Source organism: Chiloscyllium punctatum, chromosome 46, assembly GCF_047496795.1.
Source record: "Chiloscyllium punctatum isolate Juve2018m chromosome 46, sChiPun1.3, whole genome shotgun sequence".
NCBI lineage: Eukaryota > Metazoa > Chordata > Chondrichthyes > Orectolobiformes > Hemiscylliidae > Chiloscyllium > Chiloscyllium punctatum.
The window spans coordinates 53,323,063-53,395,151 of NC_092784.1; positions in this window are offsets into that span (position 1 = coordinate 53,323,063).

The following is a 72,089-nucleotide window of genomic DNA, read 5'->3' on the forward strand; positions in this document are numbered from 1 at the left end:
CACTCACGTCCGTTAGGGAGGGAAACTGCCTTCCTTACCCTACATGTGACTCCAGACCCACAGCAATGGGGTTGACTCTTCACTGCCCTCTGGGTAATAATTGACGGTCTCATCCCATGAATGATTTAAAATAAAAGTTCGCGGGGTGATTTCGGGGACACCCTCGGTGCTTTTAGAAAGGACCTTTGAAGGCTTTGACCCAGTGACAGAGAAGGCACGATGATATCTTTCCAAGACAGGACAACAAGAGGGGAACTCCAAGGGAGTGGTGCTCCCATGTATCTGCTGCCCTTGTCCTTCTGGATGGGAGCGGTCATGGGCAGATGATGTTGCTTAAGGAGCACTGATGATGGCTGTGTATCTCCCTCTTTCTTCCCTTCATTACAGACAAGTTTAATGAGGGGTCCATTAGGTCCCAGTAAAGGCAATAAAAGAGAAAACAAGCAAGATTTTTTTAAAAAAAAACACACAGTGTCAAGGGAGAGCTGGCCCACATGTGCAATTCATAACTTTGAATCAAACCCTCAGCCAAAAAACCAACACGATTGTCTGCAAAGCCATCTGGGCATTTCCACATTAAAACGACATTTCTAACAGATTATGAATCATGTCCTGAAGTATCTGACTTATCTCTCTCTCCGGCCCCATAAATTCACCAACATTTCACTCAGCAGCAAAATCAATGAAGGGGATGTTTCACAAAACGCTCCGATGAGCTGAACTGGCAGGGACTCACAGCTGTCTGCTTGGTTCACCCCCTCCGTGGCATTGCTTTAAAATACCTAAAGCGTTTTACAAAATACCAAGAGTCTCCTTTGAAGGAGGACTCAGGAGCATGCAGTAGGCCATTCAGCCGTCGAACCTGCTGTGCAATGTGCTGATGTCATTGCTTAATTCACTGTAGCCTCAGCTCCGTTTTCCTGTCCTCCAAGCCACAACTTCTGACCTTCTCATCAATCTGAAATCTATCTGACTCAGCCGGAATATATTCAAGGGACACCCCCCTTCCCCTGCTCCATCATTCTTTGGGGAAGAGCAAGCAAACACTCAGGACTCTCTGAGAGAAGAAATCCCTCCTCATCTCTGACTTTAATGAGAAAACGCTTATTCTTAGATATTTTTTAATCTCTGCATTCAGGTGATGTTATGACACATCCTGGTGCAGGTGGGACTTGAGCCCAGCCCTCCCAGCCCAGAGATAGGGACTTGACCATTGTGCCAGAAGGAACCTTTTTATAGGTTTCGTTTTATTTATATTTCTTTTTATCCAGAAGTGCTTTTACGCACAACTGATTGGTTCTTTCTTCTCCTGCAGCGTGACATATTTATTTTCATCTCTCAGCAACTGCTGGGCGATCGCACAAATTCTCCAACTGAAAACTAAACGTCGCAAATACCCGTGTAGAGGGAACACATCTTTCTAAAGGCATCGAGAGTATTAGTGTTACCCCTCCAAGGACATATGGGCGTCAACATATCCACGGAAGAATTCTTAAACTGTGCCGCCTGGTTTTACTCTGGAGGGGGGAGGGGAATGGATCTGGGTGGGATACTCTTCAGAGGGTCAGTGTGGACTTGTTGGGCAGAATGGCTCAATGCTAGGATTCTAGTTCGAGTCTCTCCCGCAAGGAGGACTGTCCTTTCAGGATTCACTCCAAGACCTCTCAGGGACTTAGACATTCCAATAAGATCTCCACTCATTGTTCTAAACTCCAGGCCCATCCCAGGGATCAGTCCGATGACCCCTCTCTGATGCAGTGATGGATAAGGCAATCAGAACTACACACCGTGCTCCAGATGTGGTCACGGGAAAGCTGCTTAAACAAAGAGGCTTTCAGTGTTCCTTTCTTGCTGTTGATCTAGATATTGGAAGCATAGAATCCCTACAGCTCAGGCCATTCAGCCCATCATAGAACATAGAACATAGAAAAGCATAGCGCAGACAGGCCCTTTGGCCCACGATGCTGTGCCGAGATTTAATCCTAATGTAAAATATAGTAACTTAACCTACGCATCCCTCAACTCACTGCCATCCATGTGCATGTCCAGCAGTCACTAAATGTTTCGAATGACTCTGCTTCCACCACCACCGCTGGTAACACATTCCATGCATTCACAACTCTCTGCGTAAAGAACCTACCTCTGACGTCTCCTCTATATCTTTCTCCTAATATCTTCAAACTATGACCCCTCATACCAGTCAATACTACCCTGGGGAAAAGTCTCTGGCTATTGACTCTATCCCTGCCTCTCATTACCTTGTACACCTCGATCAGGTCACCTCTCTTCCTCCTTCTCTCCAGAGAGAAATGTCCGAGCTAATTCACCCTCTCTTCATAAGGCAAGCCCTCTAGCATCCTGGTAAACTTTCTTTGCACCCTCTGTATCTTTCCTATAGTAGGGCAACCAGAATTGGACACAATATTCCAAGTGTGGTCTCACCAGGGACTAGTAGAGCTGTAGCAAAACCTTGCAGCTCTTAAACTGTTAATGAAAGCCAAAACACCATATGCTTTCTTAACAACCCAATCCACTTGGGTGGCAACTTTGAGGGATCTATGTACTTGCACACCCAGATCCCTCTGTTCCTCCACATTGCCAAGAATCCCCTCTTTAATCCTATATTCAGCATTCGAGTTCAACCTTCCAAAATGCATCACTTCACATTTATCCAGGTTGAACTCCATCCGCCATTTCTCAGCCCAGCTCTGCATCCTGTCTATGTTGCACTGCAGCCTGCAATAGCAATACTATCAACGGCTCCTCCAACCTTTGAGTCATCTGCAACTTGCCCTCCAAAAGAAGCATTCCACTCAGACCCACCTCTCTACCCATAATCCTGCATTTCCCATAGCTAACCCACCTAGCCTGCACACTATGGGCAAATTAGCGTAGTCAATCTATCCTAACCAGCACATCTTTGGACTGTGGGAGGAAACTGGAGCACCCGGAGGAAACCCACACAGACACGGGGAGAATGTGCAAACTCCACACAGACAGTCACACAAGGCTGAAATCGAACCTAGGTCCCTGGTGCTGTGAGGCAGCAGTGCTAACCACTGAGCCACCGTGCCACCCACTTACCTAGACATGAGCCATAACTATGAAATGGTGCGATGCCAGGCTTAATTGTTGCGGGTTTCTGTATATCTGTGCAAGGGTTTTCCACCTTTCGCCATTTCAGCATTAATGGGCAAAGCATATTGCCAGCCCATGCCAAGTCAGCACCATGAATACCGGGTGGTTGGTATTTCCTGCCTCTGCCAACACGAATCCACCAGCACCTGTGGATGGAGGATCATGAGTGTGTTGCTGGAAAATCACAGCCGGCCAGGCAGCATCCAAGGAGCAGAAGAATCAACATTTCGGGCACAAGCCCTTCATCAGGAATGAACAGCCCTATGCCTGAAACGTCAATTCTCCTGCTCCTCGGATGCTGTGCTCTCCCAGCGCCACACTCTTGATTCTGATCTCCAGCATCTGCAGGCCTCACTTTCCCCCAATGGAGAATGATAGCTAATATTTTTGTCAAATTTGCCCGTGGACCGGAGGGTGTTTTATCCTTTGACCTGCCATGCCAACAGAGGGTACAGGGTGATTTTTCATTTATTCACTCACGGGATGTGAGCATCACTGCCTGGGGTGGCATTTATTCCTCTCCCTAATTGCCCAGATGGCAGTAATGGGTCAACCATGTTGCTGTGGGTCTGGAGTCACATGTAGGCCAGAAGAGGTAAGAAAGGCAGATTTTCTTCACGTTAGTGGATTAGATGGGATTTTATGACAATCAACAACGGTTAAGTGTTTCAACTGGATTTTTCCAATCAAAGGTCATCATGTATCTTGGTTGGATTTGAAGCTATGTACCCAGAACCTGAGCTTGGGGCTCTGGTTTACTATTCTGGTGATATTACAATGAACTTAGGATGTTACAGTAAAGGCCCTTCAGCCCTCGATGTTGTGACGACCTGTGAACTTAGTCTGATGCCCGTCTAACCTACACCCTTCCATTATTATCCTTATGTATGTCCAATGTCCATTTAAATGCCCTTAACGTCAGCAAGTCTATTACTGTTGCAGGCAGGCTGTTCCATGTCCCTATTACTCTCTGAGTAAAGAAACTACCCCTGATATCTGTCCTAAATCTATCACCTCTCAATTTAAAGCTATGTCCCCTCGTGTTAGCCTTCACCATCCAAGGAAAAAGGCTCTCACTATCCACCCTATTTAACCCTCTGGTTATCTTATGCGTTCAAAGTTTGTGGGAAGATTTGTAGCTCAGGTGCTCATTGTTGTGGATCTGTTCGCCGAGCTGGGAATTTGTGTACTAAGGATAACTAGCCACACCAACTAGCCACGAAACGACACGACCAGCTATCCTTAGTAGCCACACACTCAGATGACAAGCAACATGAGTTCGACCGGGACAACACCACTATTATAGGACAAGCCAAACAGAGAACAGCCAGGGAATTCCTAGAGGCATGGCACTCATCCACAGATTCAATCAATAAGCACATCGACCTGGACCCAATATACCAACCACTGCAGTGGACAGCTGGAACTGACAACCGGAAGTGGCAGATTCAAACCACTATAAATACCAGAGGAAAGATCACAGAAGTGCTTCACAGGAGGCTCCCAAGCACTGAGGGTGTCACCTAGACAGGGGACGAAACGTCTGCAACAAAAATTCCCAGCTCGGCGAACAGAACCACAACAATATTTTATACGTCTCGATTAAGTCACCTCTCAACCTCTTCTCTCCAATGAAAACAGTCTCAGTTCCCTCAGCCTTTCCCCATAAGACCTTCCATCCATACCCTCTGAACCCTTTTCAAAGCTTCCACATCCTTCCTATAATGCAGTGACCAGAACTGTACGCAATACTCCAGGTGCAGCCTTACCAGTGTCTTGTACAGCTGAAGCATGACCTTATGGCTCCAAAATCCCCCTACCAATAAACGGCAACACGCCATATGCCTTTATAACAACCCTATAAACCTGGGTGGCATCTTTCAGGAATTTATGCACCTGGACACTGAGATCTCTCTGTTCATCTACACTGCCAAGAATTTTACCATTAGCCCATACTCTGCATTCCTGTTACTTCTTCCGCAATGAACTACCTCACACTTTTCCACATTAAACTCCATTTGCCACTTCTCAGCCTAGCTCTACATCTTATCTGTGTCCCTCTGTAACCCACAACATCCTTCAGCACTATCCACAACTCCGCCTACCTTAGTGTCATCCACAAATTTACTAACCCATCCTTCTCCGCCCACATCCAGATCATTTATAAAAATGACAAACAGCAGTGGCCCCAAAACAGATCCTTATGGCACACCACTGGTAACTGAACTCCAGGATGAACATTTCCCATCAAACACCACCCTCTGTCTTCTTTCAGCTAGCCAATTTCTGATCCAAACCGCTAAATCACCTTCAATCCCGAAACTCCGTATCTTGTACAATATCCTACCATGGGGAACCTTATCAAATGCCTTACTGAATTCCATATTTACCACATCAACCGCTTTACCCTCATCCAGCTGTTTTGTCACCTTCTCGAAAAACTCCCTAAGGTTAGTGAGGGACAACCTACTCTTCACAAAACCGTGTTGACTATCCCTAACCAAATTATTCCTTTCCAGATGATTATAAATCATCTGCAAATTTACTAACCCATCCTCCTACGCCCACATCCAGATCATTTATAAAAATGACAAACAGCAGTGGCCCCAAAACAGATCCTTATGGCACACCACTGGATAACTGAGCTCCAGGATGCACATTTCTCATCAATCAGTGTTGTAGTTGTATATAAGCCTGTCCCCAGCTCTCCTATACCTACATTTTGGGATTGAAGATGATTTAGCGGTTTGGATCAGAAACTGGCTAGCTGAAAGAAGACAGAGGGTGATGGTTGATGGGAAATGTTCATCCTGGAGTTCAGTTACCAGTGGTGTGCCATAAGGATCTGTTTTGGGGTCACTGCTGTTTGTCATTTTTATAAATGATCTGGATGTGGGCGTAGAAGGATGGGTTAGTAAATTTGCGGATGACACTGAGGTAGGCAGAGTCGTGGATAGTGCTGAAGGACGTTGTGGGTTACAGAGGGACATAGATAAAATGCAGAGCTCGGCTGAGAAGTGGCAAATGGTGTTTAATGTGGAAAAGTGTGAGGTAGTTCACTTCCGAAGAAGTAACAGGAATGCAGAGTACTGGGCTAAGGAGTGGGGACAGGTCAGTAACTGCGTATCACTGGGGTACAGCATTCTCCCCCTGGTGCCCTTTACCCTCTGGTGTCCTCTGCAGCTCACCCCTCGAACCAGGACATCCATCATGTGTGCAGTTGAAAATAAGGACCAGTGCATAATGTATAACTTAAGAATAAACAACACAGCCAACACTGCCCCATATTCTGCACTTTCCTTTATCTATTACTGATTCTCACACCTAATCTGCACGTCTCAGGGCAGCTTGTGTCTGGGTGGGGTTGCAAAACAGAGCAGCAGATCTCCAATTGTCAGAGCACAAGAGTGGAGAATTATAACTGATTATTGCTGTTCGTTTTGCCCTCTGGGAGCTGAAGGAGTGTCAGGTTAAAAGTGAAAGATGGACTTTCACATTTAGTATTTCCAAAGTGCTCTTCCCTTGTGCCGTATAAAGATAACGTGAAATCTCAACCAATGCTTGGAAATAAGCTTTTGTGGTATCCACTCATTTCCTCCTGCTTCCTTTCCAGTCTCGAAATTCCTCCGAGCACGTGAAGCTAATTAAACAAAAAGGAAATTGTCAATCTCCACACGGATTCTTTAACCATCCAGTAAAGACAAAGGCACATTATTGGGAGGTGGGTCCGGACACTCGAAGGGGGCAGGGCGACCATCGCAATAAGTCCAGCCCCAGGGTAATTCTTGCTTTGCACCGTCCAGGAGACGATGTGTTGCTCCACGAATCCTTTCTCCCAGCTTGCTCACCTCAATTCCAGCAGCGCAATCCCACAGCACAGCGCAGCAGGAGGCCATTCCACCTGCTATCCCAGTTAGGGCAGAAGCAGCAGGACTGCTGACAGACCACAGGCTCCAAAAGGGGAGACTGTGGGCAGACCGGTGTGCATGGGAATGGACAGTAGGAAAGGCATTGCAGGTGAAAGTTGATGAAGGAAACAGGGGAGTCAGGGATGGGTGGGGTGGAGGAGGGGGGAGAGAGGGTAGAGGCCTCACCTCAGGAACAAATGATGACGATGCCACAGATTCAGATAATGGAATAAGTGTCGCCAGAGCCAGTCAAAACTGCGTCTGAAAATGTGTGTGTGTGTGTGTGTGTGTGAGAGAGAGAGAGTGGGTTTGTGTACGTCTGTGTGTCTATGTGAGAGTGCACCTGTGTGAGTGTGTGTGCGAGAGTGGGTCTGTGTATGATTGTATGTGTCTGTGTGAGAATGTACCTGTGTGTGTGTGTGTGTGTGTGAGTGAGAGAGAGTGAGTGTGCCTGTGTGTGTGTATGTGTGTGTGTATTTGTGTATGACTGTGCATGTCTGTTTGAGAGTGTGTGTGTATACCTGTGTTTGTGTGTGTATACCTGTGTGTGTATACCTGTGTGTGAGTTCACGTGCGTGTGTGTCCCTGTGTATGTCTATGTGTGTGCGCGAGTGTGTTTGTGTACGTGTGAGTGTACATATGTGTGTGAGTGTGTGTGCGTGCATGTATGTCTGTGTAAATGCACGTTTGTCCGTGAATGTGCCTTTGTTTGCAAAAGTGTTTGTTTGTGAGATTAATTCTCTAAGATGTTTTTACATTAGTCTAGGGCTCTGGGTTTACTAGTCTGTTGATATTACCACCATCTCCATTGTATACAATTGAAAGTAAGGACCACTTACACAGGGAGTTAGCAGCACAGCTAACAATGCTGTGCGTACACCGCTCAGTTTCCCCCCTTTATCTGTTTAGTGAGTGCAAATCTTCCACTTGGGTTTTCCGAAAGTCTTTAATGTAATGTTCCTCACAGCAAGTTACCCTGAAAGACCTGATCTTCCAGAATCACGAGCAGTTGCTGTGATTTGCACAAAAATACGATCCTGCACATGCTGGAAATCTGAAGTAAAAACAGAAAATGCTGGAGAAACTCAGCGGACCGGGCAGCATCTTTACAGCAAGGAAGGTAGTCGACGATTTTGGAACCCCCTACAGTTCTTGTGGTTTAGCTAAATCCATACAATGCTGTTTGGGATGGAGTTCCGGGATTTTGAGTTGGAGGAAGCTGAGCCAGTGCTAACATGTCCCAGGAGGAGCCTACGTCCTTGGACTCAGAGGGAGAGGGATGTAGTGACTGTAACAAGGTCAGCCAGGTGGACCTCATAGAATCTGAGTTCCCTGTTTGGGGCTGTTAACCTGGTGCAATCAGGGAGCCCTGGCTGACAGGGATAAACGGGAGGGTATGAAGTTCTGTTCGCCCTGAGAACCGGCTCTGAGGGAACTGGGTCAGTGTCAAGGTCTCTCCGTGCGTAAATACAGGCTCCACATGTCAACAAATGCCCTTTCCACTCAGGCAGCCCCGTGGTAATGTCACTGGACTCATCATTCAAAAGCCTAGGACCGTAATCACGGGGATGTGAGTTCAAATCCCAGCGCAGTAACTGAGGGAGTTCAATCTGAATATCAAAAGCCAGGCTTGGGCCTTCTTGTCCTACCGTGGTAGTGTCCATGCCCCTGGACTGTGAGGTCCAGGTTCAAGTCCCACTTGCTCCAGCGGTGTGGAAGTAACAGGTCAATTAGAAATTGGTAATTTTTTTAAAAATTGGGGCATCTTGTGGTGCAGTGGTAGTGTCCCTAGTCCTGGACTGGGAGGCCTCTGTGGAGATATTTCACTGAGTAGTCAGTTGAGGGTGTGAGTAGAGCAGGTGGATCTTGAACACAGGCATCCTGGCTCAGAGGCAGGGACACCACCACTGCACCACAAGCCGACATTATAGAAGTAGAGATTAACCCTGATGATACCAATCACCTGATTACCATTAAAACAGCCAATTAATGTAGAATTAGCCATGAATGTCACTCTGATCCACTGGTTTTTCTTGGAAACTAAGAGCTCCTGGAGTGCTGTTCATGCTGCACTCTCCCGGGCAAATGCACACTCCTGGCTTGTGCCTCATTAATTGTGCATGGGAGGAAGGGAGGTGAATTACATGTCATGGAATTCCCAGCCTCTGAACCTTCTCTGCAATGACTGTACTTGGTTGAATACGGCTGAACCTTAGCAAACATTGATAGGTTGTGGAGAATGGGCGCTTGGAGTGGCTTCCTGAAGCAGGAAGCTGCCTATTGGATACAGCATCGCCACCTTCAGGTAACACTGGGAACTGCTCGGACAGGATACCAAACTGGGACTCCGAAGAGAGGTCATCCCTGGGCAACCAAGAAGGAGGCCTTTTGGTCCATCAGGTTTGTGCTGGCTCTTTCAGAGAGCCATGTGGTGAGTACCGATCCCCCCTTCTTTCCATACATCTCTGCAACTTTTTATCCATCAAGTATTTATTCCCCATTCCTTTGGAGCGCTGGCATGGAGTCTGTTTCCACTGCCCTATCAGCTCATCACATGGTTTTTCTTCCGTCAATTTATATCTGTGCCCCTGGATCTTTGAGCTTTCAGCCACTAATAACACATCCTCGTTACTGAGTCATCTAAATTCTTCTAACAAATGCCCCGTGGTAATGTCACTAGACTCATCATTCAAAAGCCTAGGATCATAATCATAGGGATGTCAGTTCAAATCCCAGTGCAGTAACTGAGGGAGTTCAATTCTGATTATGGAAAGCCAGGCTTGGGCCCTCTTGTGACACAGGGGTAGCATCCATGCCCCTGGACCATGAGGTTCAAGTCCCACTTGCTCCAGAGGTGTGCAAGTAACAAGTCAGTTAGAAATTGGTAACTTTTTACAAATAGATTAGGGCATCTTGTGGTCCAGTGGTAGTGCCCCTAGTCCTGGACCGGGAGGCCCAGATTAAAGTCCCACCTGCTCCAGAAGTGTGTGTAATAACATCTCTGAACATGCTGATTCGACAAAAAAACAAGTTGAATTACAAAGTAAAAGGCTGGAAGGCCGGTCTTAGTCATACTGATTGTGAAATTACCATCCAACCTGGTGTACAAACAGTCTCCAGAGAAAAGCAATCCGCCCACCTTATCTGGTCTGGCTGGGATCTGATCCGGTCAGGCTCTGAAATCATGTTAACGCTGGAATGGGCTGTGGCATGACATTCAGTTCATGGGCAATTAAAAGGATGCCCTCACAATGATGCCCACATCCCGTCAATAAATACATTTGAAAAAAAAAACCCAAAGTCGCCAGATCACTGTCGTCATCCGGGGTATGTGTTAGCACAATGTAGAGCGATTCATATTCCTGCATTCTCCCAGAACAAAACAAGCAGGAGTGCCCAAGTAGTTCCAAAGGGTCTTATTCAGGAGCCCCAGGATCTGCTTAGAATCTTGCAATTAGTGTTCCGGAATTTATGCGACATTCGACGTTCAGTTTCCCCAGTGTCCTGACCAATTTCTCATGCGATTTCGGGTTTTGAGGCGCAGTTGCGAAGAGATTTAAGATGCACAAAGTCGCTCAATAACCAGTGTCAAGGGGAAGTAATCCCGTACCTGTCTCCTCAAACTGGTCTCACGCTGGCTCGATCACTGCCACAATTAGTCTGTGCCATGTCGTCAGAGCCGGCCCACCAATGGGGAGAAGCGTACGAACCCATTCCACGTCTCACAGCAAACGTTCGATTTGGTTTATCATGAACTTAGGACGTCCCAAAGCGGGTTTCAGCCAATCAAAAACTCATTTGAAGCTCAGTCGCTGTTACGGGAAACTGGATGCCGAATTTTATGCACAGCAAGATCCCAGAAGCAGCAATGTGATACATGATCAGTCTGTGTTTATTGTGTTAATCCCTACCGCAAGTCAGGTAATCCTAAATTTACCGTATTTTTTATGTGTGTGTGTGCAATCTGTGAATCGACTGTATTTTGGTCCCTGCAAGTCCTGTTATCTCCTGCACGCCCCTGGAGTGCGATACCAGACCACACATGAACAACCCATCCCGGAATACTCCTGAGGCCTACCTCTCAGGTTCATGCCATGACCTGTGCTGAGCATACTCAGGGTTCTACAACAAACCTTTGTGGACCCCAGGCTATCGTCGGATGTCGTACCTCTACAAGGGCAAGAACAATGCTGTCAGATCACTCAGAAACTGGAACCTGAGCATAGAGGATTCCAGAAACCTCTCTGCTTCAGCCTCTCTCGTATCTAGCGCACGTAAATATCGTCAGGTCTTAGTTTTCACTGCTCTGATTGCAAAACTCACCTGGATCAAGAGGATGCAAAGATCAACAGCAGAGGTTGGGGGTAGGTGGGGAGGGGTGGTGGGGAAGGAGTTGGGGGGTGAATGTTGCATCCTGCTGCTCTCCTGCTGGATGTTGAGCATGTTTATACTGAGTAACACCAAGATCAGGTATATTCAGGTAACAGTCAAGATTAGAGCGGTGCTGGAAAAGCACAGCAGGATTCCTGATGAGGGGCTTTTGCCTGAAACGTCGATTTTCCTGATCCTCGGATGCTGCCTGACCTGCTGTGCTTTCCCAGCACCGCCCTGATCTTGACCCTGATCTCCAGCGTCTGCAGTACCCACTTTCGCTTATTCAGGTAACAGCTCAGTTAAAAAGCCGGACGTCACTCTCTGTTCACTTGCCACCAATTGGAGTTCTCCAGAGCTATATCCGTTCCGCGAGAGAGGTTGCAAGTTGTAGGAGAGAGAGAGAGAGAGAAGGTTTATCATTTTATCAAAATTGGAATAATGCTGGACTTACTTGTCAGCTAAGTTAACATTTCAAGCAGACACACTGAGCAGTAATTCAGGATTGTTATCTCTCTCTCTGTTGCTAGATTTTCAGCATTTGCAGCTTAACCCTCAGATCTCTGTCCAATGTGGTGCATTGTTCCCTGATAATTGACAGAGCCCCAAGGCTTGTTCTGGAGACAGTGCTTCATGTGGTTCCTCTCTTCCAGCAGCAGACACTGCATTCTTTATCAGGACTTGCGGTGGTGTCTATCAGAATGTAAAAGTGGGGGTGGGAGGCAATTTAAAATCCACAATCCACACCGCAAGTCAGGAAATCCTAAAAATACTGTATTTTATGTGTGTGTGTGTGTGTGCAATATGTGAGTCGGCCATTTTTTGGTCCCTGCAAGTCCTGTTATCTCCTGCACGCCCCTGGAGTAATACCAGACCACACATGAACAACCCATCTATTCTCACACACAGGAGCAAACTTTATTCCTCCTGGCACTCCCTACATCTGGAGCATCGTGTAAATGCAGTACAATTTGACAGAGATAGTGACAGGTCCCCAGAACCCAGATTTCCATGCTAAAACTGTGGGTGGCTTGTTTGAATCATATGTGATAAATCAGTTCCTAATTATCTGCTTGGTCAAGTACAATTAGAGCTGTACAATTGTGCTGTCATTATCTGTTTTCACATCCGTATGAATACTGCCCAACCTGTCAACTGATGCAATCAATTATTTTTTTGTTTCTTAAGCTCTTTATGATTGTTTGCTCAATCACAATCTCGGGTTCAGCATTCATATTTTCATCTTTTCGCCATCAACTCTTCAGTCACTGTGGAGAGTGTGGGGCTGGAAAAGCACCGGAGGTCGGGCAACATCCGCAGAACAGGAGAGTCAACGTTTTGGGCATAAGCCCTTCATCGTTCCTGACTCTGATCCCCAGCATCTGCAGTCCTCATTTTCCCCCGTCAATCACTGAGTCTCGGTCTAAAGGCTGAGCAATGTACAATACTGAGCGCGTGAACCTAGTGAGGGAAGCTTATGATCGTTAACATTTTTTGTTAATATTGGAAAACTCCTGGAAAAGAGCGCACAGATATATCTTGACCATTCTGAGTGCTTTGCACTTTTATTGAGCCAATGTGGGTTCGACTTTTGTTCATAATGTGAACTACATGCACCTTGAACTGTTGCTCCAGTTCCTACACAGCGTTAAAATTGTAGCCAGGCTTGTGTCAAGTCTAACCTTCACTCATCTAGGCTAACATTTCAGCGTTGTTGCTTTTTGTGATCACATTTACCTTGCCGAATGTTTGTAAACAATGTCCAGGTAAGAAGCAGCAGGTTAGATGTGATACATTAGGTAATTAGGCAAAGAAAATTAGAGATAAAATGGGTTATCTCTGATGTCTTGCTAATCATTGTGGATAATCGTTGGTAACAATGGTTTAGATTAGATTAGGTTACTTACAGTGTGGAAACAGGCCCTTCGGCCCAACAAGTCCACACCGCCCCACCGAAGCGCAACCCACCCATACCCCTACATCTACCCCTTACCTAACACTACGGGCAATTTAGCACGGCCAATTCACCTGACCTGCACATTTTTGGACTGTGGGAGGAAACCGGAGCACCCGGAGGAAACCCACGCAGGCACAGGGAGAATGTGCAAACTCCACACAGAGAGTCGCCTGAGGCGGGAATTGAACCCGGGTCTCTGGCGCTGTGAGGCAGCAGTGCTAACCGCTGTGCCACCATGCCACTGTGTTCATCCCTTAGTCTGATATCCAGGAATTCCTGGTGTTCCCCAAAGGAACCGTTGGCTCATTCTCCAGTCACTGGGGATGTTCAATGTCACTCATGGGGGTGTGGGCATCACTGGCTGGGCCAGCATATAATGCCCAGAGTCAACCCAATTAGCTGTGGGTCACATGTAGGCCAGACCAGGTCAGGATGACAGGTTTGCTTCCCCGTGGAGGGCATTAGGGAACTTACCCTGCAGTGGTCGGTGAGTCCAGAGGGAGGTTCACCACTCCATGGTGCAGTGTCAATCGCTACCTGCTCGGGGGACACACCAAAACCATCGGCCTTTGCTGTTTAATGAACCAGAGGCAGACAGAGCGCAAAGATTTAGGGGGTTGGCAAGGGTTCCTGACTCTGTGCCAGCATTAAGTCTGGAGAGGACATGACAGTTGGGCAGAAAAGGCCTGCATTTTTCTAGCACCTCTGGGGTGGCACAGTGGCTCACTGGTTAGCACTGCTGCCTCACAGCACGAGGGTTCCAGGTTCGATTCCAGCCTCGGGTGACTGTCTGTGTGGAGTTTGCCCATTCTCCCCGTGTCTGCGTGGGTTTCCTCCCACAATCCAAAGATGTGCAGGTCAGAGTGGATTGGCTGTGCTAAATTGCCCATAGTGTTAGGGGCATTAGTCAGAGGGGAAATAGGTCTGGCTGGGTTTCTCTTTGGAGGGTCGTTGGGGACTGGTTGGGCCAAAGGGTCTGTTTCCACACTGTAGGGAATCTAATCTCTTACCACTTCGGGAGTTGGCTTGGAAGTGAATCAAGCACTTGTGAAGTGGTGTCACACTTGTGAAGTGGTGTTACCTTTGAGCCAGAGGAAACACGCTGGCTAATCCCACAGACAGCAAGATCCCATAGACAATGATGCGATAAGGGCTCATCGTCCAAACATTCTGACAGGACTGCATCCTGAAATCTTTTAAATGTCATCCATGGGGGCACAGGTGTCGCTGGCTGGACCTAGCATTCATTGTCAATCTCTAGTTGCCCTGGTGAATGTGGCGGTGAGCTCCCATCCTGAATCACTGCAGTATGGGTCCACCCACAATTCCAATAGGGAGGGAATTCCAACGACACTGAAGGAACGGCGAGATATTCCCAAGTCAGGATAGTGAGCAGCTTGGAGGGGAACCAGCAGTTTATCTGCTACCCTTGTCCTCCTAGACTGTAGAGGCCAAGGGTTTGGAAGGTGCTGTCTGAGGAGCCTTGGTGAATCGCTACAGTTTTTCTTGGAGATGGTGCCCACTGCTGTGACTGTGCACTGACGGTGATGGAGTGAACGTGTCAGGTGGCCAATGGTGTGCCCATCAAGTTGGTGTGGAACGTCTTGCACACTGTGCAAGAGCAACCATGTGAGCTAACTCTGGGGTAGACCCTGAACTCCCACAAGGGCCATGTAATGTAACTAGCTACTAAATAATACGTCATAAACTTGTTTCCTGTTTCAGCAAGACTAAACCTCTCGTCTGCCAAAGGTGTTTGCGCTCTTCACCACGTGGCATTAGTGGCATGGTATTAGTAACATCACCACATGGCATTCGTAACATGGCATTAGTAACATCACCACATGGCATTAGTAACGTGGCATTCGTAACATGGCATTAGTAACGTGGCATTAATAACATCACCACGTGGCATTAGTAACGTGGCATTAGTAACATCACCACGTGGCATTAGTAACATGGACTGGGGCCAACAAGGTTTAGTGACAGTGAAAGTACCCAACATTCCAGATGGTACTAGCAGAAACCAAAGAGCACTAATTGAGGTGAATACTGTTACTGAGAGGAATACTCAAACCTTTTACCAAAGTATTCTTCACTTGTGTGACAGACAAAAGGCAGGGAGTGTCACTCCGACGTTAATTAAGCAAACCGGTCTTTATTTAACCCTTTAGGGACTCATTCTCAAAACAAAACATACATTCATTGCAACGTTTACTTCCTGTTTCATCTGACTTAACCTTAACCCACTTTACCGAACTTCACTTTACCTTAGCATATAACATTACAACCTCAGTTCTGCTGGAAGTGGAGAATGAAGATCCAAGAGGGATTCGCTTGGAATACTGCTGCTGTTTTTCTGCTACAAATTAGGGGGGAGAAAAACAATCAAGGCTGCAGGATCCCCTGCAGGAATGATCTCAAGTGGTGCAAATATTGTCTCCTTCCTGCTGACAGAGTAACAAAATTAAAGAGCGTGTGTTACACGTACACCTTTCAAGAACCTCTGTTTTACAGACGGAGCAATACTTTTTGAAGGTGATTCGGGAAGACCAGCAACCAAAATTTGCGCACAGGAAAGTGCTGCAGCGGTGTTCAAATAAATGGCTGGATGTGCTGTCTGTTTGTAGCTGTTTGCTGAAGGGGCAAGCGTTGAGCAGAACAGCAGGGGCTATTCCCACTGATCTTCCAACGAGGCTCCGGGATCTTTCAGGCAGTTTGACATCCCACCTGAAAGGGACGATGCAACACCCCCCCCCCCCCCCGCTGTGCCAATAAAGAGTGAGACTTTTGTAGCCTGGCTTTGGAATCGGAGCCAGGGACACTCTTAACTCAAGTCCACAGCCGGAGGACAAGTATTAGCAAAGGGCTTTCTCATTGGTGAAGGATACTTGGGAAAATACTATCCATTGTTTTGGCACTGCAAGCCGTAGTCGTCAGATGTGATCAGCTGATTCAATGCAGATTGCCAGTTGAAGCCATGTGACACATTTCAGTTTAGATTACATTACATTCCCTACAGTGTCGAAACAGGCCCTTCAGCCCAACAAGTCCACACCCACCCTCCGAAGAGGAGCAATCCACCCAGACCCATTCCCCTATGTTTACCCCTGACGAATCCACCTCACGCTACGGGCAATTTAGCACGGCCAATTCACCTGCCCTGCACATCTTTGGACAGTGGGAGGAAACCCACAGAGACACAGGGAGAATGTGCAAACAGACAGTTGCCCGAGGCTGGACTTGAACCCGGGTCCCTGGTGCTGTGAGGCGGCAGTGCAAACCACTGTGCCACCGTGCCACCCAGCTTCAATGGGTCAAAATACAGCAGGCAACACACTCGTCCATTTGACTTGCTCCCATACCTTTTCAGTGGCAGTGCCCAAAGGTTCACTCAGTAGCCCCTGGGTTCAGAGGGACTGTCTTATGAGGAGAGGTTGGAGTAGGTTAAATTAGACCTGCACCCGCTGGGGTTTAGAGGAAGGGGGAAGGTGACGTGATTGAAATTTGCAAGACCCTTCGGGGGATTTGACAGGGGAGATGCGGAGAGGTTGTTTCCCCTTGTGGGAGTGTCTGAGGCCAGAGGGCGTAAAATCAGAATTAGGGGTCGCCCATTTGAGACAGGGATGAGGAGGAATCTTTTTCTCTCAGAGTAGAATTCTTTACTGCAGAAAGCGGTTGGGGCTGAGGTAGACAGATTTATAATCAGTGATGGAGGCAAGGATTATTATAAAAGGAGATTGGAATTGAGGATTCTCAGATCCACCAAGACTACACTGAATGATGGAGAACTCTCAATGGTCTTACTCACAGAATTTTAAAAAGTGCACTGGTAAACGGGAGAGAAATAAAAGTGATTTGCATTTAGGTTGAGCTTGTTTTGGCTCCAGGACGTGTTGACACAATTTAAACCAAGAATGGACTTGTTTTTTTTTCCCGAAGTGCTGCATTGGGTAAGGCAGAACTGTCAAATAGTGTAAGCGTTGGTTTGGGGAATGGGACAAAGTGGACATCTCGCGCAGGGTCAACGGACTGAGTGGCCTCCATTCTTCCAAATCAGAGAATCCCCACAGTGTGGAAACAGGCCCTTCGACCCAACTAGTCCACACCGGCCCTCCAAAGGATAGCCCACCCAAACCCATTCCCCTACTCTATTACTGTACATTTCCCCCTCACCTACACATCCCTGAACACTCTGGGCAATTTAGCACGGCCAATCCACCTTAACCTGCACATCTTTTGGACTGTGGGAGGAAATCGGAGCAAACCCAGGGAGAATGTGCAAATTCCACACAGATAGTTACCGGGAGCTGGAATCGAACCCGGGTTCCTGGCACTGTGAGGCAGCAGCGCTAACCACTGAGCCACTGGATCACCCCTTGTTGTGCTGTAAAACACTAGGCACCTACATGAAGCTGACGAACAATAGCAAAGCGGCTGATAATCCGCTGACAAAATGATTCCGACAGATTATTCTGCTTTATTTACCTCAGTCCATAGTCGGCTGCTAAATGTGAATGGTTGTTCAGCAATAGCTTTAAGATGTCACTAGCGACTGTAACAGATTCAGAGTGGTTAATCTACCTTCACCTGTACGTGCTCCTTCAACTGTCCTCAAATCACTGGCAAGGATACATCCTTTTACAGGTCTCCATCAGTTTGAGCACGTGCCAGAGTACAGCGGAGACAATCCACGCCCCTCGGGACTTGAAAGTGATAGTATGCACAGGGAATGGCCATCAGCGTCCACACACACCCTGTGGGCAGTTTGCAACATAATTATGGGTCCAAAGATGTGTAGATTAGGTGGATTGGCCCTGCTAGATTGGCCGTAGTGTCTAGAGATGTCTGGGTCTGCCACGTTAAAAACCCCACATGTGGGGTTAGGGTATGTGCTGAGGGGGGGGTGGTGGTGGGTCTGGGTGGGATGCTCTTCGGAGGGTCAGCTGAATGGCCTTCTTCCTGCACTGTAGGGATTCTGTGATTCTATAAAAGTCAGCTATAATTATAATCACAAACACAGGAAGTGCCCCAGGGAAACTCAGCAGGTCTGGTAATACCCGTGGAAGCAGAAAGCAGGGTTAGCGTTTCATGTCCCAGGAGGGATGTTCTTTTCGAATCAAAATGGCCAGTTTGGAATAACTCCACAGAAGTTGTCACCCTCTACTTACACATGAGTAATCCTTGACGTTAGTACTGCCTTATTCAGAGTCAGGTACCAGAGTGTCAGGATCTCTGACCGTCTTGTTTATTTTTATTTTGTTAAACAGTACAGTTTACAAACAGTTGACATTAACAGCTGTATACAGAGAGGCAGCAATTTTACAAGGGGAGAGGATTGGCAAAGCCAGACCCCAAACCCCACCGTTTATATCTAGAGGCAAGTTTAGAGTGGTGCTGGAAAAGCACAGCAGATCAGGCAGCTTTCCTCGGACCTGCCGTGTTTTTTCCAACGCCACTCTAATCTTGACTCTAATCTCCAGCATCTGAAGTCCTCACTTTCGTCCTGTTTATATCTGTCAGCCAGGGCTTCCTGATTGGACCAGGTTAACAGCCCCAATCGGGGAACTCAGATTCTCTGAGGCGTACCTTCCTGACTGCGTTACAGTCACTACAAGGTAATGCCTTTGTTCAACATTGCTGTCAAAATGCCAGAGTTCTGACCAATTTAGCTTCCTGTAAGCCATTGATATTATACGTTTTTATTGTAAGGTGGTATGACTGCTTGTAAAGTGAAATATTTGTGAATATTTATGAAGGCTGTCAATTAATTGGCATTAAACTTTAACACTAACTCATCTACTTGCTCCCACTTCCTTCTCTCAATTGTTCACACCTGGGCCTTTAATATACTAGGCCCGAAACCAGAGCTTCTCAAAGTGGGATCGAGAAATCACCCACCACCCTTCCCCACCATCCCCTCCCGCACCCTCCACCAACATCCTCACCGCATTTACAGCAAGCGTGGAGTATTAAAATATAACCACTGCCGAATCTGTGGGAATCACTGCTCTCAACTGAAGCCTGTGTAACTCACGGATGAGGCAGCAACAGGCTGAGGGGTGGGCGGTGTGGGGGGAGCTTGGGAGGATCTCTGGGTCACGCTCGTTCCTTTCTAGATGTTTCCAAGGCTTAACTTGCCTCCCCTACCTTCTCTAACACCCTCCTTCTTCCAGACGCTCCTGAAAAATCTACTTCACTGACCAAACCTTTCATCGCCTCTCCCAAATATCCTTTCATGCGCCCTCAATGTCCATCTGATCACCCTCCTGGAGATGTTCCTGCTAAGCTCAAGACCTAGTGGTATTAATGTGAGACTAATCTAGGCACTGAGTTTAAATCCTGTCCTTGGCTGTTGGTGGGATCTGGATTCAATCAAGAAAATAAATCAAAAACGTAGCGTCTAGTTGATGGCCATGACCTCATTGTTGTGGGGAACATCCATCTGGTTCACTACCGTCCTTTTACGGGAGAGAAATCTTACCCAGTTTGTGACTCCAGACACCAGAGCAATGTTTGGTCCCCTCTGGGCAATTAGGGATGGGTTCTAAATGCTGGTCCTAGCCAGAGTTGCTCATGTGCCATGAATGAGCTAAAAGAAAACATAGAAATGCATTTTACTTAGCACACATTAAAGTTATTCGTGTCATATGAAGACTGAGGGAGACTGTGTCCATTAGAGATGCGGCCTAATGGACTTTTTCACCCATAGAGATGTACAGCACGGAAACAGACCCTTCGGTCCAACCCGTCCACGCCGACCAGATATCCCAACCCAATCTAGTCCCACCTGCCAGCACCCGGCCCATATCCCTCCAAATTTTTACTGGGGATGCTGAGGAGGGAACTAACTTCCGACTCTCTTGCTCAATAACCTTCCCCTGAGGCCCCCTGTGATATAAAAACAGAAACTGCTGGAAAAGCTCAGCGGGTCTGGCAGCACCTGTGGAGAGAAATCAGAGTTGACGTTTCGAGGTCCAGTGACCCTTCCTCAGGACTGGTGGTAGCCTGGAAAATATTGGTTTTCATGCAGAAGATAGGGTGGGGGGGGGGGGGGGGGAGGGGGGGCGTGGGGAAGGTGGTAAGGAATAAATGATAGGTGGGGATAGAACCCAAACAGAGAGAAGAGCAGTTGGACAGACAAAGCAGTGGATAATGATCTATAGGAGGGTGAATAGGTATTAATGGGAACTGTTAATGGTTAACAGTGGTTGGTGTGTAAAAGCAGACTGTGATAGCAAGGCCAGGTTTATGGGGATTAGGGTAAGGATATGGGAGAGCTCAAGCCCTAAAGTTGTTGAACTCCATATTGAATCCAGAAGGCTGCAGGGTCCCCGAGTGGACAATGAGGTGCTGTTCTTCCAGCTTGTGCTGAGCTTCAGTGGAGCACTGCAGCAAGCCTGAGACACAGATGTTGGCCAGGGAACAGGGTGGGGTGGTGAAGCGGCAGGCAACTGGAAGCTCAGGCCCCCTGTGACATCTTGCAGCTGTGTAGAACCGCAGATTTCCCCAAACACGCACAGCAGACTGCCCTCTCCAGGATAAACCCGGCTCCTTTGAGGAGGGAGCTGGGATTTGGCGTCAACATCTGGAGACTGAGGGAGGAAGGAGACAGGCCGGGCCTACCCAGTCGTCTCAGTTGAAGCCGGGGCTGGCCAACAGAGGGCGATGACCCTGGTGGGCCCGTTACCCTGGCGACAATCAAGACGGTCGGAGAAAAGCAGAGGAGATGCAAGAGAGGAGGTTCCAACTTGTGCAGGAGTCCAGGGGACACAGCGTGATCATGAGGGGTCTCCCATTTAAGATGGAGATGAGAAAGAATTTGGAGCAAAGAATTAGATTCATCACCCACAGTGGAGACGGGACCTTTCGATATACCCAAGGCTGAACCGGACAGATTCCTGATCAGCGAGAGGGTCAAGGATTATTATGGAAACGGGACTACGCTAGACCAGCCACGAGCTTACTAAATGGGCTGAATGGCCTCCTTGTGCTCCTAGATCTGCTGTTCTTGTGAAACCAGAAAATGTAAAAGATTTTCCAATTGTTGCTAGGCACCTTAACCAAGCCGTGGATGGTCAGATTATTCAGACTCTAAACGTTACCTATTCACCACTAATAATAAGGAGCTCTGAGCATTGGTCAGGAATTACTTGGGAGGGAAGGTCCTCTCCCTTCGCCTTAACCCCCGCACAGCCCCCCCACACAACCCCCCCACCCCCCCCCACACACACCCACCCCGCACACACCCACACACACTCCCCTTGAACCCCACCCTCAGCCTCCAACCCGTCACTGACAGCCATTTCATTACCATTCAGTAATGAAGGGTAAATGTCTTCAATTGCAGCGTGTGTCATCCTGTAGATCCACTAGAAACATAGGCACAGACACACGCACAGACATATAGAAACATAGGCACAGACACACGCACAGACATATAGAAACATAGGCACAGACACACACACAGACATATAGAAACATAGGCACAGACATATAAAAACATAGGCACAGACACACACACACAGACATATAGAAACATAGGCACAGACATATAGAAACATAGGCACAGACACACGCACACACAGACATATAAAAACATAGGCACAGACACACACACACACACACACATATAGAAACATAGGCACAGACACGCACACACAGACATATAGAAACATAGGCACAGACACATGCAGAGACATATAGAAACATAGGCACAGACACACACACACAGACATATAGAAACATAGGCACACGCACACACACACATACACATGGACATAGGGCGGCACGGTGGCACAGTGGTTAGCACTGCTGCCTCACAGCACCAGGGACCCAGGTTCAATTCAGCCTCGGGTGACTGACTGTATGGAGTTTGCACATTCTCCCCGTGTCTGCGTGGGTTTCCTCCCACAATCCAAAAATGTGCAGGTTAGGTGAATTGGCCATGCTAAATTGCCCGTAGTGTTAGGTAAAGGGTAAATGTAGGGGTATGGGTGGGTTGCGCTTCGGCGGGGCGGTGTGGACTTGTTGGGCCAAAGGGCCTGTTTCCACACTGTAGGTAATCTAAGTATATAGAAACATAGGCACAGACACATACGCACAGACGTATAGAAACATAGGCACAGACACATACACACAGATGTATAGAAACATAGGCACAGACACATACGCACAGACATATAGAAACATAGACACAGACACATACACACAGATGTATAGAAACATAGGCACAGACACACACACACAGACATATATAAACATAGACACATACACACAGACATATAGAAACATAGGCACAGACATATATAAACATAGACACAGACACACATACACACAGACATATAGAAACACAGGCACAGACACACACAGAGACATATAGAAACATAGGCACAGACACACACACAGACATATAGAAACACACAGACATACACACACAGAGAAATATACAAACATAGGCACAGACACACGCACGCAGAAACATATAGAAACATAGACACAGGCACACACTGTCATATAGAAACATAGGCACAGACACACATACATATAGAAACATAGGTACAGACACATGCACATATAGAAACGTAGGCAAAGACACACACACAGACGTATATTAACATAGGCACAGGCACACACACGCAGAGACATATACAAACATATGCACACACACACATGTAGAAACATAGGGACAAACATGCACACAGAGAGACATATAGACACAGACACATATAGGCACAGACACATACCCACACAGACATATAGAAACACAGGGACAGACACACACACAGAGACATATATAAACACAGGCACAGGCACACACACACAGACATATAGAAACATAGACACAGACACACATGCGCAGAAACAAACAGAAACATGGGTACAGACACACACACATATAGAAACATAGGCACTGACACAAACAAACACATAGAGACACAGAGACATATAGAAACATAGGCACAGACACACACACAGAGATATATAGAAACATAGGTACAGACAGACACGCAAAGACATATAGACACATAGGTACAGACACGTACACACACAGACATATAGATACATAGGCACAGACAAACACACACACACAGACATATAGAAACATGGGCAGAGACACACACACATATAGAAACATAGGCACTGACACAAACAAACACATAGAGACACAGAGACATATAGAAACATAGGCACAGACACACACACACAGACATATAGAAACATAGGTACAGGACCACATAGAGACATATAGAAACATAGGCACAGACACACTGTCATATAGAAACATACGCACAAACACACAAACACACATACATATAGAAACATAGGCACAGACACACACACAGACATATAGAAACGCAGGCACAGACACACACACACTGATTTATAGAAACATAGGCACAGACACACACGCAGAAACGTAGAGAGACATAGACACAGACACAGACAGTCATATAGAAACGTACTCACAAACACACAGACATATAGAAACATAGGCACAGACATACACACAGACATATAGAAACATAGGCACAGACACACACATGCAGAGACATATACAAACATAGGCACACACACATGCAGAGACATATAGAAACATAGGGACAAACACGCACACACAGACATATAGACACATAGGCGCAGACACACATACACACAGACATATAGAAACATAGACACAAACACACATGCACACAGACATATATAAACACAGGCACACATATACACAGACATATAGAAACACAGGCACAGACACACATGCACACAGACATATATAAACACAGGCACAGACACACACAGACATATAGAAACATAGGCACAGACACACACACAGACATATAGAAACATAGGCACAGACACACACAGAGACATATAGAAACATAGGCACAGACACACAAACGCAGTGACATATAGAAACATAGGCACAGACACACACACAGAGATATATAGAAACATAGGTACAGACAGACACGCAAAGACATATAGACACATAGGTACAGACACGTACACACACAGACATATAGATACATAGGCACAGACAAACACACACACACAGACATATAGAAACATGGGCAGAGACACACACACATATAGAAACATAGGCACTGACACAAACAAACACATAGAGACACAGAGACATATAGAAACATAGGCACAGACACACACACACAGACATATAGAAACATAGGTACAGGACCACATAGAGACATATAGAAACATAGGCACAGACACACTGTCATATAGAAACATACGCACAAACACACAAACACACATACATATAGAAACATAGGCACAGACACACACACAGACATATAGAAACGCAGGCACAGACACACACACACTGATTTATAGAAACATAGGCACAGACACATACGCACAGACGTATAGAAACATAGGCACAGACACATACACACAGATGTATAGAAACATAGGCACAGACACATACGCACAGACATATAGAAACATAGACACAGACACATACACACAGATGTATAGAAACATAGGCACAGACACACACACACAGACATATATAAACATAGACACATACACACAGACATATAGAAACATAGGCACAGACATATATAAACATAGACACAGACACACATACACACAGACATATAGAAACACAGGCACAGACACACACAGAGACATATAGAAACATAGGCACAGACACACACACAGACATATAGAAACACACAGACATACACACACAGAGAAATATACAAACATAGGCACAGACACACGCACGCAGAAACATATAGAAACATAGACACAGGCACACACTGTCATATAGAAACATAGGCACAGACACACATACATATAGAAACATAGGTACAGACACATGCACATATAGAAACGTAGGCAAAGACACACACACAGACGTATATTAACATAGGCACAGGCACACACACGCAGAGACATATACAAACATATGCACACACACACATGTAGAAACATAGGGACAAACATGCACACAGAGAGACATATAGACACAGACACATATAGGCACAGACACATACCCACACAGACATATAGAAACACAGGGACAGACACACACACAGAGACATATATAAACACAGGCACAGGCACACACACACAGACATATAGAAACATAGACACAGACACACATGCGCAGAAACAAACAGAAACATGGGTACAGACACACACACATATAGAAACATAGGCACTGACACAAACAAACACATAGAGACACAGAGACATATAGAAACATAGGCACAGACACACACACAGAGATATATAGAAACATAGGTACAGACAGACACGCAAAGACATATAGACACATAGGTACAGACACGTACACACACAGACATATAGATACATAGGCACAGACAAACACACACACACAGACATATAGAAACATGGGCAGAGACACACACACATATAGAAACATAGGCACTGACACAAACAAACACATAGAGACACAGAGACATATAGAAACATAGGCACAGACACACACACACAGACATATAGAAACATAGGTACAGGACCACATAGAGACATATAGAAACATAGGCACAGACACACTGTCATATAGAAACATACGCACAAACACACAAACACACATACATATAGAAACATAGGCACAGACACACACACAGACATATAGAAACGCAGGCACAGACACACACACACTGATTTATAGAAACATAGGCACAGACACACACGCAGAAACGTAGAGAGACATAGACACAGACACAGACAGTCATATAGAAACGTACTCACAAACACACAGACATATAGAAACATAGGCACAGACATACACACAGACATATAGAAACATAGGCACAGACACACACATGCAGAGACATATACAAACATAGGCACACACACATGCAGAGACATATAGAAACATAGGGACAAACACGCACACACAGACATATAGACACATAGGCGCAGACACACATACACACAGACATATAGAAACATAGACACAAACACACATGCACACAGACATATATAAACACAGGCACACATATACACAGACATATAGAAACACAGGCACAGACACACATGCACACAGACATATATAAACACAGGCACAGACACACACAGACATATAGAAACATAGGCACAGACACACACACAGACATATAGAAACATAGGCACAGACACACACAGAGACATATAGAAACATAGGCACAGACACACAAACGCAGTGACATATAGAAACATAGGCACAGACACACACACAGAGATATATAGAAACATAGGTACAGACAGACACGCAAAGACATATAGACACATAGGTACAGACACGTACACACACAGACATATAGATACATAGGCACAGACAAACACACACACACAGACATATAGAAACATGGGCAGAGACACACACACATATAGAAACATAGGCACTGACACAAACAAACACATAGAGACACAGAGACATATAGAAACATAGGCACAGACACACACACACAGACATATAGAAACATAGGTACAGGACCACATAGAGACATATAGAAACATAGGCACAGACACACTGTCATATAGAAACATACGCACAAACACACAAACACACATACATATAGAAACATAGGCACAGACACACACACAGACATATAGAAACGCAGGCACAGACACACACACACTGATTTATAGAAACATAGGCACAGACACACACGCAGAAACGTAGAGAGACATAGACACAGACACAGACAGTCATATAGAAACGTACTCACAAACACACAGACATATAGAAACATAGGCACAGACATACACACAGACATTTAGAAACATAGGCACAGACACACACACGCAGAGACATATACAAACATAGGCACACTTACACATGCAGAGACATATAGAAACATAGGGACAAACACGCACACACAGACATATAGACACATAGGCGCAGACACACATACACACAGACATATAGAAACATAGACACAAACACACATGCACACAGACATATATAAACACAGGCACACATATACACAGACATATAGAAACACAGGCACAGACACACATGCACACAGACATATATAAACACAGGCACAGACACACACAGACATATAGAAACATAGGCACAGACACACACACACAGACATATAGAAACATAGGCACAGACACACACAGAGACATATAGAAACATAGGCACAGACACACAAACGCAGTGACATATAGAAACATAGGCACAGACACACACACACAGACATATAGAAACATAGGCACAGACACACACAGAGACATATAGAAACATAGGCACAGACACACAAACGCAGTGACATATAGAAACATAGGCACAGACACACACAGCCATAAAGAAACATAGGCACAGACACACACAGACATATAAAAAAAATAGGCACAAACACACACTCACACAGACATATAGACACATGGGCACAGACACACACACGCAGAAATGTATAGAAACATAGACACAGACACACACAGTCATATAGAAATATACGCATAAACACACAAACACACATACGTATAGAAACATAGGCACAGACACACACAGACATATAGAAACATAGGCACAGACACACACACACACACTGATTTATAGAAACATAGGCACAGGCACACACACAGAAACGTATAGGGACATAGACACAGACACACACAGTCATATAGAAACATACGCACAAACACACATACATATAGAAACATAGGCACAGACATACACACAGACATATAGAAACATAGGCACAGACACACACACAGACGTATAGAAACATAGGCACAGACACACACACGCAGAGACATATACAAACATAGGCACACACACACATGCAGAGACATATAGAAACATAGGGACAAACACGCACACACAGACATATAGACACATAGGCGCAGACACACATACACACAGACATATAGAAACATAGACACAAACACACATGCACACAGACATATATAAACACAGGCACACATATACACAGACATATAGAAACACAGGCACAGACACACACAGACATATAGAAACATAGGCACAGACACACACACACAGACATATAGAAACATAGGCACAGACACACACAGAGACATATAGAAACATAGGCACAGACACATACACACAGACATATAGACACATAGGCACAGACACACAAATGCAGTGACATATAGAAACATAGGCACAGACACACACAGACATAAAGAAACATAGGCACAGACACACACAGACATATACAAAAAATAGGCACAAACACACACTCACACAGACATATAGACACATGGGCACAGACACACACACGCAGAAATGTATAGAAACATAGACACAGACACACACAGTCATATAGAAACATACGCACAAACACACAAACACATATACGTTTAGAAACATAGGCACAGACACACACAGACATATAGAAACATAGGCACAGACACACACACACACACACTGATTTATAGAAACATAGGCACAGGCACACACGCAGAAATGTATAGGGACATAGACACAGACACACACAGTCATATAGAAACATACGCACAAACACACATACATATAGAAACATAGGCACAGACATACACACAGACATATAGAAACATAGGCACAGACACACACACAGACGTATAGAAACATAGGCACAGACACACACACACGCAGAGACATATACAAACATAGGCACACACACATGCAGAGACATATAGAAACATAGGGACAAACACGCACACACACAGACATATAGACACATAGGCGCAGACACACATACACACAGACATATAGAAACACAGGCACAGACACACATGCACACAGACATATATAAACACAGGCACAGACACACACAGACATATAGAAACATAGGCACAGACACACACACAGACATATAGAAACATAGGCACAGACACACACAGATACATATAGAAACATAGGCACAGACACATACACACAGACATATAGACACATAGGCACAGACACACAAACGCAGTGACATATAGAAACATAGGCACAGACACACACAGACATATACAAAAAATAGGCACAAACACACACTCACACAGACATATAGACACATGGGCACAGACACACACATGCAGAAATGTATAGAAACATAGACACAGACACACACAGTCATATAGAAACATACGCACAAACACATAAACACACATACGTATAGAAACATAGGCACAGACACACACAGACATATAGAAACATAGGCACAGACACACACACACACTGATTTATAGAAACATAGGCACAGGCACACACGCAGAAACATATAGGGACATAGACACAGACACACACAGTCATATAGAAACATACGCACAAACACACATACATATAGAAACATAGGCACAGACATACACACAGACATATAGAAACATAGGCACAGACACACACAGAGACGTATAGAAACATAGGCACACACACACGCAGAGACATATACAAACATAGGCACACACACACATGCAGAGACATATAGAAACATAGGGACAAACACGCACACACACAGACATATAGACACATAGGCGCAGACACACATACACACAGACATATAGAAACATAGACACAAACACAAAGACACACAGACATACAAAAACATAGGCACAGGCACACATATACACAGACATATAGAAACACAGGCACAGACACACATGCACACAGACATATATAAACACAGGCACAGACACACACAGACATATAGAAACATAGGCACAGGCACACACACACTCACAGACATATAGAAACATAGGCACAGACACACACAGAGACATATAGAAACATAGGCACAGGCACATACACACAGACATATAGACACATAGGCACAGACACACAAACACAGTGACATATAGAAACATAGGCACAGACACACACACAGACATATACAAAAAATAGGCACAAACACACACTCACACAGGCATATAGACACATGGGCACAGACATACACACGCAGTGACATAAAGAAGCATAGGCACAGACACACACACGCAGAAACGTATAGAAACATAGACACAGACACACACAGTCATATAGAAACGTACTCACAAACACACAGACATATAGAAACATAGGCACAGACACACACAGAGACGTATAGAAACATAGGCACAGACACACACGCAGAGACATATACAAACATAGGCACACACACACATGCAGAGACATATAGAAACATAGGGACAAACATGCACACACACAGACATATAGACACATAGGCGCAGACACACATACACACAGACATATAGAAACATAGGCACAAACACAAAGACACACAGACATACAAAAACATAGGCACAGGCACACATATACACAGACATATAGAAACACAGGCACAGGCACACATGCACACAGACATATATAAACACAGGCACAGACACACACAGACATATAGAAACATAGGCACAGACACACACACACAGACATATAGAAACATAGGCACAGACACACGCAGAGACATATAGAAACATAGGCACAGACACATATGCACAGACATATAGACACATAGGCACAGACACACAAACGCAGTGACATATAGAAACATAGGCACAGACACACACACACAGACATAAAGAAATATAGGCACAGACACACACACAGACATATACAAAAAAAGGCACAAACACACACTCACACAGACATATAGACACATGGGCACAGGCACACTCACGCAGTGACATAAAGAAGCATAGGCACAGACACACACACATGCAGAAACGTATAGAAACGTAGACACAGACACACACAGTCATATAGAAACGTACTCACAAACACACAAACACACATACATATAGAAACATAGGCACAGACATACACACAGACATATATAAACATAGGCACAGACACACACAGAGACGTAGAGAAACATAGGCACAGACACACGCACGCAGAGACATATACAAACATAGGCATACACACACATGCAGAGACATATACAAACATAGGGACAAACACGCACACACACAGACATATAGACACATAGGCGCAGACACACTTACACACAGACATATAGAAACATAGACACAAACACAAAGACACACAGACATACAAAAACATAGGCACAGTCACACATATACACAGACATATAGAAACACAGGCACACACACGCAGAGACGTATACAAACATAGGCACAGACACTCACACACAGACATGTAGAAACATAGGCACAGACACATATACACAGACATATAGAAACACAGGCACAGACACACACATGCAGAGACAGATAGAAACATAGGCACAGACACACACACACACACATATAGAAAGACAGACACACACACAGACATATAGAAACATAGGCACACACACATAGACATATAGAAACATAGGCACAGACACATACACACAGACATATAGACACATAGGCACAGACACACAAACGCAGTGACATATAGAAACACAGGCACACGCACACACACGCAGAAACATATAGAAACATAGACAAAGACACACACAGATATATATAAACACAGGCACAGACACACACACAGAGATATATAGAAACATAGGCACAGACACACACACAGACATATAGAAACATAGGCACAGACACATACACACAGACATATAGACACATCGGCACAGACACACACATGCAGTGACATATAGAAACATAGGCACAGACACACACACGCAGAAACATATAGAAACATAGGCATAGACACACACACAGACATATAGAAACATAGGCACAGACACACCTACACGTAGACATATAGAAACACAGGCACAGACACACACACAGATATATATAGAAACATAGGCACAGACACACACACAGACATATAGAAACATAGGCACAGACACATACACACAGACATATAGACACATCGGCACAGACACACACATGCAGTGACATATAGAAACATAGGCACAGACACACACACGCAGAAACATATAGAAACATAGGCATAGACACACACACAGACATATAGAAACATAGGCACAGACACACCTACACGTAGACATATAGAAACACAGGCACAGACATACACACAGATATATATATATATAAACATAGGCACAGACACACATACATATAGAAACATAGGCACAGACATACACACAGACATATATAAACATAGGCACAGACACACACAGAGACGTAGAGAAACATAGGCACAGACACACGCACGCAGAGACATATACAAACATAGGCATACACACACATGCAGAGACATATACAAACATAGGGACAAACACGCACACACACAGACATATAGACACATAGGCACAGACACACATACACACAGACATATAGAAACATAGACACAAACACAAAGACACACAGACATACAAAAACATAGGCACAGTCACACATATACACAGACATATAGAAACACAGGCACACACACGCAGAGACGTATACAAACATAGGCACAGACACACACACGCAGAAACATATAGAAACATAGGCATAGACACACACACAGACATATAGAAACATAGGCACAGACACACATACACGTAGACATATAGAAACACAGGCACAGACACACACACAGATATATATATATAGGCACAGACACACACAGACACATATAGAAACATAGGCACAGACACATACACACAGACATATAGACACATCGGCACAGACACACACACATGCAGTGACATATAGAAACATAGGCACAGACACACACACGCAGAAACATATAGAAACATAGGCATAGACACACACACAGACATATAGAAACATAGGCACAGACACACATACACGTAGACATATAGAAACACAGGCACAGACACACACACACACAGACATGTAGACACATGGGCACAGACACACACACTGACATATAGAAACATAGGCACAGACACACACACACACAGACATGTAGACACATGGGCACAGACACACACACTGACATATAGAAACATAGGCACAGACACACACACACACACAGACGTATAGAAACATAGGCACAGACACACGCAGAGACATATACAAACATAGACACACACACACATGCAGAGACATATAGAAACATAGACACAGACACATACACACGGACATATAGAAACATAGACACAGACACACACATGCAGTGACATATAGAAACACAGGCACAGACACACATGCAGAAACATAGACACACACACACACATGCATATATAAACACAGGTACAGACACACTCAGAGAAATATAGAAACATAGGCACAGACACATACACACAGACATATAGGCACATAGGCACAGACACACACACATAGTGACATATAGAAACATAGGCACAGACAAACACACACAGAAACATATAGAAACATAGACACAGACACACACACAGACATATATAAACACAGGCACAGACACACACACATATAGAATAATAGGCACTGACACAAACAAACACATAGAGACACAGAGACATATAGAAACATAGGCACAGACACACACACAGAGATATATAGAAACATAGGTACAGACAGACACGCAAAGACATATAGACACATAGGTACAGACACGTACACACACAGACATATAGATACATAGGCACACACACACACACACACACACACACAGACATATACAAATATGGGCACAGGCACACATACAGACATATAAAAACATAGGCACAGACACACACATATAGAAACATAGGCACTGACACAAACAAACACATAGAGACACAGAGACATATAGAAACATAGGCACAGGCACACACACACGGACATATAGAAACATTGGCACAGACACACACGGAGAGACATATAGAAACATAGGCACAGACACACACAGAGACATATAGAAACATAGGCACAGACATACACACACAGAAACATATAGAAACATAGACACAGACACACACACAGACATATATAAACACAGGCACAGACACACACACATATAGAAACATAGGCACTGACACAAACAAACACATAGAGACACAGAGACATATAGAAACATAGGCACAGACACACACACAGAGATATATAGAAACATAGGTACAGACAGACACGCAAAGACATATAGACACATAGGTACAGACACGTACACACACAGACATATAGATACATAGGCACACACACACAGAGACATATACAAATATGGGCACAGGCACACATACAGACATATAAAAACATAGGCACAGACACACACATATAGAAACATAGGCACTGACACAAACAAACACATAGAGACACAGAGACATATAGAAACATAGGCACAGGCACACACACACACGGACATATAGAAACATTGGCACAGACACACACGCAGAGACATATAGAAACATAGGCACAGACACACACAGAGACATATAGAAACATAGGCACAGACACACACACACAGAAAATAGAAACATAGGCACAGACACACGCGCACTAGTGACATATAGAAACATAGGCACAGGCACACACACACACACAGACATATTGAAACATAGGCACAGACACATAGAGAGACATATAGAAACATAGGCACAGACACACACACAGACATATAGAAACTAAGGCACAGGCACACACGCACACACAGACATATAGAAACATAGGCACAGGCACAGATACACATATAGAAACATAGGCACAGACACATACACATAGACATATAGAAACATAGGCACAGACACTTACCCACAGAGTCATATAGAAGCACAGGCACAGACACACACACGCAGAGGCATATAGAAACATAGGCACAGGTACACACATGAAGAGACATATAGAAACACAGGTCCAAGCACACACACGCACAGACATATAGAAACATAGGCACAGACACTTACCCGCAGAGTCATATAGAAGCATAGGCACAGACACACAGACACAGACATATAGAAACATAGGCACAGGCACACACACACACACACACACACACACACAGACTTACAGAAACATAGGCACATACGTGCGCACAGAAACATAGGCACTGACACAAACAAACACATAGAGACATAGAGACATATAGAAACATAGGCACAGACACACACACACAGACATATAGAAACAGAGGTACAGAGACACGCAAAGACAAATAGACACATAGGCACAGACATGCACACACAGACATATAGATACATAGGCACAGACATGCACACACAGACATATAGATACATAGGCACAGACACACACACACACACACACACACACACACACATACAAATATGGGCACAGACACACACACATATAGAAACATAGGCACTGACACAAACAAACACATAGAGACACAGAGACATATATAAAACATAGGCACAGACATACACACAGACATATAGAAACATGGTTACAGACACACAGAGAGACATATAGAAACATAGGCACAGACACATACACAGGCATATAGAAACATAGGCACAGGCACACAAAGACATATAGAAACATAGGCACAGGCACACACACAGACATATAAAAACATAGGCACAGACACACACACACACACACACACATATAGAAACATGGGCACAGGCACACACACATATAGAAACATAGGCACTGACACAAACAAACACATAGAGACACAGAGACATATAGAAACATAGGCACAGACACACACAGAGAGACATATAGAAACATAGGCACAGACACGCATACACACAGGCATATAGAAACTTAGGCACAGTCATATAGAAACATAGGCACAGACACACGCATGCAGAGACATATAGAAACATAGGCACAGACACACACAGACATATAGAAACATAGGCACAGACACACACAGAGAGACATATAGAAACATAGGCACAGACACACACACGCATGGAAAATAGAAACATAGGCACAGACACACGCGCACCAGCGACATATAGAAACATAGGCACAGACACACACAGAGACATATAGAAACATAGGCACAGACACACACACACAAACATATAGAAACATAGGCACAGACACACACAGAGAGACATATAGAAACATAGGCACAGACACACACGCACGGAAAATAGAAACATAGGCACAGAAACACGCGCACCAGCGACATATAGAAACATAGGCACATACACACACAGAGACATATAGAAACATAGGCACAGACAGACACACACAGGCATATAGAAACTTAGGCACAGGCACACACGCACACACAGATATATAGAAACATAGGCAGGGGCACAGATACACATATAGAAACATAGGCACAGACACACACACACAGACATATAGAAACATAGGCACAGACACTTACCCGCAGAGTCATATAGAAGCACAGGCACAGACACACATACGCAGAGGCATATAGAAACATAGGCACAGGCACACACACGAAGAGACATATAGAAACATAGGCACAGACACACACACGAAGAGACATATAGAAACATAGGCACAGGCACACACACACACACACACACACTTATGGAAACATAGGCACATACGCGCACACAGACATATAGAAACATATGCACAAACACACATACACACAGACATATAGAAACATAGGCACATACACTCACAGACATATGGAAACATAGGCACAGACACACACACACAGACATATAGGAACATAGGCACAGACACACACACAGACACATATAGATACATATGCACAGACGCACTCACACAGATATATAGAAATATAGGCACAGACACACACACACACACAGACATATAGAAATATAGGCACAGACACACCACAGACATATAGGAACATAGGGAGAGACATGCACACACACAGACATATTGAAACTAAGGCACAGACACACTCACAGAGAGTCATATAGAAACATAGGCACAGACACACACATACACACAGACATATAGAGACATAGGCACAGACACACACACACACAGACAAATAGAAACATAGGCACAGACTCATACACACAGGCATTTAGACACATAGGCACAGACACGCAGACAGACATATAGAAACATAGGCACAGACATATAGAAACATACACACAGACACACACACACAGACATATAGAAATATAGGCACAGACTCAAACACACACAGACATATAGAAACATATGCACAGACCCGCACACACACACACACACAGATATATAGAAACACAAAAACTGACACACACACACACAGACATATAGAAACACTGGCACAGACCCACACATGCAGAGACACATAGAAACATATGCAAAGACAAGAACACGCACAGACATATAGAAACATAGGCACAGACACACACATACACACAGACATATAGAGACATAGGCACAGACACACACGCACACAGACATATAGAAACAGGCACAGACACACACAGAGACATATAGAAACATAGGCACAGACACACACAGAGGCATATAGAAACATAGGCACAGGCACACACACAGAGACATATAGAAACATAGGCACATACGCGCACACAGACATATAGAAACATATGCACAAACACACATACACACAGACATATAGAAACATAGGCACATACACACGCAGACATATAGAAACATAGACACAGACACACACATACACACAGACATATAGAGACACAGGCACAGACACACACACACACACACAGACATATAGAAACATAGGCACAGACACACAGACAGACATATAGAAACATAGACACAGACACACACACACAGACATATAGAAACATAGACACAGACACACACACACAGACATATAGAAAGATAGGCACAGGCACGCACACACACAGACATATAGAAACATAGACACAGACACACACACACACACACACACAGACATATAGAAACATAGGCACAGACACACAGACAGACATATAGAAACATAGGCACAGACACACAGACAGACATATAGAAACATAGACACAGACACACACACACAGACATATAGAAAGATAGGCACAGGCACGCACACACACAGACTTATAGAAACATAGGCACATACGCACACACAGACATATAGAAACATATGCACAAACACACATACACACAGACATATAGAAACATAGGCACATACACACAGAGACATATAGAAACATAGGCACATAGACACACAGACATATAGAGACATAGGCACAGACACACACACGCAGAGACATATCGAAACATAGGCATAGACACACACACGCACGCAGAGACATATAGAAACATAGGCACAGACACACACACTGACATATAGAAACATAGGCACAGGCACGCACACACACAGACTTATAGAAACATAGGCACTGACACACACACACACACACACACACACACACAGATATATAATCATGCACACCCACGCACATCATTATTCTCTGCATGTTGCATAGCTGCAGACACACACACTGACACAGACACACAGATATGTACACACCACCCACCCACAGGGAGGCATAGAGAGGGACAGATAGACATACACATACACACATCCAAAGAGATAGGTATACATGCTTTTACAGATATACCAACACACATACACAGATATACACCCACTAACACACACACACACACCCCAAAACAGATACATAATTATCCCCTCACACCAACACATAGATATTGATATGTACACATGCACACAGACACACACCATCGCACAGATACCGATATTCACACATGCACAGACACACACAGTCACAGAGCCCAACATAGACACACCAGCACCCATCCAACATACACACAGATATACACACACACACCAATGAACAGATATACATACACATGCTCACAGACACACACCAACAGACATATATACATACACACGCACATAGACACACACCAACACACAGATATACACAGATGTGCATGAAACACGCACACACGTACAGATATACACAGACATGCACACACACACATACCAACACACAGATATAGACAGACATGCACACAGACACACACACACACACAGATATACACAGACATGTACACAGACACACACACACACACAGATATACACAGACATGCATACAGACATAGAGATACGAACACACAGATATACACGGACACCCACACAGACACATACCAACATACAGATATACACACATATGCACACAGACACACACCAACACACAGATATTCACAGATGTGCATGACACCCGCACACATATACACAGATATACACAGACATGCACACAGACACATACACAGATATACACAGACTTGCACACAGACACACACACACAGATATACACAGTCATGCACACAGACACACACACAGATATACACAGACATGCACACAGACACACACACAGATATACACAGACTTGCACACAGACACACACACACAGATATACACAGACATTCACACAGAAACACACACCAGACACATACACACAGATATACACAGACATGCACATAGACACACACAGATATACATAGACATGCACACATACACATACACACACAGATATACACAGACATGCACACAGACACACACACAGATATACACAGTCATGCACACAGAAACACACACCACACAATACACACAGACATGCACACAGGCACACACACACAGATATACACAGACATGCACACAGACACACACCAACAGACATATATACATACACACGCACATAGACACACACCAACACACAGATATACACAGATGTGCATGAAACACGCATACACACAGATATACACAGACATGCACACACACATACCAACACACAGATATACACAGACATGTACACAGACACACACACACAGATATACACAGACATGCATACAGACATAGAGATACAAACACACAGATATACACAGACACCCACACAGACACATACCAACATACAGATATACACACATATGCACACAGACATACACCAACACACAGATATACACAGATGTGCATGACACACGCACACACATACACACAGATATACACAGACATGCACACAGACACATACACAGATATACACAGACATGCACACAGACACGCACACAGATATACAGACATGCACACAGAAACACACACAGATATACACAGATATGCACACACACACAAATATACACAGACATGCACACAGGCACATATACACAGATATACACAGACATTCACACAGAAACACACACCACACACATACACACAGATATACACAGACATGCACACAGACACACACACAGATATACACAGACATGCACACAGACACACACAGATATACACAGTCATGCACACAGAAACACGTACTACACAATACACACAGATATACACAGACATGCACACAGACACACAGATATACACAGACATGAACACACACAGATATACACAGACATGCACACAGACACACACACAGATATACACAGACATGCACACACACACATCAACACACAGATACACACAGACATGCACACAGACACACAACAACACACAGATATGTGCAGACATGCACACAGGCGCACACACACACACCAACACACAGACATGCATACAGACACACACATTTGTGGAGACACGCACACAGACACACACTAACACACACACACACCGACACACAGACATGCACACCGATACACACCAACACAGACAAGTACACAGACACATACACACAGATGTACACAGACATGCACACAGACATAGAGATACGAACACACAGATATACACGGACACCCACACAGACACATACCAACATACAGATATACACAGATGTGCATGACACATGCACATACATACACACAGATATACACAGACATGAACAGAGACACACAAACAGATATACATAGACAGACACACACACAGATATACACAGACATGCACACACAACACAGATATACACAGACATGCACATAGACACACACACACAGATATACACAGACATTCACACAGAAACACACACCACACACATACACACAGATATACACAGACACACACTGATATACACATTCACACAGAAACACACACCACACAATACACACAGATATACACAGACATGCACACAGACACACACACACAGATATACACAGACATGCACACACACACAACACAGATATACACAGACATGCACACAGACACACATACACAGATATACACAGACATTCACACAGACACACACAACACAGATATACACAGACATGCACACAGACACACACATACACAGATATACACAGACATTCACACAGAAGCACACACCACACACATACACACAGATACACACAGATATACACAGACACACACAGATATACACAGACATGCACACAGAAACACATACTACACAATACACACAGATATACACAGACATGCACACAGACACACACACAGATATACACAGACATGAACACACACAGATATACACAGACATGCACACAGACATGCACACACACACACACACACACCAACACACAGATACATACAGACATGCACACAGACACACAGAGATATACACAGACATACACACACACACCAACACACAGATATACACAGACAGGCACACAGACACACACACAGATATACACAGACATGCACACACACACACCAACACACAGATACACACAGACATGCACACAGACACACACAGATATACACAGACATGCACACATACACACCAACACACAGATATACACAGACATGCACACACACACATACACACATAGATATACACAGACATGCACACAGATATACACAGACATGCACACAGATATACACAGACATGCACACACACACCAACACACAGATATACACAGACATGCGCACAGACACACAGACACACACACACAAACAGATATACGCTGACAAGCACACAGACACACACACACAGATATACACAGACATGCACACAGACACACACACACACATGTGCACACACACACACAGATATACACAGATATGCACACAGACACACAGACACGAATACACAGATATACACGGACACCCACACAGACACATACCAACACACAGATATACACACACATGCACACAGACACACATCAACACACAGATATTCACGGACACACATACAGACACACACCAACACACAGATATGTGCAGACATGCACACAGGCGCACACACACACACACACACCGACACACAGACATGCACACACACACACACACACCCCAACACACAGATATACACAGACATGCACACAGACACACACATATGTGGAGACATGCAGACACACACTAACACACAGGCACACATACACACCGACACACAGATATACACAGACATGCACACAGACACACACATATGTGGAGACATGCAGACATACACTAACACACAGGCACACACACACACCGACACACAGACATGCACACAGATACGCACCAACAGAGATATACACAGACATACACACAGATACATGCACACACCCCAACACACATATATACACAGACATACACACACAGATATACACAGACATGTGCACACACACCAACACACAGATATAGAGAGACACACAGACACACACACACATCAACACACAGATATACACAAACATACACACACACACCAACACACAGATATAGAGAGACACACACAGACACACACACATCAACACACAGATATACACAGACATGCACACAGACATATGCAGAGACGCAGAGACTGATATGTGCACCAACAGAATGTAATATTTTATATTAACACATTCCATTAGCTTTGTGTTACTTCTGAAAATGATATCATTTGTTGTGTGCAATCTTTAGTGAAAGATCTGTCTGTATCCCCTTTCTTGTTATAACATCATTCACAAGCTTCCCGTTTAGCTGGGGCACAGTGCAACAGAGTTTCCTAGACACAAGGAAAATATTTCGGAACCTCCTGCCAACTCAATCAATATGCTGATCCCTCTCCCCACATCGATTCTGGCCTTCTCCCCCCCCCCCCCCCCTCATTCCATTGACTCCACTACCTTTCCCCAGACACATGTTTCCCACATGCAGTGAAACCGAGCAGGATTTGTTTAAGCTTAATTCAATTTTCCCACAACACTCCTCCAGACCACCATGAACCGGAAAAGTCTTCCTGCTATTAGTGTGTGAGAGATGAGATTCCGTGTGCCGACTCTGCTCCCTGTTTGAAGCAGAGGTGGGGGTGGGGGGAGGAAGAGACAGGAGTTGGAGGGGGGAGGAAGGATTATTTTCCTGACAACTCACGAACAGCAGGTTTGTGTGCTTCAGAGGGGGACCTGGTTCCTAGTTAATTTGTTCGGGAAAAGAGTGTGGAGAGAGAATTAATCAGGAGATAAGTCATTAACTGGAGGGTCCTGTCAAGATTATGAGGCTCTGATTGAAATGTATCGAAACTTGCTGGAGAGAGAGAGAGAGAGAGACATCAGGACTCACAGGCAAGAATGCCAAATTTCAAGTCATAATAACAATTCATGCTATTGGAGAAAAGAGTGGTAATCGATTGGCAAGTCAACTCTGATTGGCTAAGATGTGGCCATGGGAAATACAAACTATTGGCTTCTTTTGGAGAACAGTGAGTCCATGAGGCACCTACAACCCCTTGCCCTTAAAACCATTAAAGCTTAAGAAATAGGAGTAGATCACAAATTTTTAAGAGATGGCCCTTTATTTGGCACATCCAGTGTTTCTTCTTTCTCAGGGAGAATACGAGACTCTGATCCTGAGCGGTAGTGCCCCTGCCTCTGAGCCGGGGGGTCCAGAGGGGCGGTGGGTCCCAACCTCTCCAGAGGTGTGTCACAACAGCCCTGAACAGGTCGGGTTGGGAAAACATCACTGACGCCAGGAGCTTGCTCTGCCCTGTGCCCCTCTCCTGAGGTGAGTCACACCCACTGCCTTTGTCGGTCACAATGGGAGAGTCAGGGTCTTTCTGTGCCCACCGCGGGGCAATGACCATCCAGCTCAAAATGCCCCTTGGTCGCCCTGCCCAGTCCCTTAGCACAGCGCTGGCAGTGATCTCATTGCCAGGTTTGTGGATCGGAATGGGCTCCCTGATGATGTCCCCCTCCCAAGAGCCATCGTGAAATTGTAGCCCATCCCCCACAATTTCCACCTTTCACAATGGCTTGAAATTTGGCATTCTTGCATTGAGTCCTGATGAACGCAGGAGGAGAAGGTGCAGCAGTGGCTCCTTCTGTCCACCAGGCTTTGATATATTACAATCAGAGACTCCTGATCCTGACAGGACCCTCGGTTAGTGACTACACCCCCTCCCCCCCTTATTTTCACTGCCACTCCGTGACAAATAATTCTCCCTCTACGTTCCCTCCCCAGACAAAATGAACAAGTAACTCCCTTGAAGGCTGGATTTCCACCTTCTGCTCCATCCACTTGCTGACGTGAAGCTTCAGTCCTCTCATCCCATTGATTATTTCTGCAGAGAGAACGCTGGAAAATCTCAGCAGGTCTGGCAGCATCTGTAAGGACAAAAAAAGAGCTGATGTTTCGAATCTAACTGACCCTTTGACAAAGCTTTGACAAAGGGTCAGTTAGACTCGAAACGTCAGCTCTTTTCTCTCCTTACAGATGCTGCCAGACCTGCTGAGATTTTCCAGCATTTTCTCTTTTGGTTTCAGATTCCAGCATCGGCAGTAATTTGCTTCCATCGATTACTTCGGTAGATCGCCTCTCCCTGGAAGAAAGGTCAGAGAACAGGGTCTTTGAATATCCTAAAGGCAGAGGTTAGATTCCCAATAAGGAAAGCGGGTGAAGGGTTCTCCGATGCAGGTGGGAATATTAGGAAAAGAGATCGGCCTCGCTGATTGGTGGAGCAGGCCCGAAGGGCCAAAAGGCCCACCTCTGTTCCGAATGTGTACGTTCTCCACCTCCCCTGAGCAAGAATATCCTCACCTCACCCCTGCCAGCCTTTATCACATCTCTCCTCATGTAGCACTAGGGGTTGGAGGGTGGGGGGGGGGGGGGGGTGGGGGGGGGGGGGGAGGGGGGAGGCATCGACGGCAGACTGGTACTGCCCCCAGACTAGTAACCGAAAGATAAGGTTCTGGGGACCTGGGTTCAAATCCTGCCATGGCCCCATGGTGGAATCGGAATTCCAATTTGGGCGGCACGGTGGCTCAGTGGTCAGCACTGCTGCCTCACAGCGCCAGGGACCCAGGTTCGATTCCAGCCCTCGGGCGACTGTCTGTGTGGTGAGTTTGCACATTCTCCCCGTGTCTGCGTGGGTTTCCCCCCGGGTGCTCCGGTTTCCTCCCACAGTCCAAAGATGTGCAGGTTCGGGTGGAATGGCTGTGGGAAATAGTCCCGCAGTGTGCAGGCTATGTGAGTTAGCCTTGGGGAACATGCAGGGATGGGATGGATTTGAGTGGGATGCTCTTCAGAGGGTCGGTGTGGACTAGATGGGCTGAATGGCCTGCTTCCTCATAGCAGAGGTTATATGACTACTCCGGGATCATGATAAGGCAATACACTTCATAGCATTCCATTTATTGTAAATTATTTCTACTGACAGTTAAAACAGGGTTTGCTGTAATCAGTTATAATGCCTGAGGTCTATGTAATGAACCAGAGGGTAATTGGGGTGGAAGGGGTCCAATATGAATTGCTGGCACATGCCTACTGGCATCACTCTGTCCCACAAACTAGCTGCCATGGCAACACCGCCCCTGCCCCTCCCCCACGACGACGAGAGGGGTACCTTTAGACTCAGGTCTTGTTGGTCATGCTGGGTGGGGTATAAATGAGCCATTCCCCCCCTCCCCCACCCCAGGAATCCTGAAGGATAGCAGGAGAGTTCCCTCCTGATCAATGTTTGTCCCTCCCTCAATATCACCAAAACAAATCAGAGTCATAGAGATACACAGCACGGAAACAGACCCTTCGGTCCAACCCGTCCATGCCGACCAGATATTCCAACCCAATCTAGTCCCACCTGCCAGCACCCGGCCCATATCCCTCCAAACCTTTCCTATTCATATACCCATCCAAATGCCTCTCAAATGTTGCAATTGTACCAGCCTCCACCACATCCTCTGGCAGCTCATTCTATACACGTACCACCCTCTGGGTGAAAAAGTTGCCCCTCAGGTCTCTTAGTTCTGGGCTCCCCCACCCCAGGGAAAAGACTTGGCCTATTTATCCCATCCATGCCCCACATATATCAGGATCAGATTGGGAGCTTGCTGTGCACACGTTCTGGCTCAAATGGGTTCTCTCTGTTAGCCTTTGAAAAGGGGACATCACAGTCCGTTCTAGAGCTGCTACCGTCTGCTCTCACCTTGGGGATCGGTTAGCTCAGTTGGCGAGTCAGTGACACCAATGGTGTGGGTTCAGTTCCTTCATTCGCTGAGGATTCTCCTTCTCAATCTCTCCTGAGGGAAGGTGATTTGTCCTCAATCCCCCTTGTGGGACATGGATAGCACTGGCTGGCCCTGTATTTATTGCCCGTCCCGAATTGCCCTTGACTCACTGCGGTCCACCTGCTGGAGCCACAATGTCCTTTGGGAGGGAATTCCAGGAGTTTCACTCTCTGAAGGGACCTCTATAAGGAGCATTAATGATGGGTTTCATCTTACATTGTTTACATTTAAATGTTATTTATTTTACTCACCCGCTGAGATGGGATTCGAACCCAAATTAGATTAGATTAGATTCGCTACAGTGTGGAAACAGGCCCTTTGGCCCAGCACATCCACACCGACCCTCCGAAGAGTAACCCACCCAGACCCATTTCCCCTCTGACTAATGCACCTAATGCTATGGGCAATTTAGCACGGCCAATCCACCCTAACCTGCACATCTTTGGACTGTGGGAGGAAACCCACACAGACACAGGGGAGAATGTACAAACTCCACCCAGACAGTCACCCGAGGCTGGAATTGAACCTGGCGCTGTGAGGCAGCAGTGCTAACCCCTGAGCCACTGGGCTGCCCCGAAAGAGTAGCTGAGTTGCTGGATTAAAAGGCTATCAATAATACCGTGACACCGGTACCTCCCCCTGATGGTAACATGTGATGACCCTCAGGTGAAACCCCCACCCATTGCCCCTCTCTATTGAGAGAGCAGCCCTATAGCCCTATAGCACCTCAAACCTAAATTGGCCAGGTTCTATATACTCCCCTCACACTTCCTAGGCCTGGGCAAAGTGCCCATTAACAGCTCCAGGCAATGAACCCTGCAGGGGTCCCTCATACTCACAAGCAGCAACATTTGAAGGAGGACATGCCAGTGTTCCTTCACTTGGAAGGGAGTGTTTCAGGGATTTGGATGGTGTGAATGGACGGGGTAAGAGGACCAATGCTGCATCTTCTGCACCATGTATCGATGGCAGTACAGTTACTCAAGCACTCAGACCCATTCTGTAAAATCGAGACTGAACAATTCCTTGGCCTGTCCCTGAAGAGGGAAACATGCAGTGTCTACTAGAACATTGAGGTGGAGGAGTCGCTGTTGGACTGGGGTGGACAAAGTTAAAAATCACCCGACACCAGGTTATAGTCCAACCGGTTTATTTGGAAGCACTAGCTTTCTGAGCGCTGCTCCTTCGTCAGATAACTAGTGGGGCAGGATCATAGGACACAGAATTTATAGTAAAAGATCAAAGTGTCATACAACTGATGCGATGTATTGAACAAACCAAGATTGCTGTTCAGTCTTGAATCACTTAGAATGGAGATGTAGGTTTCAATTCATTAATCTGTAAATCCCAGAACTACTTTCCAGTCACATTCTGGAGATAACTTATAAGCTTTATAAAAAAAAGTGACATCTCAGCTCAGACAATACATTAAAGGTGTAAGGTTAGAGTCTATCTGTATCCCAACCTGAGTCAGACTGGTTCCATTTCCAAAGTGGGAATTTATAAAATATGACGTGAACTGACTTCCTGCAGCTTGTCTGCTTTTGGAACAAAATGGAATGTATCCACAAATACAAACCTGCAAATGGAAATTCACCCCATGGCCTTATATATGTGTGTGTGTGCATAGGAGGGAGGGAAGGAGAGAGAGAGAGAGAGAGAGAGAGAGAGAGAGTGTGCATGTGTGCTTGATAGAGTGTGTGTACGAGTCTGATGGAACATGTGCCTGTGGGAAAGTGTGCCCGTGAGCGTGAGTGTGATGCGTGTGTGTCTGAGAGAGAGTGAGTGTGTGAGGGTCTGTATGAGTGTGAGCATGTATAAGAGTGTATGTGTGTGTGAGAGAGTGTGTAGTGCAGTGGGGTCACCCGTACTGTGACATGGACCCAAAGTCCAGATTGAGGCTATCCCCATGGGTACTGAACTTGGCTATCAGCCTCTGCTCGGCCACGTTGTGTTGCTGCGTATCCCGAAATCCACGTGGAGGATGGTCACCCGAAGATCCGAGTTTGAATGCCCTTGACCACTGAAGTGTTCCTCAACTGGGAAGGAAGGGACACTCTCATTGAGTCATAGAGCTGTACAGCATGGGAACAGACCCTTCGATCCAACTCATCCATGCCGACCAGATATCCTAAATTAATCTAGTCCCATTTGCCAGCATTTGGCCCATAATCTTCTAAACCTTTCCTGGTCATCCAGAGGCATTTTAAATGGGTGGCACAGTGGCTCAGTGGTTAGCATTGCTGCCTCACAGCACCAGGGACCCGGGTTCAATTCCCGCCTTGGGCAACTGTCTGTGTGGTGTTTACACATTCTCCCCGTGTCTGGGTGGGTTTCCTCCCACAATCCAAAGATGTGCAGGTTAGGGTGCGTGAATTGGTCATGCTAAATTGCCCATAGTTTTAGGTACATTAGTCAGAGGGAAATAGGTCTGGGTGGGTTACTCTTCGGAGGGTCGGTGTGGACTTGTTGGGCCGAAGGGCCTGTTTCCACACTGTAGGGAATCTAATCTAATCTAAATGTTGTGATTGTACCTGCCTCCACTACTTTCTCTGGCAGCTCATTCCACACACGCACCACCCTCTGCGAGAAAACGTTACCCCTTAGGCCCTTTTTAACTCTTGCCGCTCTCACCCTAAACCTATGCCCTTGAGTTATGGACTCCCCAAACGGGAAAAAGACTTTGTCTCTTTACCCAATCCATGCCCCTCATGATTTTATAAACCTCTGTACGGTCACCCCTCAGCCTCCGACACTTCAGGGAAAACAGCCCCAGCCTGTTCAGCCTCTCCCTACAGCACAAACCATCCAACCCTGACAACATCCTTGTAAATCTTTGCTGACACCTTTCCAGTTTCACAACATCCTTCCTATAGGAAGGAGACCAGAATTGAATGCAGTACTCTTAAAGTGGCCTAACCAATGTCCTGTACAGCTGCAACATGACCTCCCAACTCCTACAGTCAATGCACTGACCAATGAAGGCAAGTATACCAAACACATTCTTCACTGTCTTGTCTACCTGTGAACACACAGGGTCTGGTTTTAATCAACTTCCTCCTCAAAAACAGACATTCTGACCTAATTTGACAGATTTCTAAGGTATAGTTCAGGGTTACCATGCCCCTTTAAGGAACAAAGTTAAAAATTACACAACACCAGGTTATAATCCAACAGGTTTAATTGGGAGCACACTAGCTTTCGGAGCGACGCCCCTTCATCAGGTGGTAGTGAAGGGCTCGATCGTAACACAGAATTTATAGTAACAATTTACAGTGTGATGTAACTGAAATTATACATTGAAAAATTGATTGTCTGTTAAGCCTTTCATCTGTTCGAATACAGTGATAGTTTCACTTCTTTCATGTGTAAATCCCAAAACCTTTTTTTAAAGTTGCATTCTCAGGTTAGCTGTTCACAATGGTGATAGCTAGACAATATGTTGAAGGTGTTGGCCCCCTGTGTTCTCTGTCTATGACCTGATGTTTAGATTGATTCTAATCTAAAAAGTGAGATAACGGAGTTTTACATAAATTCATGCAGTTTTTGAGCTCAGAATTCTACATGAATGTATGCAGTTTTTGAGCAAAGTACAATGTAACCCTGAAAGTATAAATTCACCCCACAAAATATATGTGTGCATGTGGGTCTTTGTCTGTGTGTGTGTGTCTGTCTGGGGTGGTGTGTGTGTGTGTGTTTAGTGAGTGCAGAGTATCTTAGGTCTGTGAGGGGGTGCATGTGTGAGTGTGGGAGTGTGTGTGTCTGTAAGGGTGTGTGTGGGTGTCTGGGTGCACATCTGTGTGTAGTGCAATGGCGATCACCTGTAATGTGACATGAACCCAAGGTCCCGGTTGAGGCCCTCCCTATGGGTACCGAACTTAGCTGTCAGCCTCTGCTCGGCCACTTTCCTCTGCTGCCTGTCCCAAAGTCCACCTTGGAGGATGGTCACCCGAAGGTCCGAGGGTGAATGTCCTGGACCACTGAAGTGTTCCCCAACTGGGAGGGAACCCTCCTGTCTGTTGATTGTTGTGCAGTGCCCATTCATCCCTTGTCGTAGCCTTTGCTCGGTTTCCCCAATGTACCATGCCTCTGGGCATCCTTGCCTGCAACGTATAAGATAGACAACGTTGGCTGAGTCACATGAGTACCTGCCATGTACAAGGTGGGAGGTGTCCCCACGCGTAATGGTGGTATCTATGTCCACAATCTGACACGTCTTGCAGCGTCCACCGTGACAGGGTTGTATGGAGTTGTCCTGAAGGCCGGGCAGTTTGCTACGAACAATGATCTGTTTGAGGTTTGGCGATTGTTTAAAGGCAAGTAGTGGAGGTGTGGGGAAGGTTTTAGATTAGATTTGATTACTTACAGTGTGGAAACAGGCCCTTCGGGCCAACAAGTCCACACCGACCCACCGGAGCGCAACCCACCCACACCCATTCCCCTACATTTATCCCTTCACCTAACACTATGGGCAATTTAGCATGGCCAATTCACCTGACCTGCACATTTTTGGATTGTGGGAGGAAACCGGAGCACCCGGAGGAAACCCACGCAGACACGGGGAGAACGTGCAAACTCCACACAGTCAGTCGCCTGAGGCGGGAATTGAACCCGGGTCTCCGGTGCTGTGAGGCAGCAGTGCTAACCACTGTGCCACCGTGCCACCGTGCCGCCCATACAGGTCTTGGTGAGGTGCTCATCCTCATTGACAGTGTGTTCAGGTCACGAAGAACATGGCGTAATTTTCAGCCCCTGGGAAGTACTGAACAACGAAGGGTACCCTGTTGGTTGCAGCACGTGTCTGTCTCCTGAGGAGGTCATTATGGTTCCTTGCTGTGGCACATCGGAACTGGTGGTCAATGAGTTGGGCATCGTACCCCGTTCTTGTGAGGGCATCCCTGAGTACTTCCAGGTGCCCGTCACGTTCCTCCTCATCTGAGCAGATCCGGGGGACTTGTCCAAAGGGGATGGCTGTTTAAATATGTTTTGGGTGGAAGCTGGAGAAGTGTAGCATTGTGAGGTTGTCTGTGGGTTTGCGGTAGAGTGTGGTGCTGAGGTGTCCATCCTTGATGGAGACGGATTAGGAGCAGTCACTAATTACTTTGTTAATTTTTTTGTTGGTTCTCTCAAAATAACAGACATCTTTTGCATCAACCATCACTCAAAAATATTCAGATTTCAAACCGCTTTAAGTTCAATTTTTATATCTCTTCCATGGAATCAAAAATGTGTTTCTTTTTAATTGTCATATTGGAATTCTGTTCACTGTGTCGGTCTTTGAGGAGAGACGTAGACACAGGGAGAATGTGCAAACTCCACACAGACACTGATGCTATAAACTGGGGAGAATAGCGAGCTGTGGATGCAGAATCGAACCACAAGTTATCGCTGGAGTGTGCAAATTTCCTAGGATCATGTGGTATTCAGATGCACACATGTTCCACCGAGAACATCTTTCTACAATTTCACTATTGTGCAACCTTTCAGATTCTAACACGGGGACCTCACTTAGCCTGGCAGCTGTTCTAATTGACTCAAGATTGAACATCGATGAAGCACCCCAGGCTGTCTGTGGGTCTCTACGTCCTCCAACTCCTGCACCACCAAGTCCACCCCCCTGAGCAATCGATCAAACGTGGACACAAAGTGGGTGGAGGAATTTGTTACAATTTCCCTTCTCCCCTTGCTACATGTGAAGGGCTGGAGTGTTAACATCCAGTTCATTCGTGAGGTTCATGAGTGAGAGCTGATGCAATGGTCCCTCTGCCAGTTCAATCACTCACCCTGACCTCCCAAGACAGCACCTCCTACTGCGAGAGGGTGATATTTCTCCATCTATGTCCTCAGTGTTACCTCTCTGGCCTCTCTGGCAAAGTTAAAAATCACACAGCACCAGGTTATAGTCCAACAGGTTTATTTGGAAGCACTGGCTTTCAGAGTGCTGCTCCTTCATCAGGTGGTTGTGGAGTATAAGATTGTAAGACACAGAATTTATAGCAAATCATATACTTAGAGTATAGATTAGAGTCGAGATGAGAGCGGTGCTGGAAAAACACAGCAGGTCAGGCAGCATCCGGGGAAAAAGAAAATCAACATTTCGGGCAAAAGCCCTTCATCAGGAATGAGCTCATTTCCTGCTCCTCAGATGCTGCCTGACCTGCTGTGCTTTTCCAGCACCGCTCTAATCTTGAGAAACATATCAGCCATGGTTGTGAATGGCAGGGCAGACTCAATGGGCTGAATGGCCTAATTTCTGTTCCTATGTCTTATGTGCTTTTCCACTTTCTCTTGATCCACTACCACCTGACGAAGGAGCGTCGCTCCGAAAGCTAGTGTGCTCCCAATTAAACCTGTTGGACTATAACCTGGTGTTGTGTGACTTTTAACTTTGTCCACCCCAGTCCAACACCAGTATCTCCGAATCAATCTTCCCTGGTCACTGCCAACATGGGGGTGTGAGGAATAATCAAGCATGGGATGGTGGAGAGGTGGTGAGGGAAGGAATACGCTCAACGTGTTGATTTATTTTTTTAACAGGTTTTAAAATAAAATTGTGAGGAGCGAGTTTGCTGGCGTCTGGCTCTGACAGGAGGTACAAATAGCAAGAAATTGTCAGGAAAGGAGCTCTCCACAGCTCCTACCTTTCCTGCCTGCCTTAAACCACCATGCTAACCAATGTTCCCATTCAGGCCCTTCAGCAGTGAGAGGGTTAAACCGTAGAGTCCATGGATCTTTCTGGATTCAAACCCCAAAGACACTTCTGATGGTTACAGGCTGCATGGAGACCACTTCCCTGTCTCGCACTGACATCTAGAGGTTGGAAGCGAAAGTGCAGCATGGTGTCTGTTCCCAGGAGGCAGTGAGAGTGTGACGAGGGGGAATCATAGAGTCAGAGAGATGCACAGCATGGAAACAGACCCTTCGGTCCAACCAGTCCATACTGACCAGATATCCCAACCCAATCTAGTCCCACCTGCCAGCACCCGGCCCATATCCCTCCAAACCCTTCCTATTCACATACCCATCCAGATGCCTCTTAAATGTTGTAATTGTACCAGCCTCCATTACTTCCCTTGGCAGCTCATTCCACACACACACCACCCTCTGGGTTAAAAGGTTGCCCCTTAGGTCTCTTTTATATCTTTTCCCTCTCACCCTAAATCCTCTAGTTCTGGAGTCCCCGATCCCAGGGAAAAGACTTTGTCTATTTATCCTATCCATGCCCCTTATGATTTTATAAACCTCTATAAGGTCACCCCTCAGCCTCCGACGCTCCAGGGAATACAGCCCCAGCCTGTTCAGCCTCTCCCTGTAGCTCAAACCCTCCAACCCTGGCACCGTCCTTGTAAATCTTTTCTGAACCCTTTCAAGTTTCACAACATCTTTCCGATAGGAAGGAGACCAGAATTGAATGCAGTACTTTTAAAGTGGCCTAACCAATGTCCTGTACAGCCGCAACATGACCTCCCAACTCCTGTACTCAATACTCTGACCAATAAAGGAAAGCAGACCAAACACCTTCTTCACTATCCTATCGACTCCACTTTCAAGGAGCTATGAACCTGCACTCCAAGGTCTCTTTGTTCAGCAACATTCCTAATGAAATTCCCATTACTGTTTTTTCTGCTGTTGCATTGTTTTGGAATGTTTGGGAAGTCAGGGCAGGTTGAGGGCAGAGGTATGATGTGACGATAAAAACCCAAGGGCGAGGGAGGCCAGCGGGTTTCCGTTGCTGTTCAATCACAGTTCTGGGAATTTTCCAGAACCTTCCATTGAGGTGCTGTACTGTTCTTGATTGTCAGAGATGTGGAGCTAAACTCTTTTACCAGAAATGGGCTAAGTGCCAAGTGTTGGAGGCTTTCTCAATCTCCCTCTCTCTTTGGGAGCCCTCCCCCCACCCAGTCCACCCCCTTCCCAAACCCGTCATATTACCCATGGCACCCCACTCACTGTAAACCCCCCCACTCACCATTGCTGGGAGACCGGGCACCAGCGGATCCGTGATTCAGAGGGACTCCACCAGTGTTGGTTCAATCCCCACACCAGCCGAGGTTACCATGAAAGACTCTACTTCTCAATGCCTGAGACATACCGACCCTCAGTTGTAACACTATCAATTATCTCTCTCTCTGTTGTAAGAGAGCAGTCCCATGATCTGGTGAGACTATGATGACTCTGCCATTTACCTACAGGGTGGAACGATGGCTCAGTAGTTAGCACCAGGGACCCAGGTTCAATCCCATCACTCAGGTGAGTGGTGGAGACTGGTACAATTACAACATTTAAAAGGCATCTGGATGGGTATATGAATAGGAAGGGTTTAGCAGGATATGGGCTAAGTGCTGGCAGATGGGACGAGATTAGGATATCTGGTCAGCATGGACGAGTTGGACCAAAGGGTCTGTTTCTGTGTCTTAGATTCCCCAAAGTGTGGAAACAGGCCCTTCAGCCCAACAAGTCCATACTGACCCTCTATTTACCCCTGACTAATGCTCTGAACACTATGGGCATTTTAGCACTGCCAATCCACCCTAACCTGCCTATCTTTGGATTGTGGGAGGAAGCTGGAGCACTCGGAGGAAACCCGCACAGACAGTCACCCGAGGCTGGATTCGAACCTGGGTCCCTGGTGCTGGGAGGCAGCAGTGCTCACCACTGAGCCACCATGTGCTGTCTGTGTGGAGTTTACACATTCTCCCCGTGTCTCTGTGGGTTTCCTCCGGGTGCTCTGGTTTCTGCCCACTGTCCAAAGATGTGCCGGTTAGGGTGGATTGACCATGTTAAATTAACCATAGTGCCCAGGGATGTGCAGGTTAGGGTGGGTGAACCATGGGGAATGCAGAGTTACAGGGATGCGGGGGCTGGATCCGGGTGTGATCCTCTTCAGAGGGTCAGTGCAGATGGGCTGAATGGCCTACACCTGTGGTGACGTGGAAGGTTGAAGCACCACTAGTCATCTCTCTCTATAACGAGAGAGAGTGGCACAGCGGTGACATTATCGTTTGTTGCAGAGTTGAGCCCACGACTTGATGGGCAGCAGGTGCTTTTGTTATTTTAAAATATCTCTGCAATCACAAAATGTCTGCCCTCATGCTTCTAGCTCAGCCTTCTCGCACTTTCCATTGAGTCAAAGAGAACAAAGAACAAAGAAAATTTACAGCCCAAGAACAGGCCCTTCGGCCCTCCAAGCCTGAGCCAATCCAAAAGTAGTGTCTAAATCTGTCGGTCAATCCCTAAGCATCTGTATCCCTCTGCTCCCCACCGCCTCATGCATCTGTCCAGACGCATCTGAAATGAACCTACCATGCCTGCCTCTACCACCTCTGCTGGCAACGCGTTCCAGACACCCACCACCCCCTATGTGAAGTATTTACTGCGTGTATCCTCCTTAAACTTTCCACCTCTCACCTTGAAAACGTGACCTCTCGTTATTGAATCCTTCACCCTGGGAAAAAGCTTGTCTCTACCCACCCTGTCTATACCCTTTCATGATTTTGTAAACCTCAATCAGGTGCCCCCTCAATCTCCTTTTCTCTAGTGAAAATAAACCTAATCTACTCAACCTCTCTTCATAGCTAGCACCTTCCATACAAGGTAACATCCTGGTAAACCTTCTCTGCACCCTCTCCAAAGCGTCCACATCCTTTTGATAATGTGGTGACCAGAAATGTATACAGTATTCTTAATGCAGCCGAACCAATGTCTTGTACAATTTTAACATGACCTGCCAGCTCTTATACTCAATACCCCGTCCAATGAAGGCAAGCACACTATATGCTTTCTTGACCATTCGGTTGACTTCACTCTGAGTTCACACCCAGGCCTTACCAATCGAGCACGTGGGTCAGTTACCAGCCTCTCGTAATCACGCGCAGAGCAATCGAACAATCGAGCAAGGCAGGAAGGATTAGATCCTCCAAGTTTACAGATCATACTCATGACTAAACTGAGGATTTGACAACCCCAGTGCAATCTATGAAGACGTGTTGACATCTAAGACAAGATGGTAAAGACATGATTGTTCTGGTGCACCAGCGTGGCTTCAAGTTTTATCTCATACAAAAAGACCTTTTATTTAAATATTCAGTGGCTTAATGCATCATTATCATAGAAATACAAAAACAGGGCACAGGAGACGAACAGGGAAATTAATGAAATTTCTGTCATTTTGACGATTTGGGTGAGAAATGCAAATTTTATTCAAGAGGCAGAAGCTTTGTCAAATTAACTGTTAAAAAAAAACAGCATTGAAGTCAGGAAAAAAAAGTGCATTGGGGTGTCCAATTTAAGGTGCAAATAATTCAGCAGTGACCAATGTCACGACAATGTCAAACACATCAATTAACCTGATTCGTCAGAGTCAACTTGAGAAGGATTCTACCCATCGATCGTTTGGAAAGCCTTCCGCCATCTTGGCAAAGGGGTGGCTTCATTCAGCCCGATGGAGGGGTCATATTGGTAAAGGAAGGCAAAACTTTACACTGAACAGAGTTTTTAGAGCAGCAGGAGGCTTTGCAGCTTTTGGTTTTTAGACCAGCAGAAACAAACTTCACAACAGCAAGGACTCAACAACAAACTTAATCAACAACCATGTGATCAGGCAACAAAATGGTTGCCTCATAGTGTGAGTGTGTGAGTGTGTGTGTAAGTGTGAGTGTGTTGGTGTGAGTGTGTCAGTATGTGAGTGTGTCGGTGTGTGAGTGTGTCAGTGTGTGTGTGTGTCAGTGTGTGAGTGTGTCGGTATGTCAGTGTGTCGGTGTGTGAATGTGTCAGAGTATGTGTCAGTGTGTGTGTCGGTTTGTCGGTGTGTCAGCGTGTGAGTGTGTTGGTATGTAAATGTGTCAGTGTGTGAGTGTGTTGGAGTGTGTGTCAATGTGAGTGTGTTAGTGTGTGAGTGTGTCGGTGTGTGAGTGTGTTGGAGTGTTGTCAGTGTGAGTATGTCATTGTGTCAGTGTGTGTGTGTCGGTGTGTGACTGTGTCAGTGTGAGTGTGTATCAGTGTGTGAGTGTGTCAGTGTGTTGGTGTGTGAGTGTGTTGGTGTGTGTGTGTCAGTATGTGGGTATGTCGGTGTGTGAGTGTGTCAGTATGTGAGTATGTCAATGTGTGGGTGTGTCGGTGTGTGTTGATGTGTGGGTGTGTCAGTGTGTGGGTATGTCGGTGTGTGGGTGTGTCGGTGTGTGACTGTGTCGATGTGTGAGTGTGTCGGTGTGTGACTGTGTCGATGTGTGGGTGTATCAGTGTGTGAGAGTATCCGTATGCGAGTGTGTCAGTGTGTGAGTGTGTCGGAGTGTGTGTCAGTGTGAGTGTGTTGGTGTGTGAGTGTATTGGTGTGTGGGTGTGTCGGTGTGTGGGTGTGTCAGTGTGTGTGTAGGTGTGTCGGTGTGTGGGTGTGTCGGTGTGTGTGTGTGTCATTGTGTGAGTGTATCGGTGTGCGAGTGTGTCATTGTGTGAGTGTATTGGTGTGTGAGTATGTCAGTGTGTGGGTGTGTGGGTGTGTCAGTGTCTCAGCGTGTCAGTGTATGAGTGTGTCAGTGTATGAGTGTGTCAGTGTGTGGGTGTGTCGGTGTGTCAGTGTGTCAGTGTGTGGGTGTGTCAGTGTGCGTGTGTTAGTGTATGAGTGTGTCAGTGTGTGAGTGTGTCGGAGTGTGTGTCAGTGTGAGTGTGTTGGTGTGTGAGTGTATTGGTGTGTGGGTGTGTCAGTGTGTGTGTCGATGTGTGGGTGTGTCGGTGTGTGGGTGTGTCAGTGTGTGTGTAGGTGTGTCGGTGTGTCGGTGTGTTGGTGTGTGGGTGTGTCGGTGTGTGTGTGTGTCATTGTGTGAGTGTATCGGTGTGCGAGTGTGTCATTGTGTGAGTGTATTGGTGTGTGAGTATGTCAGTGTGTGGGTGTGTGGGTGTGTGGGTGTGTCAGTGTGTGTGTGTCAGTGTATGAGTGTGTCAGTGTATGAGTGTGTCAGTGTGTGGGTGTGTCGGTGTGTCAGTGTGTGGGTGTGTCAGTGTGTGTGTGTGTCAGTGTATGAGTGTGTCAGTGTGTCATTATGTGAGTCTATCCGTGTGTGAGTGTGTCAGTGTGTGAGTGTGTCAGTGTGTGGGTGTGTCAGTGTGTGTATGTCAGTGTATGAGTGTGTCAGTGTATGAGTGTGTCAGTGTGTCATTATGTGAGTCTATCCGTGTGTGAGTGTGTCAGTGTGTGAGTGTGTCTGTGTGTCAGTGTGTCGGTGTGAGTGTGTTTTTATTGGTGTGGGAGCCGTACATCAACTCAGTAACTGCCAGTGAGTGTTGGTCAGTGACCGGGCGTGAGCAATGAACTCTCTGATCCAATGGAAGCCAACAGAGCTCACTCTGAGCGTACCAACGCCCGACCAGAGATTGTCCATGTCCATAGATTGACTTTGATGATGCTGGTATTGGACTGGGATGGACAAAGTCAGAAACACCCACGCCAGGTCAGGTAAAGATCAGGGAGGAGAGCTCTGAAAGCTTGTGATTTTAAATACAGCTGTTGGACCATGACGTGGACTCTTGACATTGATGAAGCAAGACAGAGATTTGGGTGGAGCTGTGTGGAGGAGTAGGTAAGGTAGGACAACATCGACAGTGAATATCTTAAGAGGAGCAACTGAGGGAATGCTTGCGAACCTATATAAACATGACTCAATGTTTATGGTAAGGGATGGGGGGGGGGGGGGGGTGGGCTAGAAGCTTGGGGAGACGAGGGCTTTAGGATCCTGCGCAACCTTTAAATGATGCCATGGAGCTGCTTCCCACTGGTTGTAAATAGCACAGTGTGGGCGGAGTTGACCAGTTAGAGCAAACCAATCCCCCAGCAATGTAACAATAAGCTCAGGACCCAATCTCTTCGATGGCTAAAATGCAGTGAATAGAGTCACGCAGACAACAAAATAGATAAACAGTTGCTTTCCTTCCTTTGCCTTCTCCTCAACCAACCCATCTAGGACCCAAACCCTTGGGGTGTGACCGTAAAAAAACACGAATGGTAACTCTTGGATTCGTGTGTGTGTGTGTGCTGATTGAACTTGGAAGGGTCATGTGGGCAGAGATGGAGGAGTGGTGGGGAAATAGAGGGGGCTATGAGGCATCCCCTGATGAGGCAGCCCCCTGGCTTTGAGCTGCCATAGCAGCCCTGGAGAGCAGCGCTCTGGCTTAAGGGTTGACTGTCACATCGCCTGGTTCCTTCTCTGTCCACCCCCTCCACCCCTGGAGTCAGTCCCTCATCAAACGTTGACCCCCGTCCCCCATCTGGTCAATGGTCACACAGCCTGCAGATACATGCTTCTGCCACCAGGTGGCGTGCTCTGTGCGCCATCTAGTGGCAAAGAAGCTCAACTGCAGGCATTAGAAATTTCGGGGAAAGGAGGGGGGAGGGGGGAGGTGAGGCCTTGCAGAACAAAATAAATAGGATAAGTCTTGTGGTGCGGTGGTAGTGCCCCTGCCTCTGAGCCAGGAGACCCAGATTCAAGTACTAACCACCCCAAAGGTGTTTCACGGCATCGCTGAACGGGTAGATTAGACAGTCACTGAATTTAAAAAGGGGCAGGTGCTGTGGTAGTGTCCTTACCTCGAAGCCAGGGGATCCAGGTTCAAGTCCCATCTGTGTCCCAGAGGTGGGTCACAGTCTGATTGACCAAAGGGAGCAACATTGGCCAGTTTGAGCTTGACCCAATGTCCTCCCTTCCCTTCGCCTGAGTCCTGAGGCTGACCACCTTATTCCGACATTGAGTCCTTGTTTCACAGAAGGAGTTGGGATCAGAATTCCCGGCAGGAAATGCAGAGCTCTGAACCAACAGAAAGCTGTAGCTGCAGGCCGGTGATCTCTCTGTGAGTCTCTGAGACCCTGGACATACCTTCTGCTGGTGTGTGAGGTACACAGACACACTTTCTGTAACCAGGACATTGGGATTCAATCAATAATTAATGCTGCTTTACCAAACTAAAGACAATATTCATTAGGCAGTGTCAGTATTTACAGGGGGGTCCCTGGGGGGAGTGTGTCAGTATTTACAGGGGAGTCCCCAGGGGGAGTGTGTCAGTATTTACAGGGGGGTCCCCTGGGGGGGAGTGTGTCAGTATTTACAGGGGGGTCCCCAGGGGGGAGTGTGTGAGTATTTACAGGGGGGTCCCCTGGGGGGGAGTGTGTGAGTATTTACAGGGGGGTCCCCTGGGGGGAGTGTGTCAGTATTTACAGGGGGGTCCCCTGGGGGGGAGTGTGTCAGTATTTACAGGGGAGTCCCCAGGGGGAGTGTGTGAGTATTTACAGGGGGGTCCCCTGGGGGGAGTGTGTCAGTATTTACAGGGGGGTCCCCGGGGGGAGTGTGTCAGTATTTACAGGGGGGTCCCCGGGGGGAGTGTGTGAGTATTTACAGGGGGGTCCCCAGGGGGAGTGTGTGAGTATTTACAGGGGGGTCCCCGGGGGGAGTGTGTGAGTATTTACAGGGGGGTCCCCGGGGGGAGTGTGTGAGTATTTACAGGGGGGTCCCCGGGGGGAGTGTGTGAGTATTTACAGGGGGGTCCCTGGGGGGTGTGTGTGAGTATTTACAGGGGGGTCCCTGGGGGGAGTGTGTCAGTATTTACAGGGGGGTCCCCAGGGGGAGTGTGTCAGTATTTACAGGGGGGTCCCCAGGGGGAGTGTGTCAGTATTTACGGGGGGTCCCCAGGGGGAGTGTGTCAGTATTTACGGGGGGTCCCCGGGGGGAGTGTGTGAGTATTTACAGGGGGGTCCCTGGGGGGAGTGTGTCAGTATTTACAGGGGGGTCCCCTGGGGGAGTGTGTCAGTATTTACAGGGGGGTCCCCAGGGGGAGTGTGTGAGTATTTACAGGGGGGTCCCCAGGGGGAGTGTGTGAGTATTTACAGGGGGGTCCCCAGGGGGGAGTGTGTCAGTATTTACAGGGGGGTCCCCAGGGGGAGTGTGTCAGTATTTACAGGGGGGTCCCCGGGGGGAGTGTGTGAGTATTTACAGGGGGGTCCCCAGGGGGAGTGTGTCAGTATTTACAGGGGGGTCCCCAGGGGGGGAGTGTGTGAGTATTTACAGGGGGGTCCCCTGGGGGGAGTGTGTCAGTATTTACAGGGGGGTGGGTCCCCAGGGGGGAGTGTGTCAGTATTTACAGGGGGGTCCCCTGGGGGGGAGTGTGTCAGTATTTACAGGGGAGTCCCCAGGGGGAGTGTGTGAGTATTTACAGGGGGGTCCCCAGGGGGGAGTGTGTCAGTATTTACAGGGGGGTCCCCGGAGGGAGTGTGTCAGTATTTACAGGGGGGTCCCCGGGGGGAGTGTGTGAGTATTTACAGGGGGGTCCCCAGGGGGAGTGTGTGAGTATTTACAGGGGGGTCCCTGGGGGGAGTGTGTGAGTATTTACAGGGGGGTCCCCAGGGGGAGTGTGTGAGTATTTACAGGGGGGTCCCCGGGGGGAGTGTGTGAGTATTTACAGGGGGGTCCCCAGGGGGAGTGTGTCAGTATTTACGGGGGGTCCCCAGGGGGAGTGTGTCAGTATTTACGGGGGGTCCCCGGGGGGAGTGTGTGAGTATTTACAGGGGGGTCCCTGGGGGGAGTGTGTCAGTATTTACAGGGGAGTCCCCTGGGGGAGTGTGTCAGTATTTACAGGGGGGTCCCCAGGGGGAGTGTGTGAGTATTTACAGGGGGGTCCCCGGGGGGAGTGTGTGAGTATTTACAGGGGGGTCCCCTGGGGGAGTGTGTCAGTATTTACGGGGGGTCCCCAGGGGGAGTGTGTCAGTATTTACGGGGGGTCCCCGGGGGGAGTGTGTGAGTATTTACAGGGGGGTCCCTGGGGGGAGTGTGTCAGTATTTACGGGGGGTCCCCGGGGGGAGTGTGTGAGTATTTACAGGGGGGTCCCCAGGGGGAGTGTGTCAGTATTTACAGGGGGGTCCCCAGGGGGAGTGTGTGAGTATTTACAGGGGGGTCCCCAGGGGGGAGTGTGTCAGTATTTACAGGGGGGTCCCCAGGGGGAGTGTGTCAGTATTTACAGGGGGGTCCCCAGGGGGAGTGTGTCAGTATTTACAGGGGGGTCCCCGGGGGGAGTGTGTGAGTATTTACAGGGGGGTCCCCAGGGGGAGTGTGTCAGTATTTACAGGGGGGTCCCCAGGGGGGGAGTGTGTGAGTATTTACAGGGGGGTCCCCTGGGGGGAGTGTGTCAGTATTTACAGGGGGGTGGGTCCCCAGGGGGGAGTGTGTCAGTATTTACAGGGGGGTTCCCTGGGGGGGAGTGTGTCAGTATTTACAGGGGAGTCCCCAGGGGGAGTGTGTGAGTATTTACAGGGGGGTCCCCTGGGGGGAGTGTGTCAGTATTTACAGGGGGGGGTCCCCGGGGGGAGTGTGTGTGTATTTACAGGGGGGTCCCCAGGGGGGAGTGTGTCAGTATTTACAGGGGGGTCCCCGGGGGGAGTGTGTCAGTATTTACAGGGGGGTCCCCAGGGGGAGTGTGTCAGTATTTACAGGGGGGGTCCCCAGGGGGAGTGTGTCAGTATTTACAGGGGGGTCCCCAGGGGGGAGTGTGTCAGTATTTACAGGGGGGTCCCCGGGGGGAGTGTGTCAGTATTTACAGGGGGGTCCCCGGGGGGAGTGTGTGAGTATTTACAGGGGGGTCCCCTGGGGGAGTGTGTCAGTATTTACAGGGGGGTCCCCAGGGGGAGTGTGTGAGTATTTACAGGGGGGTCCCCAGGGGGAGTGTGTCAGTATTTACAGGGGGGTCCCCAGGGGGAGTGTGTGAGTATTTACAGGGGGGTCCCCAGGGGGAGTGTGTGAGTATTTACAGGGGGGTCCCCAGGGGGAGTGTGTCAGTATTTACAGGGGGGTCCCCAGGGGGGAGTGTGTCAGTATTTACAGGGGGGTCCCCGGGGGGAGTGTGTCAGTATTTACAGGGGGGTCCCCGGGGGGAGTGTGTCAGTATTTACAGGGGGGTCCCCTGGGGAGTGTGTCAGTATTTACAGGGGGGTCCCCAGGGGGAGTGTGTCAGTATTTACAGGGGGGGTCCCCGGGGGGAGTGTGTCAGTATTTACAGGGGGGTCCCCAGGGGGAGTGTGTCAGTATTTACAGGGGGGTCCCCAGGGGGGAGTGTGTCAGTATTTACAGGGGGGGTCCCCTGGGGGAGTGTGTGAGTATTTACAGGGGGGTCCCCGGGGGGAGTGTGTCAGTATTTACAGGGGGGGTCCCCTGGGGGAGTGTGTGAGTATTTACAGGGGGGTCCCCAGGGGGAGTGTGTCAGTATTTACAGGGGGGGTCCCCTGGGGGAGTGTGTGAGTATTTACAGGGGGGGTCCACTGGGGGGGGGGGGTGTCAGTATTTACAGGGGGGTCCCCAGGGGGTGTGTGTGAGTATTTACAGGGGGGTCCCTGGGGGGAGTATGTCAGTATTTACAGGGGGGTCCCCGGGGGGAGTGTGTCAGTATTTACAGGGGGGTCCCCAGGGTGAGTGTGTCAGTATTTACAGGGGGGGTCCCCTGGGGGGGGGAGTGTGTCAGTATTTACAGGGGGGTCCCCAGGGGGGAGTGTGTCAGTATTTACAGGGGGGTCCTCTGGGGGGGGAGTGTGTCAGTATTTACAGGGGGGTCCCCTGGGTGGGGAGTGTGTCAGTATTTACAGGGGGGTCCCCTGGGGGGGAGTGTGTCAGTATTTACAGGGGGGTCCCCGGGGGGAGTGTGTCAGTATTTACAGGGGGGGTCCCCAGGGGGAGTGTGTCAGTATTTACAGGGGGGTCCCCAGGGGGAGTGTGTCAGTATTTACAGGGGAGTCCCCAGGGGGAGTGTGTCAGTATTTACAGGGGGGTCACCGGGGGGAGAGTGTCGGTATTTACAGGGTGTGAGTGTTTCGGTGTGTGAGTGTGTTGGTGTGTGTGACTATGTTTGTGTGTGTGTGTCACTGTGAGTGTATCAAGGTGAGTATGTCAGTGTGTGTGTTGGTGTGAGTGTGTCAGTGTGAGTGTGTCATGTTTTGAATGTGTCAGTGTATACGTCAGTGTGTGAGTGTGTCGGTGTGTGTGAGAATGTCAGAGTGTGAGTGTGTCGGTGTGTGTGTATCGGTGTGAGTGTGTTGGTGTTTGAGTGTGTCAGTGAGTGTGTCGGTGTGTGAGTTGCCTGTGTGTGAGTGTGCCGGTGTGTGTGTCGTTGTGTGTTTGTGACAGTGTGTGAGCGTGTCGGTGTGAGTGTGTCAGTGTGTGAGTGTGTCAGTGTGTGTGTTGGTGTGAGTGTGTCAGAGTGTGAAATTATCAGTGAGTGTTTCAGTGTGTTGGTGTGTGAGTGTGTCGGTCTGTGAGAGTGTTGGTGTGTGTGTCAGTGTGAGTGTGTGAGTGTGTGTGTGTGTCGGTGTGAGTGTGTGAGTGTGTCGGGGTGTGAGTGTGTCACTGTGTGAGTGTGTCGGTGTGTGAGTGTGTCAATGTGTGTGTTGGCGTGTGAGTGTGTCGATGTGTGAGTGAATCAGTGTGTGAGTGTGTTAGTGTGTGAGTGTGTTTGTGTGTGTGTCAGTGTGTGCGTGTATCGGGGTGAGTGTGTCAGTGTGAGTGTTTCAGTGTGTGTGTCAGTGTGTGAGTGTGTCGGTGTGTGTCGGTGTGAGTGTGTCGATGTGAGTTTGTTGGTGTGAGCGTGTTGGCATGAGTGTGTGAGTGTGTCGGTGTGTGAGAGTGTCGGTGTGTGTGTCAGTGTGAGTGTGTGAGTGTGTCGGGGTGTGTGTGTCACTGTGAGTGTGTTGGTGTGAGTGTTTCAATGTGAGTCTGTTGGATTGAGTGTGTCGGCATGAGTGTGTGAGAGTGTTAGCGTGAGTGTGTCAGTGTGTCGGCGTGAGTGTGTCAGTGTGAGTGTTTCAGTGTGTGTGTCAGTGTGTGAGTGTGTCGGTGTGTGTCGGTGTGAGTGTGTCGATGTGAGTTTGTTGGTGTGAGCGTGTTGGCATGAGTGTGTGAGTGTGTCGGTGTGTGAGAGTGTCGGTGTGTGTGTCAGTGTGAGTGTGTGAGTGTGTCGGGGTGTGTGTGTCACTGTGAGTGTGTTGGTGTGAGTGTTTCAATGTGAGTCTGTTGGATTGAGTGTGTCGGCATGAGTGTGTGAGAGTGTTAGCGTGAGTGTGTCAGTGTGTCGGCGTGAGTGTGTCAGTGTGAGTGTGTCAGTGTGTAAGTGTGTTGGTATGAGAGTGTCGGTATCTTAGTGTGTCAGTGTGTGTGTGCCGGTGTGTGAGTGTGTCACTGTGTGTGTTGGTGTGAGTGTGCCAGTGTGTGTGTTTGTCGGTGTGTGTGTGTCAGTGTATGTGAGTTTGTCAGTGTGAGTGTATCGGTGTGAGAGTGTCAGTTTGTGTGTGAGTGTGTCAGTGTTTCAGTGTGTGTGAGTGTGTCAGTGTGTGAGTGTGTCAGTGTGTGAATGTGTTGGTGTGTGAGTGTGTTGGTGTGTGTGAGCATGTTGGTGTGAGTGTGTCGGTGTGTGTGTTGGTGTGCAAACGTGTCAGTGTGTGAGTGTGTCGGTGTGAGTGTGTCGATGTGAGTGTGTTGGTGTGAGTGTGTCAGCATGAGTGTGTGAGTGTGTAGGTGTGAGTGTGTAAGTGTGAGTGTGTCAGTGTGTGAGTGTTGGTGTGAGTTTGTCGGTGTGTCAGTGTGCGAGTGTGTCGGGGTGTGAGTGTGTGAGTGTGTCACTGTGTGAGTGTGTTGGTGTGAATGTGTCGGTGTGTGCGTTTGTCGGTGTGTGAGTGTGTCAGTGTGTGTGTTGGTGTGTGAGATTATCAGTGTGTGAGTGTGTCGGTGTGTGAGTGTGTCGGTGTGTGTGAGTGTGTCGGTGTGTGTGTGTGTCAGTGTGTGAGTGTGTTGGTGTGAGTGTTTCAGTATGTGAGTGTGTCAGTGTGTGTTGGTGTGTGAGTGTCGGTGTTAGTGTATCAGTGAGTGAATATATTGGTGTGTGAGTGTGTTGTTGTGTGAGTGTGTGGGTGTGAGTGTGTCGATGTGAGTATGTTGGTGTGAGTGTGTCGGCATGAGTGTGTGAGTGTGTTGGTGTGTGTGTCACTGTAAGTGTATTGGAGTGAGTGTGTCAGTGTGAGTGTCGGTGTGGGTGTGTCAGTGTGTGTGTTTCGATGTTTGAGTGTGTGGGTGTGTCAGTGTGTCTGTGTCGATGTTTGAGTGTGTTGGTGTGTGTGTGTCAGTGTGAGTGTATCGATGTGAGTGTGTCGGTGTTAGTATGTCGGTGTTTGTGTGTGTCAGTGTGAGTGTGTCAGTGTGTGAGTGTGTTGGTGTGTGAATGTCTCAGTGTCTGTGTGTTGGCGTGAGTGTGTTGGTGGGTGAGTGTGTCGGTGTGTGAGTGTGTTGGTGTGTAAGTGTGTCAGTGTGAGTGTATCGGTCTGGGTGTGTCAGTGTGTGTGTGTTAGTGTTTGAATGTGGCGGTGTGAGAGTATCAGTGTGTGAGTGTGTCAGTGTGCGAGTCTGTCAAATGCGAGTGTGTCGGTGTGAGTCTGTCGATGTGTGTGTCGGCATGGTTGTGTGAGTGTGTCAGTGTATGAGTGTGTCTGTGTATGTCAGTGTGTGTGTGTCAGTGTGTGTGTCAGTGAGTGTATCGGTGTGAGTGTGTCAGTGTGTGAGTGTGTGGGTTGGTGTGTGTGTCAGTGGGAGTGTAAGGGGTGTGAGTGTGTCAGTGTATGTGAGGGTATTGGTGTGTGAGTGTGTCAGTGAGTGTGTTGGTGTGAGTGTGTCGGTGTGTGTGGGTGTCAGTATGAGTGTGTCAGTGTGTGTGAGTGTTGGTGTGTGTGTCAGTGGGAGTGTAACGGTGTGAGTGTGTCAGTGTATGTGAGGGTGCTGGTGTGTGAGTGTGTCAGTGTTTGAGTGTGTCAGGGAGTGTGTTGGTGTGTGAGTGTGCCGGTGTGAGTGTGTCAGTGTGTGAGTGTGTCGGTGTGTGAGTTTGTTGGTGTGAGTGTGTCGATGTAAGTGTGTCGGTGTGTGAGTGTGTCAGTGTGAGTGTAGGTGTGTTAGTGTGAGTATGTCAGTGTGTGAGTATGTCAGTGTGTGAGTGTGTCAGTGTGTGTGTGTCAGTGTGTGAGTGTGTGGGTGTGAGTGTGCGATTATCAGTGAGTGTGTCGGTGTGTGAGTATGTCGGTGGGTGAGTGTGTCGGTGTGTCGGTGTAAGTGTGTTGGTGTGTGAGTATGTGAGTGTGTCGGTGTGTGAGTGTGTCTGTGTGTGTAGGTGTGTGAGTGTGTCAGGGTGTTTGAGTGTGTCGGTGTGTCAGTGTGTGAGTGTGTCAGTGTGAGTGTGTCGGTGTGTGTGTCAGTGTGTGAGTGTGTCGGTGTGTGTGTGTGTCAGTGTGTGAGTGTGTTGGTGTGAGTGTTTCAGTATGTGAGTGTGTCAGTATGTGTTGGTGTGTGAGTGTCGGTGTTAGTGTATCAGTGAGTGAATATATTGGTGTGTGAGTGTGTTGTTGTGTGAGTGTGTGGGTGTGAGTGTGTCGATGTGAGTATGTTGGTGTGAGTGTGTCGGCATGAGTGTGTGAGTGTGTTGGTGTGTGTGTCACTGTAAGTGTATTGGAGTGAGTGTGTCAGTGTGAGTGTCGGTGTGGGTATGTCAGTGTGTGTGTGTCGATGTTTGAGTGTGTGGGTGTGTCAGTGTGTCTGTGTCGATGTTTGAGTGTGTTGGTGTGTGTGTGTCAGTGTGAGTGTATCGATGTGAGTGTGTCGGTGTTAGTATGTCGGTGTTTGTGTGTGTCAGTGTGAGTGTGTCAGTGTGTGAGTGTGTTGGTGTGTGAATGTCTCAGTGTCTGTGTGTTGGCGTGAGTGTGTCGGTGGGTGAGTGTGTCGGTGTGTGAGTGTGTTGGTGTGTAAGTGTGTCAGTGAGAGTGTATCGGTCTGGGTGTGTCAGTGTGTGTGTGTTAGTGTTTGAATGTGGCGGTGTGAGAGTATCAGTGTGTGAGTGTGTCAGTGTGCGAGTCTGTCAAATGCGAGTGTGTCGGTGTGAGTCTGTCGATGTGTGTGTCGGCATGGTTGTGTGAGTGTGTCAGTGTATGAGTGTGTCTGTGTATGTCAGTGTGTGTGTGTCAGTGTGAGTGTGTTGGTGTGTGAGTGGGTCAGTGTGTGAGTTTGTTGGTGTGTGAGTGTGTCGGTGTGTGTGTTAGTGAGTGTATCGGTGTGAGTGTGTCAGTGTGTGAGTGTGTGGGTTGGTGTGTGTGTCAGTGGGAGTGTAAGGGGTGTGAGTGTGTCAGTGTATGTGAGGGTATTGGTGTGTGAGTGTGTCAGTGAGTGTGTTGGTGTGAGTGTGTCGGTGTGTGTGGGTGTCAGTATGAGTGTGTCAGTGTGTGTGAGTGTTGGTGTGTGTGTCAGTGGGAGTGTAATGGTGTGAGTGTGTCAGTGTATGTGAGGGTGCTGGTGTGTGAGTGTGTCAGTGTTTGAGTGTGTCAGGGAGTGTGTTGGTGTGTGAGTATGTCAGTGTGTGAGTGTGCCGGTGTGAGTGTGTCAGTGTGTGAGTGTGTCGGTGTGTGAGTTTGTTGGTGTGAGTGTGTCGATGTAAGTGTGTCGGTGTGTGAGTGTGTCAGTGTGAGTGTAGGTGTGTTGGTGTGAGTATGTCAGTGTGTGAGTATGTCAGTGTGTGAGTGTGTCAGTGTGTGTGTGTCAGTGTGTGAGTGTGTGGGTGTGAGTGTGCGATTATCAGTGAGTGTGTCGGTGTGTGAGTATGTCGGTGTGTGAGTGTGTCGGTGTGTCGGTGTAAGTGTGTTGGTGTGTGAGTATGTGAGTGTGTCGGTGTGTGAGTGTGTCTGTGTGTGTAGGTGTGTGAGTGTGTCAGGGTGTTTGAGTGTGTCGGTGTGTCAGTGTGTGAGTGTGTCAGTGTGAGTGTGTCGGTGTGTGTGTCAGTGTGTGAGTGTGTCAGTGTGTGTGTCGATGTGAGTGTGTGAGTGTGTCGGTGTGTGAGTGTGTCGGTCTATGAGTGTGACGGCATGTTTTTGTGTTGGTGTGTGAGTGTATTGGTGTGAGTGGGTCGGTGTGTGTGTAGGTGTGTCAGAGTGTGTGAGCGTGTCAGAGTGTGTTGGTGTGAGAGTGTGTTGGGACGTGCGTGTCGGTATGAGTATGTCAGTGTGTGAGTATGTTGCTGTGTGTGTGTTGGTGTATGAGTGTGTTGGTGTGTGTGTCAGTGTGTGAGTGTGTCAGTGTGTGAGTGTGTCGGTATGAGTGTATCGGTGTGTGTGTCTGTGTGAGTGTGTCGGTGTGAGTGTGTCGGTGTGAGTGTGTTGGTGTGTGTGTATGTCAGTGTGTGAGTGTGTCAGTCTGAGTGTGTCGGTGTGTGAGTGTGTCAGTGTGTGTGTAGGTGTGTCGGTGTGAGTATGTCAGTGTGTGAGTATGTCAGTGTATGAGTGTGTCAGTGTGTGTGTGTCAGTGTGTGAGTGTGTGGGTGTGAGTGTGTCGGTGTGTGAGTGTCAGTGTGAGTGTGTCAGTGTGTGTTGGTGTGAGTGTGTCGGTGTTTGAGATTATCAGTGAGTGAGTGTGTTGGTGTGTCTGTGTGTGTCGGTGTGTGAGTGTGTGTGTGTCGGTGTGTGAGTGTGTCAGTGTGTCGGTGTAAGTGTGTTGGTGTGTGAGTGTGTGAGTGTGTTGGTGTGTGTAGTTGTGTGAGTGTGTCGGTGTGTTTGAGTGTATCGGTGTGTGTCGGTGTGTGTGTGTCGGTGTGAGTGTGAGTGTGTCGGTGTGAGTGTGTCGGTGTGTGAGTGTGTCGGCGTATGAGTGTGTCGGCATGTGTGTGTGTTGGTGTGAGTGTGTTGGTGTGTGTAGCTGTGTGAGTGTGTCGGTGTGAGTGTGTGAGTGTGTTGGCGTGTGAGTGTGTCGGTGTATGAGTGTGTCGGCATGTGTGAGTGTGTTGGTGAGAGTGTGTAGGTGTGTGAGTGTGTCAGTGTATGTGAGTGTGTCAGAGTGTGTCGGTGTGTGTCGGTGTGAGCGTGTCGGTGAGAGTGTGTCAGTGTGTGAGTGTGTCGGTGTGTGAGTGTGTTGGTATGTATGTGTCGGTGGGTGGATGTGTCGGTGTGTGAGTGTGTCGGTGTGTGTGTAGGTGTGTGAATGTGGCGCTAAGTGTGAGTGTGTCAGTGTGTGAGTGTGTCGGTGTGTGAGTGTGTTGGTGTGAGTGTGTCGGTGTGAGCATGCCGGTGTGTGAATGTGTCGTTAAGTGTGAGTGTGTCGGTGTGTGAATGTGTTAGTGTGTGTGAGTGTGAGTGTGTCGGTGTGTGTGTAGCTGTGTGAGTATGTCGGTGTGAGTGTGTGAGTGTGTCGGTGTGTGAGTGTGTTGGTGTATGAGTGTGTCGGCATGTGTGAGTGTGTCGGTGAGAGTGTGTCGGTGTGTGAGTGTGTCGGTGTGTGAGTGTGTTGGTATGTGTGTGTCGGTGTGTGAGCGTGTCGGTGTGTGAGTGTGTCGGTGTGTGTGTAGGTGTGTGAATGTGTCGCTAAGTGTGTGTGTCAGTGTGTGAATGTGTCCGTGTGTGAGTGTGTTGGTGTGAGTGTGTCGGTGTGAGCGTGCCAGTGTGTGAATGTGTCGTTAAGTGTGAGTGTGTCGGTGTGTGAATGTGTCAGTGTGTGTGTGTGTGTGTGTGTGTGTGTGTGTGTGTGAGTCTGTTGGTGTGTGTGCGTAGGTGTGTGAGTGTGTCGGTGTGTGAGTGTGTCAGTGTGAGTGTGTTGGTGTGATTGAGTGAGTCAGTGTGAGTGTGAGTGTGTCAGTGTGTGAGTGTGTCAGTGTGAGTGTGTCAGTGTGTGAGTGTGTCGGTGTGTGTGTCAGTGTGTGTGTCAGTGTGAGTGTGAGTGTGTCGGTGTGAGTGTGTCGGTGTGTGAGTGTGTGTTGGTGTGAGTATGTCGGTGTGTGTGTAGGTGTGTGAGTGTGTCGGTGTGTGAGTGTGTCGGTGTATGAGTGTGTCGGCATGTGTGAGTGCGTTGGTGAGTGTGTGTGTCAGTGAGAGTGTGTCGGTGTGTGAGTGTGTCGGTGTGTGAGTGTGTTGGTATGTGTGTGTCGGTGAGTGAGTGTGTCGGTGTGAGTGTGTCGGTGTGTGTGTAGGTGTGTAAAGGTGTCGCTTAGTGTGAATGTGTCGGTGTGTGTGTGTCGGTGTGTGAGTGTGTTGGTGTGTGTGTCGGTGTGTGAGTGTGTCGGTGTGAGTGTGTCGGTGTGTGTAGCTGTGTGAAGGTGTCGCTTAGTGTGAATGTGTCGGTGTGTGAGTGTGTCGGTGTGTGTGTAGGTGTGTGAGTGTGTCGGTGTGTGAGTGTGTCGGTGTGAGTGTGTCAGTGTGTGTAGGTGTGTGAAGGTGTCGCTAAGTGTGAATGTGTCGGTGTGTGAGTGTGTGAGTGTGTGAGTGTGTCGGTGTGTGTGTTGGTGTGTGAGTGTGTCGGTGTGGGTGTGGGTGTGGGTGTGTGAGTGTGTCGGTGTGAGTGTGTCGTGCGTGAGTGTGTGAGTGTGTTGGTGGGTGAGTGTGTGAGTGTGCGTGTATCAGTGTGTGAGTGTGTCAGTGCGTGTGTGTCGGTGTGTGAGTGTGTTGGTGTGTGAGTGTGTGAGTGTGTCGAAGTGTGAGTGTCAGTGTGTGAGTGTGATGGTATGTGCGTGTCTCGGTGTGTGAATGTGTTAGTGTGCGAGTGTGTCAGTGTGTGTGTTGGTCCGTGTGTGTTGGTGTGTGAGTGTGTGAGTGTGTCGGTGTGTGTGTCAGTGTGTGAGTGTGTCGGTGTGTGAGTGTGTCGGTGTAAGTGTGTCGGTTTGTGTGTCTGTGTGAGTGTGTCGGTGTGAGTGTGTCACACACCTACACACACACCAACACACTCACACCGACACA